Raw genomic sequence first — 56,437 nt, 5'->3', positions numbered from 1 at the left:
TTTCTTAAGATGCATCTAGTCGTTTCGAGTCGTTAATGCTCATGGTAACATACATCCCGGGCACGGACGGAGGTTTGAGAGAATATTAATTACTGATGGAGAGCTTAACAACATATATAAAAGAACAGTGTAAGCCTGTACTCAGAATAGAGTTTTGAGGCAAAATGCGAAAAAAAAAAAATCCTGCTGTTGGCTTAGTGCAGCCGTATAATAATGAGACAAACACCTGAAAAACAAGACTAATTTCACGGGGAATCCCCGAGTGCAGGTTTTTTTACACACACGTACACCAGAGATTTGTAACTTGACTCCTGCCGCCATGATGACTTGCGCGCCCCTCACGAATGAGATCATAGCTGAAAGTCACAACTTGCATGTAGCCATACCAAGTACCTGCTGTGATACCCTTTTAATCATGCGCATTATATACGGGTACATCCTTCACTGGGTATTGTCATGACTGGGCGGCTAGCCCGTGCGTAGGAGCAAAGGAAGCATCACGTCATCATTCATGCCCGCGTCTGAACTGACTTCGAGAGAGAGAGAACTACATCATTCTCCATTCTTCATAGAGACTGCGTGTACTGTTGGTCTGGGCTTGGGAAAAACAACAAGTTCCAAAATTTGTATAATCCTATTCCTAGCCTTGGCCCTGGTGAGTACCACGGCACATGTTGCTCTTTTTTGGTAACTGTCCGGGTTAGTGTCCCAAACAAAATATAAAATTTATTTGGAGTTAAGATGACAGAGAAAACCATTGTTTGGAATGGGAGTAAAAATTCCTTAACCTTTCTTCTTCTTCTTCTTCTTCTTTTTTTAACCCGTGCCACGGGCCTCTGCGGGTAAGGTTTGACATTTTTTTTTTATTCTGATTGACGTTGTGGTACAACTGACGCATCCATCTGTCTCAATTTGCCAGGTAATATTGCTTTTGCAATATGAACCAGTCATTGGTTGAATGGTTCAATACAAAGGTAAATCCATCATCAATAGTTGTAGTAGCCCGACCAGATGCCAGTAACAATGTGAAGCATTCTTGTGAATCTGCAAGAAATAATTATATAATTTATGACCTAAATCTAGTCTGATGATGCATAGTTTACCATGCACATGTACATGTACATTCTTTGTCCTGTTCATGTGATGTGTTTGAAAGTGTGGCAGGCCATAATATATCAAGTGAACTGAAGAGGGATATGAGCTATTGAGAAGATACAGACAGATGGATGAAGAGTAAGAGAGGGAGAAAGGGTGAGTGGGACGGGGCACTAAACAAATGCCACATCACAATTTCTACAGGGTAAATTTCACAGGATTTGTGCAACTTGTAAATTTGTCTTGAAGAGGTCGTTTCTCTTCAGTTTTCAGGTTTTTGTTTGTGTTGTTTTGTTTTGTTTGTATGTTTGTTTTTGTTTTTGTGTTTTTTGTTTGTTTGTTTGTTGTTGTTTGTTTGTTTTTGTTTTTGTTTTTGTTTTTTTTGTTTTTTTTTTGGGGGGGGGGGGTATAATGCTCATGGTTGGTTGAAGGGTCAGTGCTTACCCCCCCCCCCCCCCCCCCCACCCATTCTGATTATCAATAGCTGAGTTACACAAAAGAAGTTGAAGCCATCAAGAAACTGAAAGAAAATTTCAGTAGATTTTTCTGGAAAACATGATTACAATGATTTTTTATTTCATTCTGTGTAGTTACTGTAGGAGGAATGAGAGTCTTTGTGTGTGTAATAAGTCTCTCCATTTTTTCCTTTCTTTTTTTTTGAACCAAGCTAACTGAAAATTTTGTGCATCCCTGATCATATATTTTTTTTAATGTGAGAAACTGTTTTGTCATTTCCATGTCCTAGCTATCAGACCAAACTATAAGTGTGTATAATTTTAAAATCTATTTTATGATTTCTTTACAGTGATCAAGCCGCCACAAAGCAGATGAAATCATGCCGACAATAGGAGTATGTACATCAGCACGGGAATCTAACATCAAAGGTCTCCTTTCAGAGCTGGAAAGAATCCCTGATGTGGAAGTGAAGTTTACCCCGCTGCCTTACAATGACTTGAAGAACTACCGACTACCAGCTGATGAGATCGATGGGCTAATTCTCTGTCACTCCATCCACAATCGCCGCTTTGCCATCACAGATGTTATGGATGCCCTTTACAATGACTTCTTACCTTATGCAGCTAAAACATTAGGTAGAATTCTCATTTTATGAATATTTTGCTTCAGTGTAAGTTTCAGCATGTCCACAAAGTGTTTCATTCAAGCAATTATAGAAAGTTGGATGTTTGCAACTAATCACACTATTATTTGTATGAAGTGTGCGTAGATTGTAGAATATTTAACATTTATTTCTATTATTTCTCTCAATTATCATTAATGACATTAAATAACTAAAACATGCTATACAATACTATTGTATTTCATTTGTTTGTTTCTCTTGGTTTTTTGCATGCCTGTGTAGGTGAGTCCAACATTGCAGTGATTGGCCATGATTTCCAGTGGCCATTTAAATCAGCTGATTCTCGTTCCAGTCACTCCCAGCTGAAGGAGGAGAAGATGGCCAGCTTTCGCATCCAGCAGCCGACGGCTTTCGAGTGCTCCTCCCTCGCTATGATCTGTGGCCGACTGGATAAGAAGCTGGAGATGGATGAAGAAGACTGGAAACAACTTGAAACTTTCACTACCAATGTTCACAAAGTGAAACCCATGCCCAACTCCTTTGGTGGTGACCAAGCTGGCACCGTTCTTACGATTGTAGCAGGCATTGTGATCTTTATGCTTGCACAGCACTTGGTGAGTGTCTGCATTAAGCTGATTGTGTCAGGGATTTACAAAGTAGTAATCATAGTTCTTGTTGCTGTTGTTGTGATACCAGTCCTCTGCTTTTTTTGGCAGAAATTTGTTGTTGAGGGTCGATTGTCAGGACCATTACCTGCAAGGAATTTGAGTCGCCCGTCAATACATCAGTGGCATGCCTACCCTTGGTGGCAAGTGCCCTTTCGTTTTTGGCAGTTCTATACTCCACAGGGGATCAGCTATGTACAGGGCCTCCCCCAAGAAGATTATGTTTTGGCCTGCGCTGGCTCGTTTGTCTGTTTGTTGGGTGGTTACAAAGTATTAATTGTAGTAGTTGTTGCTTTTGCTGTGATACCAGTCCCCTGCTTTCTTTGGCAGAAATATGTCAGTGAGCATCGAAAGTCAGGACCATTACCTGCGAGGAATTTGAGTCGCCTGTCAATACATCAGTGGTATGCCTACCCTTTGTTGGAAGTGCACATTCGTTTCTGGCAGTTCTATACTCCAAAGTTAGTCAGACATGCCGAGAGTCAAGTGAAAAAGCTAACTGATTACCTCCGCCAAGGAGATTATGTCTCTGCTGGCATTGTTTTGTTTGTCTATTTGTTTGTTTGTTTGTCAGTTTACAAAATAACTTAGAAAGTTTTAAACATATTTCTTGTGAAATTTACAGCTTGGAAAACTTGGAAAACTGAAAATGATGCAAGGAACAGATGATTAAATTCAAGTACAATAGTATACGGATCATCACCTGGATCCAGGATTTAGTACCGGTATTTTGTTTTTAATGATTCTGTATCATTGGCATAGAGGGCCAACAAACGAGGAAAGTCCAGCTGTGCATATTGGAGGTGCACATTCACATACTGAGCACACAGGAAGCTAAGGTAGAGACACTAACAAGGATTCTTTATCATTTGGAAATGGGACCCTTTTTAGCATATGGGTATATGGGTGGAAATGAGCTGCTTAGCGGAGGTCTGCACTCTTTGAGTGCTTTTCTATGTTGTATATACAGTATGTGTGTAAATCCCTTTAGCAACATGTATCTGCTTGCTGTCAGTAGTTGACATATTCAGTTTGCTGGACATTTCATTCAGTGTTTCTCTTTTTGATTACAATACGTGTACTCATGTTTATTGCATGTAAAAAGCTAAAAATCTGTAATGGACAGTGAAGTGCTGTTCTCATGGATCAGATTCTTAAAGTTTAACATACCAGGTAATGGTATTTTTTGTGATGAGTTACAAATATCATTATGAAATGATAACTGTCAATAACACACATGACAAGAAAATTGTTTCAGAAGTAAAAATTTGTGGTAGTAGCAATTAGAGTATTGACCTGTCGAGGACGAGTCCCGAACATTCTCGGGTACCAGGTAGGTGTCTATGGGAAATGCGTGTTGTAGCAAAATCAAACCATTAACGGGTTGATAACAATGTTCTCAAGAGATAGAGGATTTCCATACCTTTACTGTGACTGATGAATACATCTGGGCATACATAGAATACATGTTGAACTAAATGAGCGCATCATATGTATGTTACTAGACGAGAAGTGAAGCAGTATGATTCATCTCTACTTAATTTCGTAAGAGCTGTCGTGCAGTGATTTTTTTAAAATCATAAAAGTGTACCCCATAGATTAGTTATAACTATTTAGAACCTTTACAGAGATGACAAAGAAAAAAGTACAGCTGCATGCTAAAATCTTGTCTTTCTTGAGGTCTTTGCCGAAATCTGGTCTTATCACATCAATACAATCATCTGTTAATCAATTAATCATATACATACAGGTATATGTAGTATATACTGTATATATCATGTGTGTGTTGTGTGTGTGTATATATGTATACATATATACATATATCAGGGCTCCACAGTAACTTCTTTCTCTATTGGCCTGTTCAGTCCACTAAAATCTATGAATTTGAAATTTTGGTGGCCCAGAAAAGAAATGTAGTGGTTGGCTTAAAATAAAAGGAAATGCAGGTTTAAAGATTCATTTTTAACATGAATAAAGGATGCTATAAAACTGGCTAGCTTTTAGCAGTTATGTAAAAGAGATGTAAATTGATGACATTTTCTTTTTATGGCAAAAAAAAAAATGGAAGTTTTATCAATGAAGAGCTGTACACACATTGATACTAATTCAGACCATCTGATTTACATGCAGCTGTTGTACATATGAATATACATGTTATACACTCTAGTGTAGTGTAATTATCATTGACATTTCACAGTTGTCCCATACAGTGTTAAAGTGCGTTTTTAAATTCAAGTATATTAGGAATACTCCTGTGGTAGACCGTCACGGCAAGAAATATTCTAGAAATTATGGAAAAGATATTTACTGATGGAGATGCATAGTAATGATTTGTACAAACATGTTACCATGCTGTGGAAAACAACAACAACAACAACAACTGTATCACTGGTTCATGAGGATTTTTAGGACTTGGCAGAACAGTGCAAATATGCAATAGTGCATTAGCATATCTTCATATAAAATGTAGAAAACGGGAGGATGTATTTCCTTTATCAGGAGGGACCTTAAATAGACAGATTGATGTTTGCTCTGCGCCTTTTGCCTTTGCTTGTATATTGCATGGTTGATAATTCAAATTGTACATTTAGAGATTTCATTTGAGCGTTTCATAAGCATTTCTTATTGTGGATTGTGTAATACTGCCATATTTCTTTTATGTAATTCTGATCGTACATTGCACATAATACATGTGCAACTCGAAACATGCATGCTTAAACAGTTAAAGATACCTGGTAGGTTGTATCATACAAACAATGATTTTTTATAATGCAAATTTGCCAAAGCGTAGTAGAGTAAAATGAGTGGGAAATTGGCAGCCAGTTCAAATTTCTAAAAAGCAGTATTCAACTGGCCAATAAATGGGAGAGTTTACAAGCATACTATTATGTCCAAGGCACGGGATTAACCCCTCGCTTGTCAGTGCATGCACTGATATGTAAATTGTTGATTTTTATTTGATGAACCAAAAAGATATTGACTATACTGTACAAAGGTTGGACAACCCACTCAGGTGTAGATGGTCACAACCTCCTGGAAAGCCTGAAGTAAAACAGTAGGCAATAGGTAGATTAATTAATTTTAATCCCTATTCATCTTTTCATGTTTGTGCTGATCAGCAGAGAACGTCAGGTAGTTGTGCTGATGCATGGATAAAATAGAGAAAGACTTAATAGAGTTTGACCAAAGTTTTAGCTGTGGCCTTGAGACCATTTGCCCACATTTTCTTCATTTGTTTGATGTGTGCTGTATTATTGATACTTTGAAATAAGCATGATGATGTAATAGCTGTAGAAATGAACTGATCAAAAGTGTACACAAAGTCTGGTTTAAGGTACATTAAGTTAAGCTAAAGACACTGTATTATAACTACACTGCAAACCCTGTGCGTGTGTGTGTTTTGTCATGCATTATGACATTCATCGTCTAGGTCCTGCGGTTTTCTAACATAACATACATGTACATTAATCTTGATTGGATGTGATCAACAAGCTAGGAAATGTACAATAAGGCTGGTCTGAGGTGTATACAACAGAGCTGAATTCAATGTAAAAAGCTACGTACATACATGTGTGCATGTGTTTTCACTTGGTGTCCATATCACTACATGTGTCTGTACCTACAAAATAATGTGAAGTGCAACGCAATGTATCAACCATCTCAAAGTGTATATGCAAGGGAAAGCTATGTGCGACATTTAGGCAATTTCAACTTCACATGAATTTGGCAGTGTCTACAATGGTTCCATGGCATTTGCTCCTGCAATAATTGTTCCCATGAAATATCTGCATACTAAGCCAAACATAAAACCTATCCACAAACATTGGTAACCCTAATCCGTATAATCCTCACATTCAACTGAACCTAAACTGAACCTGCCCTTAACCCTAAGTCCGAGGAGAAAATAAGATGTGTTTAGAACCCTTATACTAAAAAAGATACGGATTCTGTGGCACCAATTATCCCCCTTAGAGGGATGATCTAGTTTTGGTTGAGGTGGGCATTCAGATTTTGACTTTTGCAAGATAATTAGAAATCATTATATGACAATTACAGGACATACAATTCTAGGAGAAATTTAAAGTTTATTTGATTAAAATCGGTTCTGAAAAGGCCGAGATATCCAAAAACAAAGTTAAACAAAGTGGACCCCACCCATCCACCTTTTAATAGAACCTCTTTGTTTTTGGATATCTCGGCCATTTCAAAACCAATTTTCATTCAATAGACTTTGAATTCCCCCTAGAATTGTATGCTCTTTCATATTTCATAAAAGGTTTCACACTATCTCACAAAAATGTTGAAAATCTGAAGCCTAATCTCAACCAAAACTAGAGCCTTTACCATCCCCTTTAACTTACCCAGTTCCAACTGTATGCATCATTTCATTCAGTATCAAAGATTAGGTACGTGTAGTAACACAGATGACACATTCAGATTCAGCAGCAATTCCCCTATCCCACAACAAACTGCACTGAAATGTCCTATCATTTCAATGACTTTGTAGAGAGAACAAATTTGACAAATGAAATATGCACAGAACATCTGTTTTTCGCAGATGCCCCATTTTTTTTCTTCCTGTGGCAGAGAAATATTCTCAAAATTTAGCAGCATGTGATCTCAGATATCAACTGATCAGCATTGTGTTTTGAATTACTGTGTATTACTAATGTCTACTATTACATTCTTACTTTCAAACTAATGTTTCAGTTTTTATTTTTTTTTAACTAAGTGCACAGCCTTGCAAAACTTGTTATCAGAAGCATGCACCTTGCATGTAAGATAAAGGATGTACATGTAGTCCTAATAAGAAGCCATTCCGCTTCACTAAATTCCAACCTTTGTTAAATCATAATGGAACAAATACTGTCGCTCGACTCCAAGCTCGAAAAGACCTATTCACTCTTCGTCTAATCCTCTTTTTTCCCCAAGCAGAGAAAACCAGGAAGTTAAGATTTGTGTAAGAGAGGGTACCATCATATGTGTGTTTGTACAGTACAACAGAAAACAGTCATAATGCATTGCACTGGGGTTTGTGCTACAAGTTCAATTCCAGTGAGCAAAACATTTATGTGCAATAGTATCGCATCGCAAAATTTACCCCTAAACAATGAATACGCAAGACTGACACTAAACTTTCTCAACTTGTAAGAAAAAACATACTGTATTTATTTACAGCACCATTTTTTGCTTCGTGTAAGAACAAGAACAAAAGTAATAATTTACCCCCAAACAATGAATGCACAAGACTGACACTGAACTTTCTAAACTTGTAAGAAAAAACATATTTATTTAAAGCACCATTTTTTGCTTTTTGGCTCATGTAAGAACAAGAACAAAAGTAATAATGACATACATATACAAGTCAGAGAAAGATATTAACATTTTCTTCTTCCTTGACATTCAGACCTCTTTCTGAAAGCATGAAAATATGGCAAGGCACAGTCATATAACTCTGGTTATATTTGCAGCTTACACAATGGCAGTAGCTGCACATAACATCTTGTGGACTCAATCATGAAGTGGATGTATTAAAGACCAAAGAATAAGAAATCAAATTTATCAAAACTTTGTTTCTACAATATTTGCATACTTCTTCTGTTTTTTGGTATTTGCTTTTTTTTCAGAGGGGAAGCCAGTGGTGGGGTTTACAACAATAAAGTAAAGCAAAATGAAATACACCCAAGAAAAAAAATATAAGCTATGACAGAAGCGAGAGTATCTTCTTTCCACTTTCCATGACTTTAAAATGGTCAGAAGTTCTGTGACAATATCACAAATCCAAATGAATGTTCACATTATAAGTTTTGGAATACTACAGGGGAAGCTGACAAGAATTTTTGCCACTCCTCTAGATTGCAGGTGGTACATAAATTCTGAATATGACAGGGTGTCGCGTTTGATATATCCCGATTTTTTACGATAAAACTTACGGAGAAAAGGGAGGAGCAAGTTAATGGTTCTATCTGTAAGCAGAATGAACATGCCATAGCAAGGAACAAAGTTTGATTGCGAGTGCCGAGACGTCATTCAGTCACAGAATCAAAACATTTTTTACAGCTTTCTCAAATGACTTCTACCCCTACTTACACAGCTCACTCTCTGTATAGGGGCTACCATTTTACTTGCATCATCATCATCTTAGTTTGCAGCATGCTTGAAACATTTTCTTACATTCATTCTTTGACAATCTTGTTTAGAAAACATTCAAAATAGGAGGGGAAAACAGGAAAAGTTGTCTTACAATCTTTACTAAATTATCTGCTAAACTAGACTCTTTTCAACACATTGTGATTTTACTAACACTGTGCGACATTCTTGGTGTAAAAAAAGAACAATCATTCAAACAATCCCCAGTGATATACAATCAGAGGACATGAAAAGATGGCATCTTTAAAAAAAACACTAGCTTCACTTTCCCCATGAAAAGATACTAGAGACAAACATACAGTTGTACCTGTCCCAAGTATGACTGTTGGAATGAGCTTACAAGAATGTGTGCATTAAAAAAAAAAAAAAAAAAAAAAAAAAATTGCAAAGAAATAATACTGAAAACAAATGCCACACCTATATTTTGGCAGTTGGTTAATATTTGGCATCAACTTAAATACACATGTTTGCACATAAGACTAATACCATAATACTGTACATGAAGTCTCCATCATACTTATTACACTTATCCTATCCTGGTGACAAACGATTGTTCTGCATAACCTTCCAGAAATCACCATTAGTCCATTGTTTTAGTTATAAGAAAAGACGAATCTTACTATAACTTTAAAATGTTGTCACCACAGTCTTTCCTGATCCTCTGGTAATAGGTGTGCCATGTACACACTGTACCGTTGATACAGTTGATAATGTTGATATTTTTGCGCGAATAATTTCTCGCGCTGAGCGGCTCAAAAACATATTTGCGAGTTCTTGAATATGCACAGTGTAATTGTCAACCCAAACAGAATGTGCAGATGAAATTGTGAAGAGATTTTCACCGGTTTTAGGATTCGCGCTAGCCAAAAGTAGCCCGAAATACGCGGAAACTAATGTACTACAAAAATTTCTGCATTTACAGTATGTGCAACTCAGCTCATGAATCCTACAAGGCAAAACTGAATGCTCCTCAGCAAGGCACTTTTTAAGGTTGATCGTTTTACTCACTTTCTATTGCAATTTTGCGCATCATAGAGCAAAGCATTAAATGCAAACATGTACAAGTAAGTACTGTCCATTTCTTTTTGCTAACAAGTGAATCTCAGTACATGGTACTGGTATGAAAATATATTCATACTTGCTCATTTTTATGAGGGACATCCACACTGAAACTGGAACTATGCATAGACTTGGAATCCATTTCTGACATTCACCTTTAACCTTCAGATGACAAATTAGACCTTTGACCTACTAATGTCCACACAATAACCTACAGTTTTACTCACCTCATACTAACCACCAACTCTTACCCATTCCCCACAATATCCCCGATATCTCCCAAGATATTCTACAGGACCAGTCAGCTTTATGTATGCAATGGGTTAAACACTATTATTACAGCCACTAATGTATCAGCTGCACATTAACAGTCTCTCGTACTACTGATCAGTTTGGAAAAACAGCAAACTATTAAGGTCAATGAAAGAACACACGTCACTGGCCTCAAGGTTAAGATTGAGTGCAATGCCCCTTGGAAAGGAAGTTGACTTTCATGCTTCAAGTTAAATCATGCAAGCAGAATTATAGGTTTCATCACAATTGTACGTAAAACCAAAACAGTTAAGGAATTTTAACGGTTTCAAATGTTTTGATAAAACAGTGATAATGGTTGCAAGCACATTAGCAAATGAGTTAAGGTGGCAATGTCATATGCTCACAACTCTTGCACCAGTTTTATGCTTTTGGTCCATAATTTACCAATCAGTACCAATAATAATTGTTGGGTGTAATACAATACATATACTACGACAATATGATGCCATGGAGTTAATGTCGTTTCTCACATCAATGAAAGTACTTTGACGATCATGTGCATAGGTCCATAGAAAATCATCAAGGTGATGAGGTCACCGCATACCCGACTCATAGATGTGGTAGTGGCCAATTTTACTGTTACACTATTAAAAGAACATAAAATCATGAAATTCCATTATTTTCTCATATGTCCAATTCTACTGCACTTCTATTCATTTTTGCTGCATTTTTTTTTTCCGTATTTATCAAAAACCACTTGAGCATGTGTGGCTTTGCATTTTTCTCTCTCGGCTGTCCACATTAGGATACATAATCCAAGTGTTATAACAGGTGGGGGGGGGGGGGGGGGGGCAACATTCACCTCAGCTCCAAGACAAATTAAAAATTGATAAGACTTTCCTGTGGAGCTGATTGATGATAATAAATTGCCATGTACCCAGGACCTCACACACAATTATAATGGACTCTTCTTTACGTACTAGGGTGTCTTCATAAAACACCGTGTATCTTTTATACTGGAGAGACAGATAATGATGGTTATAAACGGTGTTCTGCGCAATTTAAACAACTTTGTATCCCCTATCATTCTTAAGTGACTCCTGCAAAATTTGGTTTGAATTGCACCATGGGTTTTAGAGAGGAGGAACCAAATATCAACAAGTTTAGGAATAAAAGACTTCCTCACTTCAGTCCTCAGCTCGGGTGAGCAGAACATACACTGATGTTGGAAAACAATCCACAAACACCCAGCACTCGCAGCCTCATCACTATGAAACTCAAATAGTTTCAGGGTCTACCTCACACACTGATTCCTTTTTCTTGCTTGTACATTTTTTTCAATCTCCAGAGCATAACTAGATATATCGCTACGGCGACTGATATGCCTCCGCCATAATGCATGGTTCTCCTAATAGGTCTATAGTACAATGTCTTGACAATGTGTGATGACAGTTTCACACAATTGGCAAAATATTAAAATGACAGGTTTGACACAAATGTGCTGAATGTTCACTTTCCTAGAACTAGGTTCAATTGGATGAATGATTAAAATGTCAGAGTGCAGGTATTTGGGGAACTGATGATTTTTACTTGACTTTTGACCCTTTTATAAGTTTATGCATTGAGTAATTTCAGTATCAAATGGGAAAATGGCATTATCTAAACCTGGCCTTTGACCTTTGACCTCACAGTTCCAAAGAGAATCACTGTTAGGTTGAACATGCATAGATATTTAAGTTTCATGATGACACCTTGAGTTACTTTTGAGATATGGAGGAAAAAGTGCAATTCAGCACTTTCACTTGACCTTTGACCTTTTGGCAAGAAACTTCCAACAGAATATATATTGGGTAATACATGTATACATCAAGTTAAAAAAAAAAAAAACCTTCAGGCATTGCATAAATATAAGGAGAGTAGTGATATTTTGAGGAGTTGACCTTGACCTTTGACCCCCTGACCTTTGAACCATGACCCCCAACTTCCTTAGATAATCACTGCCTATTGGAACAAGCATATATACTAAGTTCCATGAAGATACCTTGAACCATTTGCGAGATATGGAGAAAAACATGAATTTTCAACTTTTTTTTTCACAAAATAACCTGTGACCTTTGACCTTGGACCCTGTGACCCTAAAATCCAAACAAAGTATTATCCCCTCAGGATATACCCTCATACCAAGTTTGATGTAAAACCACCACACGGTTCTTGAGATATTGACAAAAACAAAACGGGACGGACGTACGTACGGACGGACCGGACAGACGACCCGAAAACATAATGCCTCCGGCCACTTCGTTGGCGGATGCATGAAAATGATTACATTGTACTTTGCACTGTCCAATTATTCATGGAAGATGTATTGGAAGAAAATTGACGTATTGGAAGAAAATCAGTAATGATATCCAGTTAATGGTGGGTATGTCCTACCTAGTTAACGCTATTCTGACAGCAACAACAAATAAAAACAGACAAACAAACTATGTTTGGAATGTGCTCTGACCAAAAACAATGAAACATGTGAGTTGTATTCTCTCTTTAAGTGTCACTAAGCTGTCTTAACTGTCAACAAACAAGAGACCAGGTGGGACTAGTGCTCACCCGAGTATCACAGATTCATCTTCCATGCATTCTTGCAAACTAGACTACCTTAGACGAAGATTGCAAACTTGGGGAGCTGTACGGGCCTCCAAGCAGCATGGTTTCCATCATTCTATCCCACTGGCAATAACACCTGATAAGCGTGTAAGAAGTTTAACCATGTGTTTTCATAAAAAAGATCATATGTGAAAACTGGCTTCTAATTTAGTCCCATACTCAAAGGGACCATCCCTTGATCTGCCATAAACAAAATTGAAAGTCCACCATCTAATGTATTCACTCAGAGCATTTCTGGCATGATAAAATACAATTTTTAAAACTTTCTCTAATTTGGGGTTTTCTGCAACCTGTGAGCCCCCATTTGTACACATAGATATTCTATGTTAATAATAATAAGGATCATGTGTTTTCAAGAAGATAAATTGTGACAATTTTAGAAAATTTGGTCCAACCCTGCCCCCACCCCCCCCCCCACCCCCTTCCCACAGGGTCCCTAGGGGAGCACCCTGGATCCACCCTGAACAAACTTACGGTACTGCAGATACCAATGCACTTTAGTGACAACATTAAGTTAGCTCTCTCACTTCTGGTTCTAGAAAAGGTTATTTTCAAAGATTCCCTTACATCAGGACTAGGCGCATTATGCCCATTTGATTAAAATACAAACAAACAAACTAAATAGACTCTATCATCACAGAGATACTACCTGCCTAGTTCGGAGAAAATCTATCATGGGGTTTTCAAGAAGAAGCTGAAAGTGAAAAGTTTATGCGTGACACACAGTGGACAAGTGATGACGGCTGATGAATAATCGCAACAGCTCACATGAACTTTTACCAAAGGGGGATGAAAACCACTTGGGCAAGGACTCAGATATGTCTCCGACTAATAATGTGATATCACAGAAGATGAATGCAAAAGATTTATAGATGTTTTATGAGCTCTACTCTCTGTGATTTTCTCAATCAAACCTGCGACTAAACATGCCTCCCAGTACCAGTATACAGAGTGTCACTTTGATCATTATTATGTAAGATAACAATATTTTCACAAGTCATCTCAAGTAACTTCTTTTTACCTCCAAGTCATGTTGATTGCAGTCTTTGATATCAGAGTGATATAGAGTGTTAGGCGAATTCTCTTGGCAGTTACGACACATATAAAGTGCTCTATGTACTTTGGTAGTGATACCGCTCATCACACAAAGGGCTGATAGGTAATTTGCTACACATTTGATGCCAAGGTCCAGGGGGGTGTTTCATCAATTTAGTCAGCGCTGACAAGTTGTCAGTCTCCGACAATCACCATAGTAACAGTCAGTGACCCGAGCTTCTTAGCCAATCAAAACCAAGGATTTTACTGAAATTATTAGTGACAGACAACTTGTCAGCGCTGACTAAATTGATGAAAGACCCCCTTGGATCACAATGAAATACTTCCTTGCAGAGGTTCTCCCCTCCATGTGAACAAGCCTCAAATGTGTAGAGGGGTGGGTGTCTATGAGAAGGACACCAAAGGGTCCCCATGTCTCTCTATCTCCCTGGAGGACTGACAGGGGCTACTGGTGGGGCCTTCCCGGGTGCTTTGCGGCCTTACTGCTGCTGGTCATGGCAGGACGAAAGGCAGACATATCCAGCATCGGCCAGGCTCTCAGCAATACAGACCTGCCTCGGGGTTGTGGTGTCATACAGCTCGACATAGAGGGCGTCTTCGTTGCTTTGGTTTGTATCGAAAGGAAACACATTTCAAGATATTTTTCCATTCATCTGTGCTAGAGAGGGAGCGAGAAATAGTCATACACTTTGTACCAATCATTTTTACAGTTTGAAGTGTACTTACATTGTATATCAACCAGATTTGCAAATATGACTCAGGTCTTGTCATAAATAACACAGTAAGCTTATTCCCCAAAATGAAAATACCTCACAGAGTTAATGGAAATGATGTCTCTGGTCCCTGGATAACCCATAATCTTTACATCACAAATATCATAGATACTATATTTTAACCCGTTGAGGACAGGCTGATTTTGCTACAACATGCATTTCCCATAGACATTTGCCCGAGTATACTCGGGACTCGGCCTCAACGGTTTAAAGGCAAAGTAAGGCAAAAGAGCTCAAAACTAATCTTCCACCATTTGGAGTATGCTTGTAATAATCATAGTGAAAGGGTCTATCAAGAAACTCGCCTGGATGATGCAACTTGCCAGAATAATGAGTTGTTTTACAGTATTTTGAGATCAAAAGAGCAAAATAATTGTCATCATACACTATGTGCATGACTTTAACGCCTGTTCAGCAGTGGTTAGGTGGAATGTTAGGTCATGATTGATTGACCCCTAGCAGTAGTACTTCCTAACAAGCTGCATGTGATTACTCTCTCATTGAAGATCGATAGATACTGCTAAAGCCTGATTTGTGATCGATAATTGAAAATTATGCAACAACCATGATTGGGTGTATTTTGAGATTGCAATACTGTCAGTGTACTTTCTTGGCTAACATTTCCCATTTTCATAGTCACCCAACTGAAACCGAGTTATAACAGCATTATTACACTATTTCTTAGGCAAACGAGTCCATTTGAGATAAAAAACTGACAGTTTCTGCAGGCATTAGAAAGCTATGTTTTACCTTTAACTCTTGTATCAAAAGACTAGAAGAGAAATTGAACCTACCTGCTCACAATGTAAGCAACCAGTGGCTTGTCAGTGGTCAGCTCTTCAAACAATTTTCTGTAAGACAAAGATAAGAGGAAGCATGCAAACTGATACGCATGACATGCAGCTCGGGCCCTACACAGCACCATAACAGATCTATTACTATCATCACAACCTGATTACACAGAATACCTGTTTGCATGTCACTCACTATGACTACAAGCAAGGATGCCAACCTTGTAAACAGCATTCCAGTATTCTGAGGGCTGAAAAGGCATATTTTTGGTAGAAAACAGTACTTTTACCTTTCAGACAATAGAAATGTGTAATAACACAGTTTGAGGAAAAGCAGAACTTTCCATGCAACCTGCAGTACAGATAAAAGAATATTTCAAAATACTGCAAAAAAAGTATTACACATATAGGCATTAGACATCTCTGTGCAAGTGACACATTTTACAAGCTTCTTTGCCATTACATATTCTCAGCATGAAAGGCCTCATGCAAAGGGTCAAAAACATTGTACCCAGCTGATGGAGCCTTTCAAAACTTAACAAGATCACCTGGCCTCACTGCCTTCTCTCTGCTGGTCGTCCGGGGCAACAAGCTCCACCCCTGCCAGGAAGCACTCCACCGCCTGAAATGGTAGGTGTAGGAACTGGGGCATGGCAGGACGCACGCGGGACCGACTCAACCACTCACTGTTCCCATAGTCCACAAAGAACACCTGAAGGCATACAGACAGTTTGATATCGGCCATTTAACATTCCTTGTTGATCATAATTGAATGATTGCTTAAGATGAAATGAAGCTTATGAAATAAAAGGGAATCTTATTATGCCTGTGACCACTAAAATTTCATAGTTTTACCATACATATCATTATATCAGGATAAACCAAAAGACAATATTGCAAAGGAATGGGACCTGCAAAATTACCTCGTCTTATATCTCAGGTATCTTGATATATCGGACCACATTATAGCAAGGTTTCACTATATCTTTTGATATGAGGAAGAAATTTGAATCTAAAGAAGCAGCAAGTGCATTCTCTCTTCTTAAGATTCTGTGTGTCATGTGATACGGATGTTAATATCTAGAGCACAGGAACAGGTAATATGACAGCATAAGATCAATGTATTTGTGAAAAGAACAGAGTAGCAGTCATAGATAAAACAATGAGTACTGTCAATGCCTCATCATATACAAAATGAAGCAAATGGCCATTTGTATACCACCTCCCACCAATACCCCCTCCCCCCCCCCAAAAAAAAAGACAATGAAGAAGATTGGTAAAATCTTGACAAGAGGGGGAGCTACCTTGACTTTGTTGTTCTCTGCATCGACATCAGTGACTCTTGCCCTATACCAAAGAGAATCCTTGGTGAACTGGGCACAAACGGTCTCTCCGAGGGCCAGCAGACTCAGGTCCTCCGTGCGACGGTAGGGTTTGCTGTATATCTCACTGTGATAGAAGTCAAGTAGTAAGCATCTAGTCCTCTAAACACCTTCAATAATTGCTTTAAAAGCAAAGATCTTTTACTGTACCTTGTGGAGACAAAGTAATCTGAAATGTTTTGTAGCATCTTGTCAAAGACAAAAGAGGGCCTATCAAATCTTCAATTGTTTTACAGTCAATTTTGGAAAATGAGCACATCTCTACTTTAAAGGTGTAAGGAATAAATGACTAAACCCGTTGAGGACGGTTTAATTTTTCTACAACATGCATTTCCCACAGACCCCAGCCAAAGTATACTTGGGACTTGTCCTCAATGGGTTAATCTATTCCTGGCTTGGTTCCAGACCACTTTTTCATACAAATATGCAGGTAATAGGGTACACCATCCACATAGCTCTAAATGTCTTTAATAACAGCTGTAACAGAACAGTGGCAGTGCCTTCAGTGGTCAAGGCTAGTATATGGCACAGAACTTTAGTAAATATTTACTTAATCTGCATTACAGTAAATGCCAACTTTACTATGAGACTATTCCCTCCCCTTTACTATCAAGGAAAAGAAAGAGAAAGAGCACACAAATTTGTATGTGACTTTACCAATTTAAAATAAAAAAGGTAAAATATAACAATGTACTATCAATATGAAAAAGCAATGTTATCCACAGCTATCATTATACATGCAGAATATCCGATACAAATAAAAAATGAGTTTAAACTCATGACAGAATTACACTGCACTTTCTCCTGTTGACCACAAAAGTACTTTATGGCAGCTCAAAGGAAGAAAAGCATATATGCAGCAGGCTCACTTGATAGAATCCAGCAGTGCAGTCAGTGTCTCTCCGTCCTCTTTTCTCTCATCCGAGGACTGGTCCATGGATGACCACTCCCTCTGGACCAGGTATAGGGGATTGGAGCCAAAGGGGAGCTGGACCCAAAAGTGGACCGGGCTCTGGATGGCGGTCACCTCTACGGCCACCCAGCTCTTTGGCTCGGGCAGCACGACAGTCTCATTGCACCAAAATGCATGGGTGTAATCCACATATCGCTGACCTATGGGATGAAAGAGGACAAACAGCTGGTTAACACATTCTCAGATTATAAAGATACCTTGGGTTTCTCACTTCCAACAAGTTATAACCTCTTGCTCCACACTCCCAATGACACTGAAAAAGCAAAACATGGGATATTTTAGGAAATTTTAGTTATTTGCCTTAAAAGGATGGACTAGAAAAATCTACTGTCAGGCAATGTAAATTTATCCCCTTGACAGCCCCTTGGCCAATATGAAATCTCTTTAATAGTGCATTATGTTTTATGAAGGGGATGAAAGATCAAGAGCATTTATTTGTCATAGGTTCAGAAGACAAAACACTGAATGTACTGTCACCTAAAATGGCGAGACCAGTCAATACAAACTGGCAGAACTCAAAGAAATGGTGGAGAAATTTGGCAAAGATTGATGGGTGAAATGGTACACAGAAGGATTAGCAAATGAGGGAAGTGTAGTATTTGTAAAGATGGATGTAATATTAAAGAGCTAACTGTCACAAAATGAACATGGCAATATACTCTAGTGAATACCTCAAGCTACAAACAAACAGCAACATAGCATTCAAATAGTCAGAATAATACAAACAAAGTGAATCAACAAATTGGAGAGAAATACTGGGCATAGCTCACCATAAGATTTAATAAATCATTACAAAACATACATTATGTAGCCAATACAACTTGGAGCAATGGCTGTGGACAAGTCAAAGGAAACATCCTAGAACAATGCCAAAAAAATCTTGCTAAATTGACAGCACAATAATATCTACTCTTAGCTGTCGAGTCTCATGTCAATGGAACATTGAATAGATAGATGTATCAAAACTTAATATTTGGTGTCGGCTACAGATCCTACGGTCAACTTGATACAGAGTCTGAACAAAAGCTGCAAGAAAAGAAAACTGGCTCGGTTCACTGGTCATTCAAAACCCAGCTTGTTTCCAGAGTGGTATCTGAACCAGATTCTTTAAAATTAAGGTAAAAGGTTACAGTTTACACTGAGCTGGTGGACTGTGAAAAATTTCAGCAAATGGTAGCTTTACCTCCTCTTAGCAACATGTGAAGTAAAAATGCATTTTAAATTACACTCAAGAGTGGTGAACAGAAGACCACATACGTTGTATGACATAGAAGAGGAATCAATGGTTCCATGACATTTGCTCCTGCGACAATTTCTCCGATGAAATATCTGCATACTATTAAAGCCAAACATAAATTCTACTAACCCACAAACATACCCTAACTCTAATCCTCACATAAAACCTAAAACCACATCCCAACCCTAACCCTAACCCGACTAAAGTTCTTGGGAGAAAATAACACTGGAACAATAGTCGCAGGAGCAAATGCCATGTCAGCGGTATCAGTATCAACATCTTACCTGGTCTTGGATGTTCGAAAGGACAACTCTGGCCTTTGTAGCAGAATTTACCCACTGCAGCATATTTGCACACTCTTTCACTGTAGTTCGATTCTGGGCACACACAAAAGAGTGAAAAGTGAAAATCGACAACAATGAATCATCCTTCACCATTAACACTGTTACACTGAATGAAAAAAATAAACAAAAATTATCTCCACCTCTGAAGCATGCCAACAGTATCTTTGAGCACTTCTCACTTGTAAATCATGAAATAGTTTTGAATGAATGGAATGCGCCTTGGTTCAACCAATAAGTTCCACAGCATTTTACAAAAAGAAAGGACAGGAAAATTAATTGAATAAATAAGTCTTCCAGTATTTCTTGCACTAGAGGTGTAGTATGGATGTTTGATGGGAGCTGATTCCAAAGCAAGGCCTCCGAGATTTGGAGGCATAGTCACCTGTTACCATGAAGTTCAAGACTTTCACCATACATTATCCTGTACTATGATTGGGTAAAATATTATATGACTTGGGTAAGTTTCATTCTCATGTTTTAAGTTCATCACAATGAAGTAAAAAAAACAGACTGGTGCAGTGTACATGTAGAACAATGGCACGGCACGAATCAGAGGAAATATGTGTTCACTCACTGACGCCAGTTGTAGCAACACCGAGATCATCCATATCTACCCCATAGCTGTTGACCTCTGACCTGAAGTGTTGCATCATGGGATTCCACTCATCAAGAATCTCCTCCTTAGCAGCCAGGGGTGGCTTGCCATCCACTGAACCTCCCTTGTGCCCACTGTGTGAAGACCCTTCATCTACCTCAAGCCCAGCCTGCTGATGTAGGGGCTTTCCAGAATTCTCCTCTGCTGAGACCAATAGAGAATTGTTCCACATTAGGAGACAAAGACACAATGGGCACGAGAACGTGTAAAATGTGTTGCACGAAATAAAAGTCATACCGCTAACAGTCTACTCTTTGTGCAGGGAAAACTGCTTGCGTCGTGTAGTGACAAGACAATTTTAATCATTTTTCTCCCTTGATTTATCAATTTTTCATTTGTATATATCTGCATAATCAAAATCTAGCTAAACATCATTCACGAGTCAATAGCTATCAAAGGATTTGTAGTGAAGGAGAAAACAATAGAATTGTGAAAATACAAAAATCAGCCACAGAATAAAACATGGTCAGATGCAATGCAAATCATTTTATGTGAAAAAGACAACTTTAGTACACAAAAAACAAAAAAAAAACAAAAAAATGAGTGGTTTATCTCGACTCTTCTTTTAACAATCTTCATTCTCCAAAGACTTTGTCCCACCATCCTCCCCCTAGAAATGACTTATCAGTTTCTTACAAAGCTACATACCATGATCTTCAACGACTGTCTTGTGGTAAAATGATGATGTTGCCAATCCCAAGTCTACCATCTTCTGGTTGATGCATACATCCATTCCATCACTGCCGTCTGTTACAACCAACTCAGTCACACCACTGGTAAAGAAAACAAGGCAGACTTTATTAACGCACATCATAGGGATCATTTCACCTGAAGCCAACAAGTATGATTTCCATGGAAGGGATCCCCTGAAATATTAAAACATTACTGCAATTCTGATGATAGTTGAATTTCACCTCTGCCAAGTTGCAGTGCTCAAAAGTGACTTAAACATTAATTCTCTGATGAAATAACAGTGTCAAAAAAAAAACAAAAAAACAAAAAAACCCAAAAAATCATTCTAGTCAGGATGCCACTTTATAGTGCACATATGTTGAATACAACTACGTTACTGTAAAAGTGGATACTTTCGTGCGATTAACTTGGCCGGGTAAGAAGAGTTTCACATGTTTTTAATTCCGCGGAATCAAGACATCAACTACTGTAACATATGGCAAGCAAAAAGATTCATGTGCTTTTATTTTCGCGCTAGTTTCTGGTTGCACGAAATGCGCAAAAATTTCAACAATGCGAAATTATGCCAACTTTTACAGCAATGTTCAGCTTCATAATCATACCAGGTACCCATTCATACACATGGGTAGACATGAGCACTGTAGATAAATTGTCCCATTTCGGGACTTACAAGTTATGGCAGGGCTTGAACCTTCAACATTCTTTTTGAAAGCACAAACCACTACACCATAACCCCTCCCCTCCACCTCCACTGTAATCACACCACTGTTGCTCACTGTTTTTTTAGTGGGTACTCAATGCCCACATGCAAAAAAGAAGACGGCAGCTTTCACCCTACAATTGTATCTTCATTTCAACAGAGAGAATAGACAAAGCAGTGATAATTGGCACTTCCTGCATCACTGACGGATTTAATGAATTATGCAGAATGATTGAAACTGATAATGATACACAATGTACATTACTACTGAAGTGACATTTCTCTCTTGGTATTCAAGATCATCTTAAACCACACATGATCCATGGTTAGCATTTCCTTGTTTCAACATTCACTAAAATGCACTCAACAAGTAACTTCAACAAAGAATACAAATAAAAAATACACATTTAAGCTAAGAAAAAATATGTTTCAATACCAACGAGATAAAACAAATAAAACAGTACAACCTTAGTCACTCAGGACTAAAGCATGGAATCTCTAGGCTCTTGAAAGTTGGGGCAACATGAAACTCTGATAATAGAGACCCTAGATGCGTGTAGACTCTGTACTAACAAGTTCTACATCATTTTACAGCTTAGAGCTTACTGTTTTAAATATGTAGAAAAGTAAAAATTCATTTTAGTCTACTTTTTACAGGTTTCGAGCCAGCCGGTCACTAATCATAAGATACCTATCTGCGATCAGTGGTAGACAAAGTGTACATGACAGGGTTGGGGTCATTAAAGAGTATTGATAACATTGCAATATTATGCACTACATTGTATTTATAAAATGGGTTCAAGAATGTTGCCAATTGGAAGCTCTGAAATGAGTCACGTGTGCGCTCATGATTTTCTTACTAACATGCACGGCCGTGCAAAAAGTATGCAACGAAAAGTCATAACAGCACGGCGTGTTATCCTATGGGACATTGCAGAGAAAGCGTAACTGCTCAGTCACTGACGTCACAATGTTTACACTAGCAGTGCACACTCAATCAGTTGTTACAAGTGCGTCGCGGGTATTTACAATGTATGGCAACATGCACTCGGCTTCGCCTCGTGCATGTTTCACAATTGTAAATACCTTCGAGTGCGCTGCATCTCCACTAACGCACTCTCACCTGTGTATTATTTGTATAATAATATCTGGTACTCTAACTCACTCTGATGTTGGACTTTCTACCACCTGCCCTGTTAGTAGCTTCTGGAAACCACACATCTCAACCAGACCCTTCGTTGATTCCAAGGACCAACCAGGGCTGTCTCCACCTTGAAATGATAAGGATAGATACGAGTGTGAATAACTATTTTAAAGTTTGCAGGGCGGGAAGAAGGCAATGTAGGTATTGTCCATGCAGGTTCAAGCAACAACAATTAGAATATTCAAATAAACAAATTCTGTGTTGACTTGTTTTCTTTGCTATTGACTCACAAACTGCCCTACAATGAGGTAAATAAGCATAGATTATTTAGTGTTTTTAACACAACACTGAATAATTGATGCCTATTTATGTTGATGTAGAGCAGTCAGTCCGCAGCACCCGATAATTCGCTCATATTTATTCAACTCGTATGGAAGCCGCTCAAGGCTTGCATACGTAATGAGCTGCGGAAGGGGATTTTGTCCTTGGGCTTTCAGCAACAAAAATACACCTTATATTCACAAATTTGGTATCAAATTCAAGGAAAATATGTAAGCTATCGTCACATGTTACTCAAATTATTGTAAATGTAAAATATCATAGCGTAATTTGAGCTTGAAAAATGATGAAAAAAAGTAATTCGTGTAGTACACATTCAAGACGTCAAAAGAATACCAAATTCACCTTGCGTCTCAATGAAAATGCATTATTTGGTAGTCCATCTTTTAATCTTTGTATCTATGTAAATATCTTGACAATTTGTTGCTTAATCCGATCAGGAACCAGTAAAATATACATTGATGACAGTGCTGGTCAGCTTGAAACCGTGCAATCTCAAGAGTAAGCTCTCTCATTGGACAGCGCTTGCATTCAGCGCTTGCATTACGTCATTATGCTGCTACGGTTTCATGCCACGTGCATGCATCGAGCATGCCTGCATACAGGCACGCGTGTAGTTCAAGCCAAGTTCAAGCGTTGAATGCAAGCACTGTCCAATGAGAGAGCTCTTTTGCGCCACTGTACACTTTGTGTGGTGCATACTTCCGGCTTAAGAGTGAATTTTGCAGACATTTCAAAACGGAAAAACTAGTATAAATCATGCTCGCGTCTCCTTGACTCAAATATATGATGAGCATCTAAGTTTCCTCTCTACGAAAAAGCCAAAATCAGAAACAACAGTTTCTTAATCCGGTCAGGAACCAAAAACGAACTTTAGACGACAAAATCTTCTGTGAAAAGCAGTTAAAATTCACACAAATTCAACTGATTATATCATCATGATAAGAACCGATATTATATGCAAATTTGGTATCAAAATAAAGATCAAAGTCTGGAGAACAATTTACTGTGACTTGCAGCTATGATGAATGTATGTACAAGTCGCTACACTGTGAAAACCATAGCCCTGTCAAACTCTCGCAAAATCTTGCACGTACGAGACACCTTTCGAACGCAAAGATCGTCAACAAGAGTGCTGAATAAATCTTGCCGGATCAGCTCATTAGCGTACATGCTGCGGACTGACTGAGAGCAATTCTGTCAATCAGTTGCAATGATGAAAATATTCCATAAGCAGTAAGAACCATCTATGACTATTATCTTACCAGCATGTGTTTTACCTGCTTTGTCATCATCGCCTTGCTCCTTGGTGGGCTGAATTCTTGCCATCCTGCAGGTGAAAACCAGTGGGGGAAGAGTGGTAAAGCTTTTGTCCAGTGGGAGGACCAACTCCTCTGAGAGCCATTCCTCCTCTCCAAAGTCCACATACCACACACGAATTCCCTTCTTGTCCTGAATGTCAGTGATAGTCCCACGGTACCAACAGTTATCCACAGAAAATTTGGCACAGCAGATGTCACCAACTACAGGCCATCTGAGTGGACGCTCTTGCCGACCATTGCTCTTGATGCCACTGTAGAAGTTGTTGAGGTCTTCTGTCAAAGTGTCCATGAGTTTCAGCTCGCTGCCAATTGCATGGATGTAGAATTTTCCTGGTGAAATCACATGTGACATGGCAAACTGAATTTGATCTCCAGCACAGAGGGATCTCTGCTCCTGGTATTTCTTCCCAATTTCTCGAATGACGGGTGTCTTTTGCACGGGACAAGGGGGGCTTGGTTGCGATGGTTTGGGAGAATGGGGTTTGGTGATGACAGGACCAACACTCTCTGCTTCACTTCCATCCTCTGCACAGGTGAAGAACTGCTCTGTAGGGTCAGCTGAGCAGCTGTCCTCTGTAGTTAGTTTGCAGCTCTCTCTGGCGGGATGTTTCCTCTGTTCAAACTTCCTCCTAGCATCACCCGGAGAAAACTCGCCCTGATGTGCACTCCTACCTGAGCTAATGGCATGTTTGGCATCCAACGGCTGCTTTTGAGGAAAATATGTAGAGCTCATGGCTGAAGAGACACCACTGGTTGAGGTTGGACTGCAGCTCCTAGGGCTCTCTGAGCCACAGCTTGCCTGGTGGTTCCCACCAGTAGGGGCAGCATCATCTTTCCCGGGCATCTGCTTACTGTCAGCTGCAACCTGCGTCACAGTTTCTTTGGAAAGTGCTGGCAAGTTCAGCTTCTTATTCTTCACACCTGCTTCGGAGCAGCTGGTCTCTGTTGTCCTTGGGTGTGGCTCACACTCCTGTCCTGATGGTTCACTCTCGTAGATCTGGTTGGCGAGTGTTCCTGGTGATGTGCTCGGGGGAACATCAGTACCTTCGGACGAAGCTTCCAGCTCTTGGCTTCTCCTGGACTTCTTGGTCTTCTTCTTCTTCTTTTTCTTTTTCCCTGAAGAGGAAGACACTCCTGACTTGTCGACCTTGTCATTAGGGTCCTTCCCCTCTGTCTCAGTGGCATTTTGTGGCTCTGAGGTCGCTGGAACAGGTGTCGAAGTCTCGGACTCTGCTAAAAGATTGAAACCAGAAAATTCAATTTCCTGCACTGCAGCTTGAGTAAGAAGTAAAATGGATATATCTCATTTGCCTGCAAAGGAAACTAGCTAAGTCTCGCATTTCTCTTTAAGCTCTTTTCATTATATGCAACCAAATGAAAAGAGAAGCCGTGAAAATATTTTATGGTCAACACAACACTTTTGTGCCAGAAATCACAAAGAATAGCTTTCTCAAGTTTTCTACGAACCTTACATCAATATGCCTGCTGCTGGGAATGCTGCAGCGGTGATGATTACATCTTGCACATGTGACATGAATGTATCTATCAAGAGATCCCTAAGCATTATACTGTTGAATACTGCTGTAACCTTGCCATCCAGTAAATTGGGTTTAAACATGCTAGCACAATGCAGGGACGTCTGCGCTTGGTGTGCACTAAAGCTCTTTCCACTCTACTCAGAAGGATGCAAGTTGGCAGTAATATTGTAAATTTGCAAAAACCTGCAGTGACCTGCAAAACTTTGAAATCAAATCCTTGCAAACAAAATAAATAGATTATTGAAAAAAAAAATGATGCAGTATCTTCCAGATTCAGCAGGCATAAGATAATAGTCAACCCACTGTAGACCTTCAGTATATCGCAGGATCAGCATAAATCACTGTGTGACTGCAAACGGACAGACCCATTGCTCTGGGCTTTGGGTTTCCATTCTGCTAACTTGTGAACAAAGCAAGCCATGCTACTCATCACTTGGCAAAAAAAAAAAAAAAAAATAGAACGTTCATGAATGGATTATCAATGCAAATCTGAAGTGATTATACACGATTTATAGTTTTGAGTTGGTAAGGACTTCATTCACTCATGAATGTTCTTTAGACCATGTAAAAACAACAAAAGGGGGAATGTGGCATGAACCTGGAGGTGCAGTTTGAGGAGCATTTTGTGATTGGCAAGCTTCCTTCTCGATGGCTTCAGGTTTCTGGGCGTGGTCTGTGACAGGTGTGGCATGGGTGTGGTCGATAGGTTGACTTTCAGAGATAGCTTGGTGGTGGGCTATCATAAACTTGGCCAAGTCCACCTTATACAAGGCAAGACAATAACATAGTGCCATACCAATTAGTCATACACACCAACATTTTCGGAGCATGGTAAAGTGTTCGATTACTGTACAACCAGAAATATTCATGACATGAAACTTTCACAAATTGGACCAACAGCCTTAGTTTTTTTTTCAGCAGGAAACCTTCATGATGTGGTGACTGGCATTCAATGCATTGTGTGGACAAAAACTTCCATGTGCATTTTACTTTCGCAAATCTTGGCTCCTTGCAAAATTCGCCAAAGTTTCATGCATGAGAAAATGTCTGGTTTTACAGTGTTGTTCGTTCAAAGAGAGACACTGAATGATGGATTGGAAGATCTTCATTCCTAATGCTACTTGATTGCTTCATAATTTTTACACATCATCAGTAAATCATTTGAAGTAGCAATCACATCTTATATGCAGTGACAAACATGAAATACTGAAATACAATTATTAAGTATCATTTTCCATAATACAGCATCATCAATTTTGATTTCTCTGACATTATGATAGAATTTATGTAAGGTATGTGAAATCAAGGACAGAAAGTCTTTGGAATGAACTGGACTGAAACTAACACTAAGGTTGGGGGAAAAGTACACAAACATCAAAAGCTCTCAACACATTTTTTTTTTTTTTTAAACCTGCAACCCTCCTGATTCAATGACATAATTATGTCAACAGAAAATGCCCTGTAAGAGCAAACATGCTTGAGCACTTACTTTTTCCTGACACAAGGAAGCATGTCTACATATTGAAAATTACTGATGCATAAACTTCACAGTGAACCAATGTTGCATGACTTTCATTCTTCACCCATTTTTGTCCCCCACCCCCCCCCCCCCCCCCCCACCGAAAAAAAAAAAGTTACTGAATGGAACTTCTCACTTCTCTGAATTCACTCTCATTGATTTGCTGGATGTAGGCGAGGTCAATGGATGCTAGACTTTGGCCCCCTTCAGCTGGATGGACCACTGTTGCCATAAGAGGACTGCATCTCTGGACCAGTTGCCTGAAGAACTTGGTCTCCTCTGCCGACCAGTGGGGACCCTTTGTATCTTTAGGCTTTACCTTTACACAAACCATGGAAGGGGTAAAATAAATCAAACCAAAACTGAAAAGGTTATGCTGGATATTAGAATCCATGACATCAATGCTGAATATTGCTGGAGAGGACTTAGGTATACATGAAGGTTTTCAGGGTAACATTTCTGCAGTCATTTTTTTTTTTCACCAGTCAGTCTTAGGGAACATTTTGAGTGAGAGTGAATACTACAAAAGCTATGAGCACATGATGTCAGTGAATTACCTTACTATACATACTGTCCAATGGTCAAATTAGACAATTTAATGCACATAATTTACACTACTCTGAGGGTGGTTTACCCAAATTTTACTACGGTTTACTGTAATACACAGTGTGTAATCGTAAAGGCTGAAAATGCTCTTATATCATTCACAAGAAAAAAAAAAAAGGTCAACAACCTTGCTAAGTCTACAGCAGACAGCCTTAGCTGGGATCTTCATGAAGCGAGGGTGAAGTGGGCGGAGACGCGAATTAGGGATGCGCTCCCGGTTGCCATAGTCCATGTAGATGATATCTACCATGCACGTTTCCTCTGCCTTACCATCTGATGATGGGTGTAAGTGGATGGCTAACCAGGAAATGATAAAACGATCGCATTTATTTTTAATGTACATTTTTGTATCCATGCAAAAACTGGACAATGACTGTACTTTCATCAAGGCAACACTGATTCAAGTTAATGCTGTTAACACTGGATTAAGTCAACTCAGTGAATGTACAAACATTCCAAAAACATACTGAGTTTTGTTTTTATTTCGTATTCGACTATGATGAGGCAAATCACACCATTCTGCCTCTTCATCTTGACGGCATTTGATGATTCCAAAAATAGGTCAATATGACCACTGGGGCATACACATGCAGAGATAAGTGTACACTAAAAACAATCACTAATCCTGGCAATCAAATAAGTGTACATACATATAAAGGTAAATAAATAGATCAATATACAGATAAATAAATAAATAAATATATAATATATTGACGGCATTTGATGATTCCAAAAATAGGTAAATATGACCACTGGGGCATCTATTTATATAATACATATAGATATAGATATAGATATAGATAGATAGATATAGATAGATAAATAGATTGATTAAATAGATAGATAGATAGAGAGAGAGATAGACAGACAGATAGACAGCAAAAGAGATAGAGGAGAGTGAGATTTGTATGATGCCACATACCTATGACGCGAGCTCGATACCAATTGTCATCTTCTGTAAAGCAGGCGCAGCAGTACATGCCTACTTTGGGGATCAGGGCTGGAAGTCTAGAGGCATTGCTGTAGTAATGACTGAAATCAACACAAGAGCATCAAAATTTACTTCTCTTTCTGTAGGGAGTAGAAATATATTATGACATCATTGAAAAAGAAAAGAAGGTCATAATTGTGACTTTACTCCTGCCATCAAAGCACATGAAATAATAGGTGTACCCTGCCAACAATAAAAGGTGCATTTCCTGTTTCCAGTAGGTTTCATATGCAGTTAAAGTGAAAATCCCCTCCACAGTTACATTAACGAAATAAACAGAGTAAATTTTAAGGATCACAACAGTCAATGATTAAAAATCATGTACACGTATGTGTCATAAATATATTTTGTACATGTACATTATTACTATTGAATTTTCAAAGTTCCCCATGCATTATCTGATTAGCAATACTAGTCATCATTACATCAGGGCTCCACACTAACTTTTATTTTTGGTGGCCCAAAGGCAAACATCCGACCTTTTTCGGTGGCCCGATCAGGCCACCAAATTCTTCATTTCTGAAATTTTGGTGGTCCGACGTGCATTTTTGGTGGTCCGACGTGCATTTTTGGTGGCCCTGGGCCACCGTTAGTGTCGAGCCCTGATTACATGCACATACACATATAAGAGACAGATATCATTGCCCCAACAAGTGTTCCCTCGACCCACATATTTGTCTTTCCTTACTTCTTTGATTATCGAATTGAAAGAGAGTAAATAATTTTTTTCACATTTAATTATCGCAGAAGCATACATGTAATAACTATGATATCTGTACGAGCAGAAACCGTAAAACCAGATAATTTTGTGTGCACAAAACTTTTGTGAATTTCATAAGGCACAACTCCCAAAAGTATTAGGCACTTGAAAGTTTTGTATACAGAGTGCATTGAATGCAAGTGCCAATTGGCAAAAGTTTCAAGCATTAAGAGGGGAAAGGTTTGTAGTTGCCAAATAATCAATGAAAACATGATTCAAAATGATTTTAAGGTGCACAAATCAATGGGAGCGTGATGAGTTGACGACATCACCATTCCAGCTAATAGACCGTTTCTGTAATGTATTACAATTCACGGCTGTCTCTTTTCCTACAGCCTGGAAAAGAAGCTTTCATCTGTTCCCTCCCATTAAAGTTCCCTAGGTAGGAATGCACTTAGTTGTTGCTACATACTGTTGTAGGTAGTCAAGCTCCAGCAAGCTTTGTGGTTGTTAGGGCATATCAAGCAATAAATTTTGATATGCTATCGAACCGGTCTACTGGCAGATTTGGTCACCTCTGTAAGTGAAAATGTATGCAACTTAAAATCACTTCACCTTTTTTGATCTATGTCCAATTTTGATGAAACTTCTCCCACTGCTTGTCTGATCTATGCTCTTTACTATTTAAAAAGGTCAGCACAAACACTGTGTAGAATTGCACTGTTACACTATGATGGAAACACATACCCAATCTCCCACATGAGTTTGTCGATGGATGAATGCACACGCTGTATCCAGAAGATGTATGGTGACACCACCTCGCTAACCACAACCTCAAACTTCAAACCTTCCTGGAGGACTAGGGGCAAAATCTCACGAGGTGTCTTGGATAAAGGGGGCTGACCTGCACCCTGTGGTGAAAATGAAGATCACAAAATTTCTTGTTACCTATACATATTTTGTACAAGTATTGTCATACATACGTAAACACAGGTAAAGAAATGCCTCAAACTAAGTCAAGACTCCACGTTCCAAGATGCTTGATTATCAAATTCAACTTTTCATGTGACAATGTGCATAACATTACTAACACTTTACTAGTAAACTTGGTGAGGAATTGGTACTAAGGAAATTGGGGGTACGAGTCAGTGTATGAAGGCAAGTTTGATAAGTGTGAATAAACCCAGTAATGAAAAAAAGGTGTAGAGGTGCATGATATAGATATCCAAAGGTGTTGACGGAATGATCAAATCTGGATGACTTGAAGAAGTGACTGACGCATGCTAGATAAGCAGGTTTACAAATATTGATGATTATGATAGGAAACATACATGAGATCAATTTATCGATTACTCCTCATGTAGGAGATGTAAACAAGAGCACTGTGTATTTAATCTTTGCTCTGCAATGCATACCTTAGAAGGCACGTCCTGCTGTGTAGTCAACTTATTACCAGAGGACGTGGCATTTGCACTTTCAGGGGTTGGCACTGCATGCTGAGAGCCAAGTCCTGGAGCTGGACCCACACTCTCCACACTGCCTTGGGATGAAGATAGAAGTTTGGTGGAACCAGATTGCTTAGGCTGAGGAGGAAATGATGAAGGTGTGGAAGATTCTCTCACCTTGGCAGTGACCTTGACAAAGGTGAGAAGACAGCGAGAAAAATAATGACATTGGACTGAAAGATCCTTCTCAATCTGCCGTTGATCTTGACATGCTGGCATCAAGAATATAATTTCGGGTGAAAACTGTTTCCATGGAAACTTACTATGAAACTGGGGTGATCTGCCACATACTGGTACTCTTAGTCGCACATAACTTCTTTGTGAGGTAATTGATTTTACTGTGTTACAAGATTGTTCAATGTGGGGTGCTACATTCTCTCTGCACGCAAAGCTGAATTTCATTCTACCAACGGTGTACATTGTTTTGAAACACTAAATCAATATACGTGCTATGTCCTGTATTGAAGCACTTAAGTACACATTTTCTTCTGAGAGAAAACACAAATTATGTAAGAGGGCAAAAAGGGACCAAAGCAGAAAAAAAAAGACTAAGAAAGAGGAATAGCAGACAGGCAGAGGCAGCAAAGAAAATCAGATCAGGAAAAGTCAATTTGGATATGTTGGGCATGTGCAAAGAAAAACATGGGGGGGGGGGGGGTATGAGCTCCAATAAGGAGCAAATCAGAATTTCAGTTGAAAAGAATCCAAGATTCTGTCTTTGTTTAGCACCCTAACTATCGGGTTTTACATGGATAAATGCAACTATTGCCTGACCTGAGCAAAAGAAACAAGGGCATTGATGTAAGGCCAAGTAAAAAAAGAAACCAGTTTCTCGTCCTCGCGCGCATCGATTTTGGCCGCCGCATCGATTTTTTTACTATTTACTATTTTCAAAATGGCGCTGAAAATACCAAGAAATTCATAATTCTCGTCCCAGCCCGCTCCCCGCCCGCATCGATTTTCAGTTGCCGCATCGACTTTTTTGATATTTACTATTTTTCGGCCGCCGAAAAGAAAATCGACAATTCACCTACCAATCGTGATGTCTCATTTCTAATTACGCCTTGCGTTCTCTACTTAGCTGTAGTACAGCTGTAGCTAGCTTCTGGGTAAACGCATGCATTTCACACTGCGAGCTCGGCAAGAAGGAATGACCCACAAAGCAGTCGAACTGTAGTTGGATGGGCGCGGGCGCGGGCCTGGGCTTGCTGTGATGTACAGCGCACTCGGTACGTCGTGAACCGGCGACAGCGGCAACATTTTATGCGATCAATCGCTGATGTTCCACGCATATTTCGTATTTTGTATTTTTATTGTCCGTATTTTTCCCCGTTTCTCATATTTCAAACGGATGAATTGTACTGTACAAATGCTTGTGAGGAACATAGCGAGTTTGTATACATTTTCATGTCGTTGTGACTAACCAGCTACAATTGTATGTGCATGTGTGTGCAGTGTCGGAAGGTACGGTGCCGGTGCAGTGGCCGTGCCGCCGCACCGTATTGGCAAAGTATGCGTGTAGCTGTCCAGGGTCGGTCACCGGTACCATCCCCAGGGGGGCATTTCATCAACGAGTTCGTCGGAGTTTTCACCGACAAATTTGCTATCAGCCAATCAGACGCAAGGATTTCATTAGCTTTTAACAGTTGTCAGTGTAAATCCTTGCGTCTGATTGGCTGATAGCAAATTTGTCGGTGAAAACCTCCGACGAACTCGTTGATGAAACGCCCCCCTGGTCTGTCAGCTGTCTGCACGCACGCATGAACACATTCGAATGTGTAGAAGCCCGTACACTCTGCTCTGTAACGTTGCATCGCCGACGGCGATTTATTGTTCTATTTTGAAGAGAAAATGAATGCGCTTTTCCAGCAAATGTAGAATTATCAAATGGGTGTATCTACAAAATAAATAGCTTTTCCACGGATTCTGGTTTGTCTCGTACATTTGTATTTCTGTGGGATTCTTTTCTTTACGATGTAAATTCACGGACACGGCCGTGAGTCGTATCATGTGTAGTGTGGTATACAATCATTCATCATCCAAATGATGAGTGATTTTCAAATGTCTTTTTAGAACATGAAGAAACATCTTTAAATGTTTAATGCTATAATGCCATATCAGTATCATTTTGACTTCCACCTGCAATTGTACAACAGTTTCCAGTTTAATGTGCTACAATTGTACTGTGAAGAAATGGAGATACATACCAGCTGTGTGGACACAAAAAGTCACAAACACCAATGATGAATAAAGCAGTGCTTTGAATATCATGGAATTTATTTCCGTCGTACATTCTTTGTTGAAAGACATGTTTTATACCTGTTTCTAAATAGCACAATACATCAGAATTGCAAGTACACTGGTATCAGATATGCCATTACAACACTAAATACCATTTTTCCTTGACATCTGTAGTGGAAAGAAAAAGCAAATGTATTTCTGCATGCATGAAGTTTCATTTCAAGTATGGTACATAATCTATTTGTTTGAAAATGCACAGAGTGCAGGCAAGACGTACACTTGGGACCTGGGGGGGGGGGGGGGGGGCATTTCATGAAGCATTTTGTCCGACAAGTTGTCGGACAAATTGGGCTCTCAGCCAATCAGATGCAAGGATTTCGATAGCTTGTAACAGTTTGTCAGAAAAATATCTGACCAAAATGCTTCATGAAATGCCCCCAGGTCTCTCATAACACAGCTACCAGAGTGATATTTCATTTCATAAATTGGATATAGAAAATAGTAAAGCCCTCTCTTGTTACCTTTCTCAGAATTACCAGACGAGAAACACATATTACTTTCATTCTGACAATCTTCGAAAAAATAGTAAGATATCAAATAGTAAGGACCTCCCTCATCGCCTTGCTCAAAAAACCCGGACGAGAAACTACTATCTTTTTTTACTTGGCCTAATACTAACCATTGAAGTTTTTGGTTCTGGGCTGGTGCATTGGGTGCCACAAACTGAGCCTGCCACACTTCCAGCGCTGGTCACACTGCCGTCATGGACTGACCATCCACTGTTCTCCGCTGCAGACTCATCCGTCCTGTCTCCAATTGTTGGTGCACCACACGTACGTGATCCAACTGTCTGTCCATCAGTTTCTGTGTCAGACGAGCTCTCCTCTGTGTTTCAAATAAAAGGATTAAAGGACTGCTTGCATTTCAAACTTTGTGTAAATACCATGCATCAACAGAATTTTCGAGGGCAAAATGTGGCACCAAGCTCAAACCCATACTGTACTTACTTTCACTTAGACATAGACACAGACAAATACACACACACACACACACACACACACACAAAACCAAACAACATATGACAGGCAGACGAATACACAGACACTGCTCTGTAGCAAGCAGCCTCCATTTCATTGTCTTGGGAGGAAATCATCTTAAAAAATGTTTGTTTAGTTTGTTTGTTGGTTTGTTTTTCCATGGGAGGGAGAGGTAACATGCAGATACCCTTGGTAATAGCCAGATGATGCAAGATGTGTTTAAAAGTACATTATTTCATGATCTGACAATTAAAGGTTCGAGAGTAAAACTGATAACTGACAGGTATAATGCAACTGTTTTCATTTTCAATTTCGAATGGCCAAGATATAATAGTGATGCTTCTCTAATCTCGAATAATGAAAACATACATCCAAGAAGCTCTGTTGGATGTGTTGCAAAGATCATAAGTTGTTTTATCAGCTTCAACATTTAGCAATTACAGAGAAAATGAATAGAGTGAAAGGATGTGCACAGAGCATCTCAATGAACATGCTGATGGGCCACCGACCTGAATCTAAGCTAGGAAGATTAGCTCTAAGAAGCATGAGTCTGGTGAGGCTCCTGTCAAGCCTGGAACTGACAGCGGGATAGTTCTTCAGGAATTTCTTCTTGTCTGGTTCCTGCAGTAAACTCCTCACATCTACCATGATCTGCGAATTATAAATGTAACTGGCATTAATGTAATGAGCAATGCTGCTGGCAGAAGGACATTTATACACACTTTCTATCATGTTTTCCAGCAATGCCCTTCTACAACTGCGACTGTTTATTTAGGCTATGAAAATTCACAACCTATAATAGGACAACATGAACCGATGTATTGGAACTTTCACTCAACCTTCTCAGATATAATACGAGTCATAAATGTCATCTTGCTCTGATTTTCTATAGGCCTGTATCATCTTTCTCCCATCGAACACTGAACAGTCATTTGAGTGTAAATTTGTTTCATTCATTCTTCCATCCCGGAAGCACTAATAAGAGTTTATCCTTTCTGTTTCACTCTTGTAATTACTGTGCTTATGTGATACTAAAACTAAGAAATCAACTACTATCCTTTGATATGAACAATATTCATTTAGTGTCACTTTAAAAATGAAACTCACTTGCTTTGACTACATAATGTGGATACAGACTACAGAGAAGCCAAAAGAACTTGTAACTGACAGAAATGGATTTCTCAGGTTGCCTTTTAAAACACTTATACGACGTATAATGAAGTTACCACCAATACTAGTAGTCCACTTTCAAAAATTCTAGTCAACATTGAATCAATATTTAAAGTAGATTTTTGCCTCCAATTCTTCAATTCTTCTTTATCTCCTTCATTGATATTGTTTGCTGACTATTGCTATAGTCGCCCGAGGCAAACAACAGTCAGCAAACGGTATCAACCAGGCACAACTTAACAATGATGCTCTCCTTTAAACTCTGTTAGTTCACATTGATGCACTCACCTCCTTGGATATATTCTTGATATGTTGCACAACCTCTGTTTCCCTCGCCTGCAGCTCTGCCACCCTGGTCTCCAGAGTTTTCTGCATTTCTACAATGTGCTTTTTGCGGGATGACATTGTGCCGTCTCTTTCAAGTCTACACGTAGAGCATTGGTTTGTAGATATAGTCACGTCCTCTTCAGAAAGACTAGCATCTTGAAGTGAACAGAGAACAAACAACATAAAATAGATGTAAGGATGACTTTTCTTTGATAAATGTGTTGCCTTTACACACTGCACAAGACGTTGAATTCATATAGGTATTACAAAGACTAAAGATCCTACCACTACCAGAGCTGGCAGCTGCGCTGTAAATTTCACCATCTCATGTACATGTTATCGTATCCTGTCAGATCTACTGTATTAATCGTGTATACACAATGGTCTCCTACCACTACACTAGTACCGGTACTACCGTGGTACTGTAAACGAGAAATGTTCACGTGCATTTTAATTTCGCGAATTTCGCGAGCGCCAAGATTCGCGAAATTAAAATGCAAGTGAAATTTCTTTTCTACACTGTATGCAGTGAACGCAAGAGGCAATTCGCGAAAATTTCTTGCCACGAAAAAGGCCGTCGGCTCCAATTCGCGAAAATTTCGTGCCGCGAATATATCATGTTTTACAGTATTATGGATCTCCAAAATACAATTTCATTGTTACTTTGAATTGGACAATAATCACTTCAACCATTTAAAATCATACCATAAACTTCAAATTGTTTACACATAGAATCTAAGTGCAAAAATCCCTACACAATAAATAACACCCATTCGCAGAGATATCAACTGACACTGTCCGAGCGTCAAGACTGTTAAACCATGGAGCTACTATACGTAGTATCAGTACTACTACTACGCTCCATGGTTTAACCAAGTTTCTAAGCTGGCTGGGGTGGGTTTCTTTTTTTTTTTTTCTCTCTCTCTTTTTTTTTTACATGCCTAACATGGACACAAGTTCTGTCCTGAAGGTACTACTACTCGACACACACACACACACACACACACACACACGTTATCATCAAAAGATTTTATTCTTCAGTCAGTACAGTAGATGCAGTTCAACTTGTCGACCCACTTTATACTTTTTTTTTTTTGTAATTGAACTTGAAATCTATAACGCGCTAGAGTAAGGTTCGACAATTTCTATATTATGGTATGGTTTCCTGGTACCCTGCCCTACATGTTTTCGACGAGGGACGAGTTACAATCAAATAAGAATAGGCCTACTAATATTTACTGTTTATATGAAGTTGCCAATAAATACGTAACTGCTTACATCCCGATCCCTAGCCCGACCAGACGCTGCGCTTCGCTATGACTGGGCTGTGTAGTTACCCGATCCCAGGCCCAGGTACAGGTAGGGCCATAGGGTCGTCTACACACTTTGGGGGTTCGGCACTACTGTGTACTGAGCTGCGTGACACTTGAATAAGATGTGATTTTCAGTATGATTCCGGTCCAGCAAACACTGACAGGTCGAAGAGTCACTTAGTAAAATCATTTATTACCAACTAACGTTAGTTCACTGTGTAAATAGCTGGCAACACATCACCTACATCAAGTTCGAGTTTTCTGCTCGTCGCACAGGGCAACCTTGGATTGCACAATGTATCCAGAATTTTGTCGCATTCTCTTGCATATTGCGATATGACAGCTAACCGCAACGTGTTTTCCCTCGTCGTCTAGTGTACGTGGGTGTACCTCTAAAACTGGGCCGGGCAACCTCAGACGTCTCCGAGCCCGAGCGAGCACCCTCTGTGTTGACAAGTGCGCAGAACCTGTGTAACAGTGCACGTGCTGCAGTGAGCTCGTGTTTACACCAGAGTGCCGAGCACGTTGCATTATTTTGCAATCATCTTCAGCCAAACGCACGCTATGGTATCTCCAAAGAGCAACTGTTTTCATCGCAAGTTACCAAATGGACAATGGGCCAAGCATTAAACAAAGAGCAGCAGCAACAAGCACAACATTAATAAACAACAACAACAGCAACAACAACAACAACAACAACAACAACAACAACAACAACAACAACAACAACAACCACCACCACCACAATAACAACAACAACAACATCATCATCAACAACAAACACATACTGTATTCAAATTCAGTTTATAGTGACCATTGAGTGCATTGACAATCAGACTGACATTTGACAGATGTATGATTTCGAGACCGATGCAGACCTACGTAACTACAATAGCTGATACATTGCAATATTCGAGGATTCTTCCTAGCTAATCAAGTACAGTGATCAGCTGTAATACAGCCCAAGCCATCTTGAATCGATTCACAAAGGTCATTTGTTTATTAAGGTTAATTATCCATGAAGAAAGACTCAATGCGCTGAGTCAGCAAAATCCAGTGAAGAAAACAGTTATCATATAAAACAAAGAAATTTTCAATTTTATGTTTAAGACTTTGGTCTAGTATAGGCCTAATGATCCGATGAGGTGAAAGGTCATCAAACTGACAAATTCTAACTAAAAAAATATTTATAATTAAGAATCCATTTTGGATATTGCAAAATTGCAAAATCTTCTCTTTGTTGGGGCGATATTTATATTGTTATAGTTTTGGCTTTCAGTCTAAGTTGAATTGAAGACAAGCAGTGAATTCCAGATTAACGATAGTAGGCGCCTATATCCCTCTATGTAAAAAAGAAATAAAAAAATAGAGAAAAATTAGGGAAATAAGAAAGAATGGAGTATCGAAGCACAGTCGCTTGGGATAGATTATGCCTAGACCTAAATTATGACTTTGTTCATGCCGCAGACGTGTATATACAAACTTATCGTGATCTCGGAGAGGAGGGACCCGGGGGTGGGCAAATGGTTATAAGCAGCAAGCATGACAAAAAGGACAAGGGTTTTTCTTAAATGTGTGTACATAATCAGTATATAATCATATAGGCCAAGGTCTGTCTAAAATTGATATGTTTTATTTGCACATTCCATTTGAATTAGTGCATATTTTGAAGCACATGTCAACATTTTTCTCGCCTTTGCTCTTGATTGCATGATGGTTAAATTATGGGAACAATGGGGAACAATAAACATGATCATGTTGTCGTCACCTGTTTTTTTTTTTTCGCTGAATGAGTTTCAAATCGTGAAAATTAAAATGAAAGAATGAATCGATGGACTGACTGATCGCAAAAGGAATCCGAAACGTGGGTGAGCGTAGTTTGGTTGGAATTACTTTTGAGAGATATATTAGATTGCAAACGACATAATTATCCTTTATATCACGCCACAGACTCGTTTACAGGCTAGTCAGACTACAGAAATAACGTCAATGGATAAAATTCCTTTAGTATTCCGGGGGGGGGGGGGGCATATAAACCGATCTTTATTATCTCATGACCTCATGATATTAAAATCATTGGCATCGTGTATGCAATTTCGGTTAATTTGGCTTATAGTGTTTAAGAAAGTCTCAGTTCGACTTTAATAATTATGCAGCAGCCAAAATGTTATCAAAAAGTAGGCCTATAAATGTAAAAAAATCCCCGTGAAGGTAATTAATACAACTGCTGTTTCATTGAGCAAGATATATATATATTTTAAATCTACTAATAACACTTCCTTTTTCGCTTGCATCTGCATCATGATCGTTTAGGACATGCATCAGCCAGAGGAGTAATCAATATCTTGGGACCCGATAGCTCACGTTATACCGGGTATTTGTCAATAATAGTGAGGTTCCTTAAAAATCACATTTAAATCATATTCAAAGATTTGCACGCACGTGTAACGCTGAAGGATAAGTTCACTATGAGTTTGGTTAGAAAGAAAGAATCACAGCACCCATGAATTTCAATTCCCAATTCCACCTGTATTCCGCCCTGAAATTCTTCCCGTCTAACGGGGGGGGGGGGGGGGGGGGTACTATTGACCTTGACACCCCCACTTGTCCTGTCAGTCCCCTCACACTGAAAAAAAAACCACAAATACAAAAACCTTCGGCGCCTCTGTCTTTAATTTCAATGGTCGGCATAAAGAATCAAATTGATTTTGCCTATCATCATATACGAAATAACAATTTTCCTTTTTTATACCTTCTATTGTACCAATTGGATCATTGATAGTAAATGTAAAAATCTGTATTTATATATTTGCTTATTCATATTCTTATTTCATTTATTTATTTTTATTTTACATTTATTTATTTTTATTTATTTCTTTATTATTTCCTCTCTTTTTTTACGAGGGCGGTGGAGCCCTACTTTCTGCTCAGAGTAGCGGCCCGTCGAGAAATGAAAACAAAAACAAACACGTGGGGTCACTGGGTACCGTGCGTTGTACACTGATTACGCAACAGTCCTCCTTCCTGCTGAACGTTTGTGCACGGCGCACCACCACTGCTGGCGGATGGATGGGGCTGCGTGTGTGGACAATCGCACTCTATCAACAGCACCGATGACACTACACAGTAGAACAGTGGGTGTGTACTTCGCATGAACATGGGGATCTGCCGACATGACCACAGCCAGAGACATTATAGTTAGCAGCCATCAGCAAGCCATCGAGACTGTAAGATCCTTCCAAGACGAAACGTCAACGAAATATGTATCTGTAACTACTCAAAAACATTACGGCAAAGTCGAGTTTGATTACAGTGAGTATACGGCCCAGGTCTCGGCTCCGGGCGCGCTAACCAGGCAGTAGTATTACATGTTGGGGTATAATTTATTGGGGTGGGCACGAGAACAGAAAACGTAATTTTGATTTATTCACCTGTATTTACCTGTCTTGTTGGGCTTCTGGAAAAGCAGTAGTTTTGTAATGCCCTTCCACTTTCAGCAGGTTTCCACTGTATATCAAACTTAAATCCTCGTCTTTTATTGCAGTAATGATTACTACTCTTTGAGATGATACTCTCTGCGGAAAATGTTAACTTGTTGTAGGCCTACTTCTTTGACAGGAATGCATGTATGCTACTTCTGACTTGAATCTGTTAATAGTTGCTTCCACAGCTGACTTTCGTAGCATGTTCCAGTGTACAGTGAGATATACTACCCTGTGAGTGAAGTTGTTTTTCCTGATATTCAGACATGAATGCTGTTTCTGGATCTTGAATTTACCTGAAAACCTATGCACCAAGGTTTGACCACCTGTCCCACAATTCAGCTGCATAAAAAGCACAGGTTTCTATGATATGCACAATGTAGCCAACAGTCAAATCTAGACAGCATTATGGTTGAATTTTGATTTTATGGGCGGCTTGCTTTTAATACAGTTCGACCTTGATTATTTACCAGCCACATCAGGACCAGCAGACATCGGGATTTATATGCGATTTGGGCGGATAAAAGAGATATGCTCAAATGCCATTCATTCAGATAAAGTGACCTGCTTTAACCTGTTGAGGACGGACTGATTTTCCTACAAAACGCATATCCCACAGACACCTGCCCGAGTGTACTCGGGACTCGTCCTCGGCGGGTTGAACATGGTGCCATCCTAACTGCGAAACACAGCAGCGAACGCGGAACGCGAAGGGAGCACTCCAGAGTTCGTGCCATCCCTGCTTGAAACAAGTGTTATCTCCAAATAGGGCTGTATATGCAGCCTGTGAAGATGAAGCAACATTGCAACAATGGTACACTCCGCTTGTAGTATTGTGGGTAGAATGTATGTTTGGCTCAGCGTGCAGACATTCCATGGGAGCAATTGTCACAGGAGCATATGTCATGGAACTGTAGTATGCAGACCAAGATAAGATGTAAAACAAAAAAGAGTGCGTAATACTATAAGCGACCAGAATATGAGTTAATATCATCATCATCATCATCATCATCATCATCATCATCAGGTGCCATACTCTGCCACTACTCTGGTGACCCCTCTCTCCTGTAGTGATGTGTCACTTCGGAACTTATGTAACAGGGTAGTTTTTATTGAGCATTCATCATTTCAAAGACTTTTATTTGTCAAGTTGTTGTTGTTGTTCTTTTTTATATTGTTCATCCGAGTGATTTCTTGCCTAACTGGTGCTGGAATTGCCTCTGGGAATATCAAATGTTCCGAGGAGTCCGATGAGATTTGTATGACAGCACGAGATATTATAATAATGGAAGACAAATTTGAGCAGTACAGTGTATGTGTAATTTCTAGTTCCTTGAGAACATCTAAATTGGATTTTGGTTTAGACTGTTGTATATCAAAAGCTGATTTTCCATGTCAAATTATCAATTCATTCAGGAACCAAGTACCAAAGAAGGAAATATTAACTACACTTTCCATGTGTGGGTACATGAGAACCTTTCAAAGATCTTTTGAGTGTATTTGTTGCATAGTTATTGCATTAATACGAAATACCAATGTACCGGTATGTATTTGCAAGTGTGCTTTGCAGTCCAATAATGTGAAAGTATAATGCAGTGACCATGATCTTGAAGTTGAGCATGATTTTCATGTGTTTTTTTTTTATTCATGTTGTGTACTTGCTCATTATGTGAAATTACTACAAAAAGCCCAAACTTTGATAACATTTCGTCTGTAGATTTGGACCACAAAAAGATACGATGGCAACTAGAATGCAGTCATCCTATTCCGTTTGATGGTATTCCATTCATCTTTATTGGAAAGCGCATCCTGCAGTGTCATATGGGACCTGACAGGCAGGCAAAGTTAAAAGAAGCAAGACGCTTGGAAAAGGAGCAGGTACAACATTTTCACCACAGTACATAAAATTACAATATATCACATTCAGTTGTAGATTTTGGTCCAGGCAACAGCTCTATAAATTATTGCTTTTGAAATGAATTCATCGTGTGAATTCATGTGTGACTTCGGATGGTTACAATAGTGATGTATGTAAGAATGCTTTAAGATATGTCCTTTTGCTCTTTACAAGCTTGGAGGTATTTGAAACGAGGTATGATGATAGTGAGGACTTCACTGTGGTTTGCAAACTACCCCGGTATCTTTAAATCACAGTCAAGCCATTTTGCTTGTCTTCAGTAACAGAAGAGATCAAGTCCGGATCACTGTAGATGGAAGTTCCACCTGTTTTTGTCTACGGTTATAATACTCTAAAATTTGCATAATGTCACACATAGTTATATTCTTCTTGTATGCATTTTAATACATTCACACTTCATTTTCCTGAAAACTATTTGACATGAGATGTGTTCCTCCCTTTTCCTGCATGTCATGTGCTTGTATGATTATTGATGACAGTTTATATGCCACCTTTACTCTTATCTTTATTTGAATGTAGTTTTTATGCCTCCGCCACGAAGTGGTGCCGGAGGCATTATGTTTTCGGGTTGTCCGTCCGTCTGTCCGTCCTTTCGTCCGTCCGTAATGAATTTTGTGGACAGCGTAACTGTCAAAGCCTTTTGAGGTATCCTAATGAAACTTGGCATGTTTGTGTATTAGGGGGTGAAGTTGTGCCTATCAACTTTTGGGTGCACATGCTCAAGGTCAAATGTCAAAAGGTCAAGGTCAAATACATAAAATTTCACTATTTCCACCATATCTATGCAATGCCTGAAGATATTCTCTTGAAACTTAGTGTATACATGTATTACCCAATCAAGATTCTGTGGTGAAAGTTTGGGTCATGAGGTCAAAGGTCAAAAGGTCAAGTAAAAATATTAAAACTTCACTTTTTTTCTCCGTACCTTGGAAATTGTTCAAGGTATCTTCATGGAACAAAGTATATATACATGTACTGACTGTCAGTGATTATCTAGAGAATTTAGGGTTCATGGGGTCAAAGGTCAGGGGTCAAAGGTCAAGGGCAACACTTCAAAATTTTACCATTTCGCTCATGTTTATGCAATGCCAGCAGGATTATTTTTTTTTTACACTTGGTGTATGGATGTATAACCTAATAAAGTAGAGATTCTCTTGAAAGTTTTTTTTAGTTTTTTATTTTTTTTGCCTCAAAGGTCAAAAGGTCACAGATCAAATGAAAGTGCTGAACTAACTTTTTCCTCCATATCTTGGAAGTGCTTCAAGTTATCTTGAAACTTACTACATATTTATGCATGTTCTGCCTGACAGTGATTATCTTATGAATTTTAGGGTCAAAGGCAAGATGAAAATGGTAACAATTTGCTAGACTATTCAATGCAGAAATTGCACCTTGAAAATTGCTCAATGCATTTTTATAAACGTATGAATGGGTCAAAGTCAAGTTAAAGTCCGTAAATCCCCAAATACATGCTCTCCTATTCATCCAATTAAACCTAGGTCAAGGAAGGTGAACATTCAACACATTTGTGTCAAACTTGTCAGTTTAATATTTTGCCAATTTTGTGAAAATGTATCACACATTGTCTACATGCACTAGAACTATTAGGAGAATCATGCATTATGGCGGAGGCATACCAATAGCGACATTTCTAGTTTAACATGCTTTGTTTTTGCTGTTGGTAGTGCTTACCCCATCTTCTGCTTTAAATAAATATGTCCCACGTAATACATTCATTCTAAATTTATGACAGTAAGGCTAATCATGTGATCATGCATTAGAAGTTGTAATGTGTGTAGGGTTTGTGCAATGTATGTGGAAAGGTTGATATATCTTCCAGATACAGTCACTTCAACTATCTTTCTACAGACATTGTTTTAGCTTGTAATACAATCTTGTGTGTATTTTTCATTTGCTTTTTTTCAGAGAGATTTATCAAAGAAGCCTCATGCTAGAGCTAATACAACAAAGAAAGTGGATTGCCCAGCTGAAGTCAGTATCAAGTGCATCGCAAAGTTTCCAGAGTATAAAGTGAGTTCATGGGACTACAGGTAAGTCTGTCTACAGGTAGGGGTGTGCCAAAAGTCACTTCTACTCCTTACAGTGCATATTGATATGCAGACTATGTGATTATTGCATGCCTTGCATGACTTATGTTATTTATTTGACAAAGAATAGCTGGCAAATTTGTAAGATGAAGAAGGAATATGGTCTAGTACATGAAAGATTGCATTATCAATGTGTTGCACCAGTAGGAACATCAGAGTAGTCGAGACTTGATCTACAAGACAAAAAAAAAAATAGATGAGAAAGTGGCAGACAAGATATATCTCTTTATTGTCAATTCATGAAGGAAAACTTCATAGACGTAATTCATTGTACTGTATATCTTGTCTGTATTTTGTTTGATGGATAGCTTTCAAAGGACACCGGTAGATTGCGCAAGTCGGTAGCAGCCGCACTGCGGAGGGACCTGGCAAAGAAGGGGAGTGACGTTCCGGCCACACTCTGCTATCACGTCCATCTTCCAGGACTGAGTGACCACAAGCATCACGAGATCAGTCCGGTATGATTTAGCAAAGCAAACTCCAGTATTATGATTCAACTGTATAAGTTGTACTGAATATTACGATAAATTTCTGAATCACATTTGCAACCTGTCACTCCATTTATTGGTTTAACAGTCACTGCTTTCCAGGTGGCTGTCCTGCCTGTCATTAGAGTGTGGGGACCTCCTGGAGATGATTTTAACTTAAAGATCATGGTTTTTACTGGCACAACACTGATTTTATGATTATGAAAATAGAAAATGGTTATTGTGCAGCATCACCTTGCTGTCACAGCCCATTCCATCCCAGGTTGGCTTGAAAAAGAAACTGCTTCAGGTGTGACCTCATCTTGATTGTTCCGAGATATGCTTCAAAGTAGTGTTTGGATAATTCCATGCACACATGTGATGATGTCAGTACTTTGTAAACAATTATAATAATGTGCCAATTACTTTGGATTTTTGATTTTTTATGTTGATGTTTATATTTTGTATCCGTTGCAGACATGTCAGTTACTTTATACACACTTGACGACATGAATTTGAATGTGATGTATTTGTACTTACATGTTGTATATTTCTCTGTTTGTTTGTATGGTTTTTATGAAGTATTGAATAAATAAATCCAATTATTATAATGTGCCAATTACTTAACGTTAACTTGCCAAGCTTTCTCACCGGCATTCATGAATCCATTTAAACTAGACCTGGTTGTCGGGTGCAGCAATAAGCGGCAGACCAGCACGAAGGTTATGGTGACACAATAGGGACTGGGGGATTAGGTAATATCTATTTGCTGACATTAAGTTCCTGGACATCTGTGCCAGTCAACAAAGCAGGCACCCCAGCATACATGCTAGCCTGCAAACAAAGCACAGATCAAGGGTTAAAGCTCTGGGTCTAGTGATTATAGTTATTTCCTTAAAGACAAGAAAAGCCATAGTTTGCACCTCATTCATGTGCCCTTTGCCATTTTGCTAGATTACTGGAGCCAAGGAGCAACTAGATCCAGAGATTGTTGGGAAGATCCAAGAGCTTGTATCAGGGGGAGTGGATAACATCAAAGAGTTTGAACAACGTCTAGGCTCTTTTGTCAGAAACGAGGTCCTCCCGACTGACTCCAACCTAGCCGCTGGTCGGCATAGATACAACCCAACAGCAGCTGATACCAGGTCTCATTTGAGAAGGGCCAGGAACTCCAACGGGTGAGCCCACAAAAATCATCTATTAAAGGTATCGTATAGTTTTGGTTGAGACCAAACTTCAGGTTTCTCACATTTTTTGGTGAGATAATGAGAACCTCTTATGAAATACGAAAGAGCATGTAATTCCAATCCAACTTTAATTTGATGAAAATTGGTTTTGAAATGGCTGAGATATACATAACAGGGCGATCCTAATAAAAGGTGGTACCCACCTTTTATTATGATAGCTTTGTTTTACTTTATTTTTGGATGTATTGGCCATTCCAAAACCAATTTTCATCAAATAAACTTTGAATTCCTAATAGAATGGTATGCTCTGTACCATTTCATAAGTGGTTTCTTGGTATCTTGCAAAAAGTTAAAAGCCCAATCCTCATTTCCACCAATACAATACCATCCTAAGTGTGTCACTGTTCTCTAAATAAACACACATTAGTGAAATTTTAAGGAAAATTGTACAATCGATTTAAAATTTGTGAATCCTGGAAGATGAGGCACCGTCATTGCTGGGTAAGGAGACCTCCAGAGTTCATGATGTCATTTTGAACAACAATATGAAGAAAATACAAGAAGAATTCCACAAAATTTCATTTTTCATGAAAAGTTCACATTCCATCGATTTGTTGCTGTCATGCTTATTCTGTATGTTAAGGGTAACATTATTCCCCCTGCTTTCTGAAAGAGGTACATGCAAGTCAAGTGCTCTTTCATTATGCTAGAAAAGGGAAAAAATGTTGAATTTTCTTTACATTTTCTTTACAGTATATTGTTGCCGTAATGATGTCATGAAGTGTAGTGGTCTCCTTATCCAGTGATGATGGCATCAAAACTTTAAGAATTCATAACTAACTAATCAATTGCCCAATTTTTCCCAAACTTCCACTGATGGGTTTTACTAATATTGCTGTTTTCACCCTATCCACTTTTATACCCATTTCATTGGCATCACCTAATTTTGTCTTCTTGTGTGCTTTTTCTGCCAAGCAGTGAAACTATGACTACTACCAGCAAGTCCATCGTTGAGTCATGGTCAAATCGGATGTGGAGCAATGTGCAACATGTTTCCTCCTTTCAGTGGGAAGGTAATTGTGTGATTTCTGACATTAAAATAAAAAAAGAATGTGGTTCATACAAATCAGGTGCTTACAGAAAATTTATTTTTGATTTCCTCGTGCCACTATCTTGTGAGAAATTAGAACTCTGTTTCTTGCAAGAATGCTGTTTGTTAGTTATGGTCGTTGTTATAAATATGTCAACGTTCCCTTTGACAGTGGTATTTCAGATCTCTCACAGTCATACTTGTTGGCCCATTCTCTTCCTTTCTCTTGGAAGACAAGGAGTGCTGTGAGTTATAACAAAGCAAAAACTGTAAAAGATGTCGTGGATTTGTCTCTTTTCAAACTGATGAATAGGATATCTGTTGGGTCAGCCTATGTAGTAGGTACTGTTGAAAGGTGAACAGAGGAATATTAACCCGTTGAGGACGGTTTGATTTTGCTACAACAGGCATTTTCCATAGATGCTTGCCCGAGTATACTCAGGATTCGTCCTCAACGGGTTAAGGATCCACTTTTTAATAGGTTTGTAGAGTCTACAGGTATTAAAGATAAAGGTCCATATAGATTTAACTTGCTCTGTGGGTGAAAAGAGGGTCTGCTATAAATTAGCTTTTGCATGCAGGTAAAAAGAGACTCCCATACTTCAAACTCTGTTTTCAGATGAAAAGCAATTACTGTAGTTAACTGTCCACTGGTGATAACAATGACTAATTCTGCAGGTGAAAAGAGGATCCAGTACAGACCCTTCATTGTGAATGGGACCCAGGTTGGGGTCATCCCACCCTTGACCCTTAACGCCCTTGGGTCTGATCCCAACCTCTTCCAGTGGGCCAACGATGGCATCCACCTGTCGCCAGCCCTCGCCACGTATGCAGAGAGGACAGCAAAGGTTGCCGACTTCCTGCAGCGATGCAGAGAGACCGATGCCTTCGTTGCTCTTCGGGGATGGAGAAATGAGGTACATGTACAGTGTGCATTTAATTTTGATGGCAGTTTGTGATTCATTCCTGCACTTCACTTGTAGACATCCTCCCCCCACCCCACCCTCTTTCCTGAGAATGGAAGTCTTGTTCCAACAAGCTTTGTGGTCACTGAATAATTCTCACAGACTCGCATTTGTTTTTTCCTTTGTAAAATGCAAATTTGAATTAATTTGAATATTTTTTTTCTTTTTTTAAAATACAGAATTATGCAGTGAGTAAATCATTCAGTGACACACCTTTGCTGGAAATGGAACGATCTGCCACAAGTGAGTTCTTCCATTTTTCTATAATTTGATATATCTTTTTTTCTTTTTTGAAAGGTTTGATATTTGATTATTGCCATATGTTTCTCTTCTGAATACATAGGGCATTGTATTTCAGCTGCAGTGTGAAAGATTTTAATTTACCACGTCACGGATGTTAGTGATGTATGATTAGATTAAGATCTCTGAGATTAATATATTAAACTGGTTTATTGATTGAACTAAGTTATTGGAAACTGCTTGAATCCAGTGACTAGTTTTCTAACCATTTCTATGGTAGATGTATTCTGTTCTACAGGTGCAAATTACATGTAGTTTAAAATTGTAAAGACAGACCAACAGGAAATGTGTTACAGTCAGAAAATCAATGTTCAATGATTTTTGTAAGCGTTTGTGACAGCTTAAGTCCGAATCATGTGATACTAACTGTGACTTTTATGTTCGTGCAATCTAGGTCTCTTTGGCATCAAGCAGTATGGTGTACATGTGAATGGTTACTGTAAGCATCCAACAAAGGGGCTGTGTCTGTGGATAGGGAGGCGATCTCCAACAAAGCAGACCTATCCTAACAAGCTGGACAACATAGTGAGTCACATACGACTTCAAACAGGACATGCAATTTGTGTGACCTTTGCACTGTCTTTCCCACTCCCATACAAACAACAGACATAGCAAAACAAAACAGAACAGAGTATGGTAGTTCAGTTGGTGGAGAAAAATCATCCATTGTAGAAATATCAACTGAAGGAGAACAAGAAAACCCAAACAAACCAAACAAAAATTGGCCAACATCTGCATATATAGAGTCATATTCACCAGTTTCATCTGCATGTTATAGATATGTGACAGCATCAAATGCACACACACACTTGCATGCAGCCATTCACCTCTTACAAATCACTCCATATAATATGCATTTTGTGGTGTTTAATTGGAATGAAATTACCCATGTGTGGAGTTTGTGGCAGTCATGTGAAGGGGCAACACATATTGAAGAAGAATATTGATTCTGCTGAAATAGAAATGTTTCTGTGTCATTACATGTTCTTTGGAATTATATGAGTTTATGCATTATATTTTGATGATATCAGTTTGTGTAATACCTTCTCTGGTTTTTAACATAAAAGGAGTATCTTCATTCATGCATAAAATTGCAGAGAAAAGCGAATGTAAAATGTAGATGAGATATTGCTGCAAAGTACACATTTCATAATGTGAGTTTAGACTGGTCAAGCTCAAAGCTGCATCATACATTACTGCAAACGCTGAAATTCTCATGCTACATTAAGTTCCGCGTATTATTTTGCGCTACTTCTGGCTAGCGTGAATTCTACAAACCGCAAAAATATCTTCACACTTTTCTCTGTACGTTCTGAATGGGTTGACAATTGTGTAGCGCGAATTCAAGAACCTGAGAATGTGTTTTTGAGTCACACAGCGCGAAAAATTAATAATGCGAAAATATCGACGCTTACAGTATCTGGTTTGTGTTTCCTTGCAGGCTGCAGGGGGTCTGGCAGCAGGTCTGGGGGTGAAAGAGTGTATGATGAAGGAGTGTGAAGAGGAGGCTAGCATACCCATGGAGGTCAGTGAAAAGGCTGTCTCTGTGGGAACCATCAGGTCAGTGACAGAGCAACTAGAAAATTTAAGTTTCTAATTCATACTTTGGGCATTATTCTAGAAAAATATAAGAGGAGCAGGAAATATACAAAGCACATTGTTCACACTCAAATCTGAAGGATGAGACTGTGTATACGTTTTTGTATGTAGTTTATATCTTGTGCGTAATTATGTATGCTTTTATGTATGTACCCAAGATAATATATCTCAGAAAATCAAAAGGCTGTATGGTCAGTTTACTTTAATATGACATGTATCACCTCTTATGTTTCAAATGAGTGCTGATCTGTGTTGCAGAATATATATATATATATAATATGTTTCGTGTTGTTTGTTGTTGGTTTTTGTCCCTGTTTGGCACTGTTCATTGTCTTTGAACAGATAATGCTTTCTTATTTCATATCAACTCTACCTATATTTGCTGAGCTGTGCAAGAATGAATCCTAATTCAGCCTTTCAGCCTTTCAGCCAGACCAGTTTTCAGTTTCCTTTTACCTTTGAACAAAAGATGCAAAATAGTTGTTAAGAGTGAGCTTTGATGTAAGTGGTATGAAAAATCAATAACTTCAAAACAATACCTTGGTATGATATATCTATATTGTTCACTGTAGAAAATCATGACATTTGATAGTAGGCAGCCTTTGCTAGGACTGTCAAGATATCAGCAGACACTTGTGTCCGAAGCTTACTGATTGTGTCATTCCTTCCGAATCTCAAAGGTAAAGTCCTCTGTGTTTATATAATTTGCCTCCTCTGTGGAATGTAGTGACAACTTTTCATTTGGCTTTCCATAATCCATCATTGCATGACCCAGTGGGTACCCCTCATCTCATATCAACCAAATTTTCCCCTTCATAAAATTTCAGCTACTTCTTTGAAGATGAGAGGGGACTCTTCCCTGAGACACAGTTCATCTTTGACCTGGAGCTCTCCCCAGAGTTTGAACCCAAAGTGTGTGATGGAGAGGTCAGTGAGTTCTATCTCTGGCCAGTAGAGAAGGTGAGTTATAGTACATAAGGGAAATTGAGTGAGTTCTGATTTATCCCGGTAATGTTCAATAAATTTACAAAATTAAATCATTGCATCTTGACCCACTGTTTTTAATTCCAAGAATGATTTCACATCTGATCCTGGATGCTTCTTTAGCTCATCTGATTTGGTGGTGGGAAAATGTCTTTGCCTGTCGGCGCAGTAATGCACTGTCAACGTTATTGTTCGGAGTCAGCTATCAAGGAATTCTCTGGATTACAGAGTTGTAAACTCGGGAGAGGTTAGGTTAGACAGGGGTCTGGAAAGCCATCTGTCAACTCCAAGAACTCAACCTGTAATAAGGGGGGAGGACTGTGACACAACCTCTTCCGAGTGTACAACTCTGTAATTTGCAGAATTCCTCGACGACCGACCACGAACAATAAAGTCAGCAGTCAGTCTGCGCCGATTGGCAAAGACATTTTCCCACCAAATCAGACAAGCTGATGAAGCGTCCAGGATGGGACGTGAAACCAATCCCGGAATTAACAGTAAGTCTAGATGCAATGATTTAATTTTGTACTTTTACTATATGTAGGAAGTGAAGCATATTACACCACAGCAAGTTAGTGTTGTATTCGTAGAATTGGCAGAGAAACTTCGTATACCTTTGGCATGTAAGCATACATACTCATGCTGATAACCTTTATTTGTGGGCAATGTGCAATTTGTTGTACATGTGTATGTCCCATGGGGTTTAAATTCTAGATTCTGTCAAAAAGTTTAATCTCTATCAGCATAGTATCTAATGAGCTGTTTGAAAAGTCCAATGAATGGGCTATGCCTTTATGACAAACTTGAATTCACAAAAATTATGTACCTTAACGGGGGAATGTACCTTATAAAACAGTCATTTTTATTGAAATGTAAAAAGCAAAACATCAGATTAATAGTGAAAAGGTGAGTCATGGACCAGTTGAAAAAAAAAAGAAATTTGTTCAGGTACCAGGTAGTCATCTGATACAGTGTCCTACAGGAACCATGGAATAGCTGTGATGGTTACAAAACAGGCATTGTCCAATGGTAACCACAAATAGTTGAGGTGGTTACAAATGTAATGAGGTCCTTGAGAACCACAAATAGTTTTGATGGTTATGAAATTTGCATTGTCGTATGGTAACTGCAAATTGTTGTGATGGTTGCTATACTGATTAATCGTTTTGAGAACCACAAAGTAGTTGTGATGGCCACAGAACTAAAAACGAAAAGTTGATATTGCAAATTGCAGACTGGGGAGGGGGAATTTTAATAGTAAACTACCCTACACACGTATGAAGCAACCTTCACAGGTAAGGGCTCTAACAAGGACACATCAAATGTAATTAATGACAACTTTGCACATTTCCTCTGACAGCGTTTTAACCTGCTCTATGTATTACTGTCATAGGTGAAACAGGAAATCGCATCAGATCAGTTCAAGCCAAACTGTGGTCTCGTTAACCTTGACTTTCTACTGAGACATGGCTACATAACTCCAGATACAGGTAATCAGTGCTTCCCATGTAGTATAGACTGTGATTGGTTCAAACCATAGAATTTGGCAGGAAAAACTTGATTGAACGTGACTTAAACTGGAAGCCTATTCCATGTTAAAGTTTCTCAAATGAATGAATTCTGTTCAGACCATAATATCATTCCCCAATCTGATTGCATCTGTGACTGCATTCAGATTACTGTCTTGTGAAACACAGCTTTTTCATAGTTCTGTAAAATCCTTACATTATGTGTCTACAAATGTAATGTCAAAAATGAACTTTCAGGTAGTTTTGTTTTAGTTTATTTCTTGTATGAGATTCTGCTTGAACTTGGAGTGCAGGTGTAAATATTATTACTCCTCAAATTGCATCCTGTAGGCATTGTTTGTGATAATGGCATGTAAAATAATTATGAACTTTTATTGACGTAATAGCCCACATGCTACATTGAAAGATATAACAATACATTGTACTGATTTGAATTTTTTTACAAAGGTCCACAATAAACTAAAACTGTTTTTACTGTCATTGATTATTGATTAGCCTATCACTGATTATTGATTAGCCTGCCATTTTAATTGCTTTCACAGAGCCACACTACATCGACTTCACAACCAAAATGCATCAAAATCAGTTTTGAAGTCAACATACTGTTGGAGAAGTGTCCCACTCAAATACACCTGCCTCAGGAAAATGGATACAGAAGAGCAACAAGTTAAAAACATTCACTGAATGAAAACTGTAATTCTCCATGGAAACTGCCATTCTCGCTCACACTTTCATTAGCTGCTGCATATGATGATTTGGATCGGGATATGAGATGCATTATTATAGTAATACATGTATACATTATTTCCAAGTGACCTATGCAAAAAAAAAAATAAAATTAATGTTAGTGTGTGAATTACTGACCCTCTTGTGTTGAGCTTGCCTTCATCTGGTGAGAAACATTCATCCCAGAGATTGTATTAATAATAATACTAGTAATGATAATAATAATAATAATAATATTAATAATAATAATAATAATAATAATAATAATAATAATAAGGTCGTATTTATCCAGGGTAGCATCTTCAGTGTTGCCACTGCTCTACCTAAGGGCCCTGCCATTATTATTACCCTGGCGTTGCCAGGTACTCATTTATTCACCTGGGTCGAGCAGGACATAGTCGGTAAAACATCTTGTCCAAGGACGTAAGCACTGGGCGGGATTCGAACTCGGGTCCTCCGATCAGGAGTCGGGAGTCATATCCACTGTGCCACAGTGCCCCCATTAATTTTTATCTTGGTGAACATTGTCGCTGCTATGGAAGAATCCTATGATTTTGAAATCTTGCTGTCTGCACTGTTGAGAATTGGAATACATTTATAGACTGCTACATGCAGCATACCGTAACTTTTTTATGCCTTTGCCACGAAGTGTTGCCGGAGGCATTATTTTTCATAATTTTGCTGTGTGGTGGTCAGAAGAATGAGCCACATACATTTGTACTTCAAATCTGAAAACCACAATGTCAGTTTGTTCATGAGCCCATTTTATATGCTGCAGTGTTCAGTGAAATAATGTGTAAGGATTTTATAAAGATGCATATTAAAGGTAAAACATTGTTTTCACATGCCTGCAGAAACTGTCCATATTTTTCTTTAAAGTGGACACATACGCATAGGAGATGTGTGAAATAGTGCTGTGACAACAATTTCAGTTGGGTAATGACAAAAATGTGAAATATTAGCCAAAAAGTATGCTGACAGTATTACATTTTGAGAACATGTGTGGTCATGGTTGATACATAAATGTTCTACAACAAATTATCAATAATTAACAAGTCAAGCCATGGAAGTAATGTACATTGTATTCATCGATCTTTTGTGTTAAGAGTAAATGGCAGGCAGCTTGTTGGAAAATACTACCGCTGGGGCTCAATCAATCATTACATAACATTCCATTTACCCACTACTGACAGGCAAGGCGCCTGAAGAATAAAAGTCAGGTAATCAGCCAGATAAGTTTCTTGGTAGATGCATTCCATATAGTTAGGCTTTTAATATTGGAAACAAATTTCGTATATGGTGGATGATGAATTTTGAGCCCTATTGAGAACTATGTCTTACCTTTAAGTTGTTTAAGTTTGTGATATTGTAAATGGTGGTTTGTTTTTCATGGAAAGACCTATTTTTATTTGGGATGTGCTATTAATATTTCAACAGATTACACCAGAATAAAACATGACACTGCTGTTGTTGGCACTCAGCTTTTCTTGATGAGAGTGTGAATAACAGTATCTCTTAATTGATGAAGTTGGTACACAATGCTGCATGGGGTTACTCCTCTTTGTGTTTAGTTATTATAAATATCAGGGGCGGATCCAGGAATTTCGTAAAGAGGGGGCGTGTTCACAAAATTAAAGGGGGGGTGCACGCACCCCTCCCCCATTTTTTCTTTTTATTTATTTTGTTTCAAAAAAAAAATAAAGGGGGGGGGGGCGTGCGCCAGTTGCGGTCCTCCCTGGATCCGCCCCTGAATATCACAATCATTATCACAGAGGGCATTGAAGTGTTAAGTCATGTTAGCACTCTGACTGTATTATTGTTTGATCAAATGTAAAGATACCTTTCCTTCATCACACAGTTTTGAAACGAACACTGAAACAGAAACCCATTATCATGAAATGTATCAACTATCCAGCCTGATGGGCACAAATTGGTTTTATTTGGCACAAGGTCAAGTATATGACAAAAGTCATTATGTAGTCAAGTTTATGTTGTGTCTTACAGGGCTGCCAACTCTCACGCATTGAGCGTGAGACTCAAGCATTTTGGTCCTTTCTCACTCTAAAACTTTATTTCATTTGCATGCATTTCTATTGATCTCACTCATTTTGACTCCTAGATTATAGCATTGGCTTGTGGAGTCTAACTCTCAACTAGTTTACAGTGTTGGCAGCCCTGGTCTTATGTCAAAACCAACAACCTCTGCCAAGATTGCAGAGCATATCAGATAGGCAGTTGTGAAAGTATGTTATCTCATCAGTGCTTATAAATCATTAATGTTTTTATTCTTAAAGTGGCAAAAAGCTTTTACATAAGGACGTTACAATGCTTCTTATGTATATCATGTATTTCAAATGTGTATATTGTATGCACAATTCTTGTAAACTACCTAATATTTCATTATACAATAATTTTGAATAAACACCATGTCAAAGAATGCATATCAAAGTTTTATTGATGGTGCAGTCAAGCTTAATGCCAGAGTCGAATGTATGTGGACAGAAGAAATAGCTTCGACTAAGAGAAAATTTAACTTGTGCGGGATTAAATTACGTGTAAATTGAATATAAAGAGAAGGCGACTTGAAAAGACCTTATGCAAGGTCGACTTAGGCAGGGTTTACATGTATGATTGTAAATTATATTGCAATTTGCTGTGGTGGAGAAAACTGTAGTGATGCCTAATCTTTTAAGAAAATCAGGTATGCACACATATAAACAAAACATTTTTTTTTTTTTTTTTGGGGGGGGGAGGATTAATGAC

At 38.8% G+C, this 56,437-nt stretch overlaps 2 protein-coding genes across 2 annotated transcripts; one reads left to right on the top strand and one right to left on the bottom strand.

Annotated features, from left to right (window-relative positions):
* Nucleotides 1–14,498: 14,498 nt before the first annotated feature.
* On the bottom strand, nt 14,499–37,683 carry LOC139724042 (uncharacterized). The gene is made up of 20 exons (XM_071635239.1): nt 37,565–37,683; nt 35,968–36,161; nt 35,019–35,160; nt 34,152–34,357; nt 31,142–31,360; nt 30,474–30,637; nt 28,958–29,067; nt 28,163–28,332; nt 27,566–27,748; nt 26,509–26,671; nt 24,331–25,602; nt 22,733–22,838; nt 20,823–20,947; nt 20,094–20,318; nt 19,460–19,552; nt 17,835–18,078; nt 16,888–17,032; nt 16,132–16,295; nt 15,587–15,643; nt 14,499–14,622 (listed from the first exon to the last, which is right to left on the bottom strand). The coding sequence occupies exons 2-20, from the start codon at nt 36,082–36,084 to the stop codon at nt 14,499–14,501; spliced, it is 4,029 nt and encodes a 1,342-aa protein (XP_071491340.1). The 5' UTR covers nt 36,085–36,161; nt 37,565–37,683.
* A 6,966-nt stretch (nt 37,684–44,649) lies between these two features.
* LOC139724041 (uncharacterized) lies at nt 44,650–53,540 on the top strand. The gene is made up of 11 exons (XM_071635238.1): nt 44,650–44,770; nt 45,136–45,285; nt 46,249–46,472; nt 47,457–47,554; nt 48,250–48,488; nt 48,716–48,779; nt 49,231–49,361; nt 50,278–50,396; nt 51,263–51,395; nt 52,813–52,909; nt 53,491–53,540. Exons 1-11 carry the CDS (start codon nt 44,759–44,761, stop codon nt 53,538–53,540), a joined length of 1,317 nt encoding a protein of 438 aa, XP_071491339.1. The 5' UTR covers nt 44,650–44,758.
* Nucleotides 53,541–56,437: the final 2,897 nt, after the last annotated feature.

Source organism: Diadema antillarum, unplaced genomic scaffold (genome assembly GCF_040938485.1).
Source record: "Diadema antillarum isolate AM-2024a unplaced genomic scaffold, OU_Dant_1.0 scf00000205, whole genome shotgun sequence".
NCBI lineage: Eukaryota > Metazoa > Echinodermata > Echinoidea > Diadematoida > Diadematidae > Diadema > Diadema antillarum.
This window is presented reverse-complemented; position numbering and strand designations above follow the sequence as displayed.

Coding starts and splice junctions, on each gene's coding strand:
- LOC139724042 (XM_071635239.1), bottom strand. CDS start 36,084: ATGTCATCCCGCAAAAAGCACATTGTAGAAATGCAGAAAACTCTGGAG. Junction 20,948..22,732: donor GTAGAAAGTCCAACATCAGA/GTGAGTTAGAGT, acceptor TTTCTTTACCAG/TGGTGTGACTGAGTTGGTTG. Junction 15,644..16,131: donor AGAGAAGGCAGTGAGGCCAG/GTGATCTTGTTA, acceptor TTTGTCTTACAG/AAAATTGTTTGAAGAGCTGA.
- LOC139724041 (XM_071635238.1), top strand. Junction 46,473..47,456: donor AGGGCCAGGAACTCCAACGG/GTGAGCCCACAA, acceptor TTTTCTGCCAAG/CAGTGAAACTATGACTACTA. Junction 49,362..50,277: donor CTAACAAGCTGGACAACATA/GTGAGTCACATA, acceptor GTTTCCTTGCAG/GCTGCAGGGGGTCTGGCAGC.